Source organism: Rosa chinensis, chromosome 4, assembly GCF_002994745.2.
Source record: "Rosa chinensis cultivar Old Blush chromosome 4, RchiOBHm-V2, whole genome shotgun sequence".
NCBI lineage: Eukaryota > Viridiplantae > Streptophyta > Magnoliopsida > Rosales > Rosaceae > Rosa > Rosa chinensis.
The window spans coordinates 35,463,403-35,535,491 of NC_037091.1; the positions used below are offsets into that span (position 1 = coordinate 35,463,403).

The following is a 72,089-nucleotide window of genomic DNA, read 5'->3' on the forward strand; positions in this document are numbered from 1 at the left end:
ATACAACACTTTTTGTACAATGAAAAAAAAAAAAGTGTTGTGTGATGAAGGAAAGTGAATCACACAACATGTTTACTAAACTTACGTTGTATAAGGTGGTTAAAATTCTAAAGTTTTGGTCTAGAAGGTCATTGCACAACGGTTACAAGAATAATCTGTTGTGTGGATCAAAAAAAAAAAAAAATGGCGGTAGATTTCCCTCCTAGATAGACCCAAATTTGGCTCCAAATTGGTACTTCATTGTACAACATATTAGTTATATCTGTTGTATGAGTGTAGTTTGCAAATTGTCATACAACAGTTTTTGTTTTTGTGTTGTATGATCAAGGAAGATATATTAGAGGTTTCAATGGGTCTCCATAGGCCACTCATTCCCCCGCTCCAAACTGAACTTTGCTTACACAGAGTGGGAACTTTCCCTCCTTGCTGCCACAACTCAAATTTAATGTGTGCGGAATCAGACAACTCAACTTCATTATGTGTAGTCTGATACATGAACACAAAATAAAAATAGCCAACAGCCGGTGCGTTTGACAACTTAATTGGCTAGGGCTAATGACTTTTTGTCTCCCACTTCATTTTTTTCCAACACCCAGACGACCAGACCGAACACCATCAAAGCACAATATCTTTTTCATCTGTCTTCTTCTCTCCCTGAAAGACAAGTACCTTCATATTCATCTACAACCTACCTTCGTGTCTAAATCAAATGCAAATCGGGCATCCAATCGAAGCGCCCAGTGGATTTCACCATCTCTACACTGAAACCTGCATCCCTGATCTCTAATCATCAACCCCTTAACTCCCGACCCCAAAATTTCTTCAACCGACGAAACCCTAACCCGCTCTCTCCAACTTATTTGCCCTCTCGTACTCCACCATACTCCAACACAATTCTTGCCTCCACAATGAACCAAAGAAGTAGTTAGCGAGGAGAGGAAGATGAATGAGAGGAAGTAGTTAGCATTCCCCACCTCTCTCTTCTATCTTCTTTCTTTCCAAGCTCCCCTAATTCCTCTGGATCCCCCAACTCCAAACCCTATTTTTCCCTCCACCGCCTCCGTTTTCTGCGGCGTTGATCAACACTTGTCTCGGATGAGCCAGTCCTAGACCTTGTACGAGATGATGTCTGACTAGCAACACGGGGATTCCAAGTTCTCTGATCGGAATCTCCACCAAAAAGTCCACAAGCTCCTTGAATCAGTGCAGTTTTGGCTAGTTTCTGGTGATGTGAAGTTCACGGTGGTGGCCACGGACGGGTTTTGTTAACTGGTACTTCTCTTGTCACGCCCCTGATTTTTAATACAAATAAAATCGATATATAATCCCATAATTATACATGCATGACGGTTCAGCCATCAATACAAATACTTGGAAAACTTTTTCTTTTTAAACCAAGTACATATTGATGCCCTGAACCCACTAATCAATATAGAATCACTCCGTAGAGTCATGTCTTACACAAGTTTACAAATTAAATTGTCGCAACAAAATAATAAGTAAATGCTTCTCAGAGCTTACTACAAGTGGAAGTCTTAACAACGGTAAAGTCATAATATTGGCTTCCTACCGTAATACTGCTAGCACGCCGCATCAGTTTCAGCCACGATTACCCTGTCCTGCAGGATTAACTCCTACACCATTAAATAGTGCACCGGGTTGCCACACAACAAACCCGGTAAGCTTATGAAAGCCCGTATGAGTAAACTCAAAACCACAAAGCAGAAATACATTCTTAAGTCACCTCAACCTAAACACGATATGCACATATCTCACACCTACAGTCATCAATTCCATATCTTTCCATATCGTGCCTACATAAGTCAACTGGTGACTAAAGCCTCATGCTCAGATTTTCAACCTAGTGTCCAATTACACAAATTCAGTCAAACAAGACTTCCTCAAGCAATGTTTGATGCCATTCTAACGCACTATGGCGAATTCCAAAATCACAATCATTCCCTTCCCACTAGGTGCCTTTGTCATCAACATGACATCAAAGGTGAAAAATCAATGAATCACCTTCCTATCCTCACCACAGAGTATAATTCGTCACCACTATGGCTCTTAAGATAAATCAAACCACCAATCAATAAAATCAAGAAGAAACAAGGCAATCACATTTCAAAACAAGCAAAACAGTTCATGGTAACCCCCGCATATAGTTTAGTTCAGGAGGTCACATTAAGTCAAGCAATTCAAATCATAGTAGTCATCGTAACCCCACACTCTGACGTCCGTAGGTAACCCTGACCATTACAGCAGTCTTCTCGATCATTGTTAACTTAATAACAATTCTGCTAAGCTATCGAGCAGTCATCACACTGATCATCGCACAGATTCCATCGGTCATGACACAGGTAGATCATCACACAAATAGCAATTGTCCAGCTGATTGTCACACAGATTTTGCTGGTCATCACATAGATAGATCATCACACAAATAGCAATCATCACAAAGATTCATCACACTAATTTCAACAATTCATTATGCATATATTCCTATACAAGTTTCACATGGCATCCATCACAAAGATTCATTACACTGATTTCCATGATTCATTACACAAATATTCCTACACAAGCTTTACATGGCAATCATCACAACAATTGCACCAATACATATATATATATATTTCACTTAAATACTAGCCTTCCTGCACGCGCATCGGAAGGGCCGCGCTCAAGCGTGCGTATTGTCCTTCCTTTCTTGCTACGCATGTTTGAAATGTTATTCATGAGTGCAGTATAATTTCTGTGTTGCATATCACCTAACTCTAACCCCATACAAATATTATAAAATATTCTATATGTCTTGCGCAATCCATTAGTAAAAAACATAAAACTCTGTACAAAAACATATACAGAGATTAAGAGTATTGGAATTGATTAACTACCACAAAAATAAAAACATATTAAATGGAAAAGAAACAGAGCTTAAGAGTACATACTGTGTATGCTTCTTTTTGTTCCACTCTTTCAAAATAAGTTTACTGAGATAAGAAGTGTTCATTTTTATTGATTTTTTTCATGCTTCAACTTCATTTTTATTGATTTTTTTTTTCATGCTTCAACCACATGAAAATATGGAAACACATCTCCTAAAGCTTCAGTCTCAACCATTCCTACAAATAGAAAAAATTACACAAAGTTACAGATTGTAATATAAAAAAATTCAATCAAATATGTATGTTTCTAATCAATAAAAATGTTGATGTACCTATGAAGACGATCGATCATTTGTGTTTGAATGAAGCAAAACTTCTTTAAATACGACATTCTTTGTAAATACGCCATCTTCACCAACTATGGATCCTTTTTTAACTAGAACTTTTGTGGTTGACTCTGATACTCCTCTCGACAATGCAACATATAATTGTCCATGACTAAAAACATGATCTGGGAGGTAAACACCTACATGTGGGATAGTCTGACCTTGAGATTTGTTTATGGTCAAAGAGAAGCTCAGTTTGACTGGAAATTGCTTTCTTGTTAGTTGAAATGGTAGCCCAGCATTTTCTGCACTTTTCAAAGGAATTCTAGGTAGAAAAACTCTAGTCCCAGCAAACTGTCCTGTTAGTATCTCAGGATCAATCAGATTTTGGTACGAACCACGACACAACAATCTAGTACCGTTACACAATCCTAATTTAGGGTCAATATTCCTTAAAAGCATGATTGAAGCACCTACTTTAAAAGTTAACTTGTGGGGTGGTAGCCCACCTGCGGTTATTGAGTACAAAAACTCTGGTTGGTACAAATTTCTCATGTCATCTTCAACAGAGTCAAATGAGTACAATGTAATTTCTTCACCTGAAAACATATTGATTATCTTTTCATTCAACACGTCCACATCATCATTTATAAGAGTAATCAATGCTCTGTCCACCATGTATCTTGCATCATCTACATGATCACCCAAATTGGGGAAAACTTCATCTATAATTTGATTGATAGATTGGTCACTTTCCCATGGAACCACCATGCATTCTGGTAATCTCCTTATTTCTTCGTTAATGACTTGTTCACTCCCATCGCCAACACGAAGTAGAAATTCTGCAAATTGGTGGTCATTTATGGATCTCCTATTTTGTCTCAATCTCAATATCTTTGTTTGTACCCAAAATGTTGCTTTCACAATGGAGGCTTGAATGAGTTCAGACCTCGTTCCTTTAGGAATAACAGGGAGAACTTGACGAAAATCTCCACAAAAAATCATTATCTTTCCACCAAACGGTAATTCGACATCCATTATGTCTCGAAATGTTCGATCAAGTGCTTTAAACACATGTCGATGTGTCATAGGTACCTCATCCCAAATAATTGCAGTGGAATCTTGTATTAGTCGTGCTAGAGCAGACTGTTTACTTATGGAACACATGGATGATGCATCTACATTGAGTGGAATCTTGAATCTAGAGTGAGCTGTCCTCCCGCTGGACAATAAATTTGCAGCAATTCCAGATGATGTTGTGGCTAAGACTATATGACTCATTCTTCTCAACTTTTCTAACAATGTACGATATAAGTACGTCTTCCCAGTACCTCTAGGACCATCAATAAAAAATAATGCACTTTCTCTTCCCTCAACTACGGCCATTATGGTGTTGAATGCAATCATATGGTCATTGTTAAGGTGGTCAATTGCATCAATATCTTTGTGCGGGATATTTATAGAAATTTCATCTTCATACATCTCGGTATTCCTAGAGTATCTTCTGGCTCACTTGTCATTTCAGGCAGATCAAATTCTCCAGTGCCCTTATTAAATTGTTCTAGCATTCTGTTTAGATCTCAAAGTAGCCTGTTTCTAACAGAAATATCGACAATATCACTTGAAGAAGAATAATCTTCAATCATGAAAGGATAAAATTCATCCCACAATCTTCGAACACCAGTTGGTTGACTATACACCAAAATTGTAACGAATAATATTCTCAAAGCTGATGGCATTCTAATTGCAGAGGCCTCTAATAGACATTGTCAGATGCTATTGTCATCTTCCAGCAAACCTCGTTTCTCTACCGCTTCCATAAAAGTAGTTTGCAGGACTCCATTAATAGTAAGCAAATCACGAAATGATCTCGGTCCTCTTATCTGATTGAGAAGGACACGTAGGTAACATTTCTCACCTTCGGATGGTGAAACACTATATATTGTTCCAATTACCTTGTAGTTGTTCCTTCTTTTCACCCAAGCTTTGTGCTTACTATCCCACCTATAGTATTGAGGGAATTCTCGATATAGATATCATCTTGCTTCCGGATCCATACGGTTCATGGTGAAATATTCAGTAAGCATAGACTTCTGTGCATGCTAATCTGCTAGAATGTCTTCTACAGTCTCATTTGCATCGAATTTGATTTGTTGCGTGTTTGGAAGATGTATTTGTAATCTGTCGACTGTTGGATATATTTTGTTCATTACAAATTTAAATATCCTCTATAAAGCCTCTGGTGTACAAACCCACCTTGCATTGACAAATTGTCTTATTTCATCGAACTCTGGGTCAGATTGCACTTCAACTGCAACTCTATCAGGACCTTTGTAGACATACTTATATAAGTATTTGACATTCTTTATGCTCCCACATATTTCAACATTGATGTGACAATCATACCGTAGTACCAACCACGGGTTATAAGGAACAACCCAACTATTATCCACCATTGTGTCTCCAGATCTACGTAGAGGGACTGGTAAGTGACTTGCTCGTCTTCGATATATAGGATATGCATCGTTTCCTTGCACAGTGAAATTTGCAAATGATTTTGGATAACTTTTATTGCATCTCCCATTTTTCATTCATGAAGACTGTTGGTTAAAGGTTCCACATGGACCATGAATCATATGTTTCAACAACAGATCATAAAGTTGAGGCTTTTCATCTTTATCTGGTATTTCTGCTCTAACAATGCGGTCATAATCTTCAGGGTTATTAAGCTTATCATTTTCATCCAACATGAGCAGCATGTGTACATGTGGTAGGCCCCATTTATGAAATTCAATGACGAAAGCATGAGCAATAACTCTTCCCAATACCCCTTTGGTGATGATGTCTTCTTTTAGTTGCTCAAGTTTTGAACAAAATACCCTGACCTCTAAATCTGGACGATCTTGTGATGTTTGTCCAGGGAGTAGCTCACTTTTAATTTCTTCCCAATTCGGGTTACACATCATAGTGATAAACAAATCTAGTCTGCCATACTTTTGAACCAAAGCCATCGCATCTTGGTACCGTTGGTACATATCATGTGGACTTCCAACAAATGATGATGGCAGAATTGTCCTATCACCGACGTTACCTAAGAAAATGTGAATCTATATTATATATTTCTACAATTGTACAATTGAAAAACTTACATATCTGATATATAGGTGAAAGTAAAATATTAATTCTTACCTGCATTGTTTTCCCCAACAATAAAAAAGTCTTGAAGTCCTTGATAAAATTCTTTCCTAATTATATCTTGATTACTGCGAAGCCATCTGAGTTTTTGTGATTCAATTTTCCCGTAATTATCTACAACATACTGTTGTAAGAGCCGTTTGCCTCGAAGTAGAGGATTTTCATCACCTGGGCACATCTGCACAATCATTTTTTTTTTATTTAGCAGGTATTTAAGTAGGATTTTTTTTTAAATTTAATGCAATAGGAACTAAAGTTGAAAAAAAAATGTACTAACCTGTAACATATATGCATAATAGTCGCAACATGACATAGGTCTTCCATTCTCATCATGACTATTAATATCCCACCCATATGTTCCATAAGGTAATAACATAGGATACTGCATGGGGTCGTAATATTCGACCGAGTCTTTAACATTCCAGAGTCTTCCACTAATTGTTTGGACAATTAAATCTCTTCCATTCGGATTGATGTCGCCCCCTCCTACTATAATAGCAGCAACTTGTGATGCAGATGGCAAACAATACTGATGTTGATTAGAAGGCTACTCTCTTATGATGAACCTGCAATTGGGCAAGTCTTGGCACTGTCCGAGGCTTCGAAATTGATGGACAAATGGATTATAGTGATTCAATATCTGTTGTATCTTTTCAACTAGTGCCCTGTCTAAAACTATACTTTCAGATAATCGATTGTCAAGTTCATGCTCGGTGTCATATATGTAAGCTTGTAGATATCATGGTCTCGCCCCTTCACTTGGTAAAAGCCCACCAATCTTATGATATATAGAACCTTGTGCACGAAAAGTATAAATTCCACGACCTTGAAGATTAATAGATTCATCAACATGCACACCCATTGAAGTGAACGCAAACACATTATTATAGGCTCGGATATTTTGTCTGAATTTTCTACCCACATCTGTTTGGTCAGAAAAGAGCTGGATCATCTCGGGCGGAGAGGGTATTAGAGGCAGAACAATATTTCCTTTCGAACAACAAAAATTGAAGGTCCCTCGATGAAATAACCGTGCATTGCAGTATGGACATGTTCTTAGTGCAGGCAATCGACAAAATGGGACACCCCATCCCTCATTAAAATCTCTAGCGCAGTTGTAATTTACTACTGCTCTCCTTGTACACCGCACTGGGTCAACATTGCTGCTGCGCTGATGCTGTGGGTTATTCTCTAGCTCAGTGTTGTTCTGATCCTCATGATTATTCATCATATGCTCGTTGTTATTGTGGTCCTCATCGTGATTATTCATTGTGACATTAGGCATCTCTATTTATAAGTGAAAATATACAATTTTAGCAAAAACACCTAATAAAAATTCACTTATGTGAATGGGTTGGATATAAATATTTGGTAAGCTTACCGTAAGGCACAGAATCCTGAATAACCACATTGCTCGGTCGAGATGTAGTCGAACGGGCTAATTGTCTTATGTGGGTCAAGCGCACCCTTGTAGCATCTTGGTCATGGTTTTGGGAATAGGATGACACTCTTGAACTTATGTTCTCGTTGTTGGAGTGTACTATTAACATAATAATAAGCAATTGTCAATTATTTTAATTACAACTATTAAGTTTAGAATTTTTGTTTCATGTTATTAATACACATATCCATACATCGTGTAACTGTAAAGTCTAGCGATGTAGCTTGTAAGTATTAAGAGAAAAAAATAAAAATAAAAACTCGTAACAGTGGCATAGTTAAGCAATACAAAAGTACCTAGAGCTAGCCTATTCCTATTACTTGGGCCCGCCTCTTGTCCATGGTCACTTACATTTTCCACGGCTAGTCGCTTTCCACGAGCATGAACTCGCCGCTGTGCCAAATAGGCTTCATGTTGTGTAGAACTCATCGATTGTCGCCATTCTTGATGGCTAGCACGTGCACGCTCTCTATGATCCATTTGTGTCGTGTCTGTTCCTATAAAAATATAATAAAATATTAATATTTTTCCAAAGGTGTTGCTCCGTTCATCTCTCTTTCTATACTTTTCAGTGGAAGATAACAAAAAGATCTTTAGCATAAAGGGTTGAAAGTAAATTATTAATTTTCATATTATGTTATTTTCTTTATTTTTTTTATGACATGTTATTTTCTTTAGTTTGAATTGTGTTGATACCTAACATTTTTATTTTTATTTTGTATTATAATAGTATTTTCTTCTTCTTTTTTCGAACTTATTTTGAAAATAGAAAAGTTTTTAATTGCTAATTTCAGAAAACACATTCAATTTCAGTCTCCCTACTAAGTTGAACCCATTGTTGGGTCTGGTGGAGAAAACTGCTATACAGTTTGGTATACGTGTACTATCCATGTAAACTACTATCAATTGGTAATATACCTTAATTGTTCTTTTCTAGCCATCTCTATTTACAACTCATAGACAAAAGATATGATTCACTGATTTATAAAGAATTGCATTACTAATGAAATTAATCATATCATCACAGGTTGCAATGAAAATGTCTTTTTCAAACTCATGCCTACTTGCGGCGAATGAAATGATAAATCATTCTGAACAACATATTTATATATATATATATATATATATATATGGTTACTTTACCCACGACCAAAGACAATCTACTGGTCCATTGTCATCAACACCTTACTTGCCTTTAAACAATTAAATGATCAAGTGGTAACGGTGTGTTACGGTAATACCGCATCAAAACATAGCTACAGCTCCTCTAGTAATTTTATGCTAGTTTCAGTATTAGCCATTTAGGCCAGTACGTACTCGAAGCATCCACAGTCTGGGTTGCCCTTGATTCGTCTCTGTGAACCTGACTCGGTCTAGTATGTGAACCTGAGTCAGACATAGTGGTCTGTGAACCCAATAGGACCTGATTTAACCATCGAGTTGCCCAATCTTTTAGTGTTTACTGCATGAAAAGACGTACACTATAATAAATGCTTAATCAAATAGAAAAATCGACACATGACAAAAATGGAGCAAAGGATCTTAATAATATTAGGATTCTAAAAATGACCTGGGGCATAATTAAATAATTGAGATACGTTGAATATAGATGAACAGGTCCTTATGCTTCAACTATTAGTTTTGCTTGCTGGTCATGATTTTATCTGTAGTGTCCAAGCTGCCATTCATATATATATGTTGCAAGTGAAGTGAACGTACTTGACTTGAAATTTTCAACAATTGTCATATATGTTTTGAGCAAACGTACTTGACTTGAAATTTTCATGGAAAAGTTTTGCCAAATGTGCATAGACGATACAAAGAGGTTACTTTCAGCATATTTGTTACTTTCTAATTGTCTTATAACTATATTTCCAAGCAATTTAAGCGTTAAAGAGAAATAAAGGACATCAATGAGTTTCACTTAGATAGCCTAAAGCAAGAGAAGTAAAAATGTGATTAGGGGGCAGATTAAAGGAAAACTTAAATTCCGAGCAGGTACTTTCCTTTGGGAAAAGATTGAAAAAGATTAAAAAATAAATAAATTATGGAATGATACAAAACTTCAAACATCATTATAGCTAAAAAGAATTCGCACACAGATCAGCATATTAATCTTGAAGTGATTATAGAATTACCTTGTCATTCACTTTCGTTTTATGAGACACCATCATCTGGAGAAAAGAATAAGCAAGATCTCACATGTTGCATCAACCAAGGACAAAAAACTTGCTAATGCTGATCTGTGATTTATAAAACGTACATGTGATTTAGAAGGCATCCACATAATTTATTGATGAAGACAAAAAAGAAAAAAAGGAAAAAAGGGATGCTCACATCAGTTTTATCAAACAAATACTACCTCTTAGAACCCAAATAACTGGACAATTTAGCAGGACCAAACCTATCCTCTTGGGTTTGATCCTTCATGCAGAACATACTTTGATATTATAATTCAAACCCGTGGATTGGATTATAGAAAACCCGAAAAGATAACAAATTGAATATGAAAATCAATGAAAAATGAAATTTGAAAATTACCCAATGGGAATTATCAAGTCTGCAAGAGTGGATTCGTCTTCTACTTGAGCAAAACAAAACCCAAAATCTGAAATGACCCAATGGCAATTAGCAAGTTTGCAAACCGTCACCCGATTTGTTTCTTTCTCTTTCTCCTCCTCCTGGGTTTGATTGTGCTATGCTCTTCTTTCTTTCTGTGTTTCCTATTTTCGTATGAACTGTAAATTGGAAGAGGGATGAGTCCTGATGTATCCATTTGTACACCGATTTTCTTCCACGTCGTCTTGTACATCCGTCTGTGTTGAGATCGTGGCCCAGCAGTTCTCTAGTCTGGAGATCGTGCGCGATTGCGTCTTTGTTCTCTCTCTCTCCCGCAGAATTGTTGGGAATTTTTTTTGGGATATCTTCACAAATGGTGTATGAACTTTAGGCATTTCTGCATTTTGGTGTACCAACTTTCATACTTATCAGAATGGTGTATCAAGTTTGCTCCAATCTTTCATTTTGGTGTACGGTTAAATTTTCCGTTATCTTTGCAAAAAAAAAAAAAAAAAAATTCCATTATCTTTCCTTTAGCTTTGTTAGTTTTTTTTTTTTTTGTAAGGATAACGGAAAATTTAACGGCGTACACCAAAATGAAAGATTGGAGCAAACTTGATACACCATTCTAATAGTTATGAAAGTTGGTACACCAAAGTGATGAAATGCCTAAAGTTCATACACCATTTGTGATGTTTTCCTTTTTTTTTTCCTTCTCTTCTCTGCCACAGCAAAATCCTTTTCCCTTTATTTTATTGTCAAGATTACCATCATATCCTTCGTACAATATTTATAGATTTATGGAGCTTTAATAAAGTATGGGCATTACAGGTACTTAAAAAATTTAACCATGTGCCTGAGAATTGGCATAATTAATAAAGATATATATATATATATATATATATATATATATATATATATATATATATATATATATATATACAGTTCCTTTCACGCCCCTGATTTTTACACACAGATAAAAATCGATATATATAACCCCATAATTATATATGCGTGAAATGTTCAGCCATCAATACAAAATACTTAGAAACCTATTCCCTTTTAACCCAAGTACATATTGATGCCCTGAACCCACAATTCCAATATTGACTCGCTCCTCAAGTTACATAACACACGAGTTTACGAATTAAATTGTCAACAACAAAATAAAACGTAAATACTCCTCAGAGCTCACTACAAGCGGAAGTCTTTATAACGGTAAGGTCACAAAATTGACTTATTACAGTGAAGCTGCAAGCACGCTACCTCAGCATCAGCCACGATCAACCTGACCTGCAGAAATAACCCCTACACAATTCCATTGAATAGTGCACCGGGTTGCCACACAACAAACCCGGTAAGCTTATAAAGCTCGTATGAGTAAACTCAAAACCACAAAGCAAAACACATTTCTTAAGTCACCTCAACCTAACACGATATACACATAGCTCACACCTACAGCCATCGATTCCATAATCTTCCATATCGTGCCTACATAAGTCAACTGGTGACTAAACTACATGCTCAGATTCTCAACCTAGCATCTCATTACACAAATTTCCCCGTCAAACAAAACCTCCTTAGATAATGTTTGAAAATCCCTAGATGCACAACAGTGAGTCACAAGGATCACACTCATTTCCTTCCCACCGGAAACATTGTCATCAACATGACATCAAGGTGAAAACAATGAATCACCTTCCTATCCTCACACAGAGCACAATCGTCACCACTATGGTCTTCAAAATAAATCAAACAATCAATCAATCAAATCAAAAAGAAAACAAGGCACTCACAATTCAAAACAAGCAAAACAAGTCATGGTAACCCCTGCATATAATTTAGTTCAGGTGGTCACACTAGGTCAAGCAATTCAAATCAAAGTAGTCATCGTAATCCCTCACTCTGACGTCTGTGGGTAGCCCCGACCATCACAGCAGTCTTCTCGATTTTTGTTAAATTAATAACAATTCAGCTCCACTACCGAGCTGTCATCACACTGATCATCACATAGATATTGCCGGTAATTGCATAGATAATGATCATCCAACTAATCGTCACACAGATATCGTCAGTCATCACAAAGATAGCGATCATCCAACTAATCGTCACACAGATATCGCCAGTCATCACAAAGATAGCGATCATCTAACTAATCGTCACACAGATATTGCCAGTCATCACAAAGATAGCGATCATCCAACTAATCATGACACAGATATCGCCAGTCATCACAAAGATAGCGATCATCTAACTAATCGTCACACAATTATCGCCAGTCATCACAAAGATAGCGATCATCTAACTAATCGTCACACAGATATCGCCAGTCATCACAAAGATAGCGATCATCTAACTAATCGTCACACAGATATCGCTAGTCATCACAAAGATAGTGATCATCACGAAGATTCATTGCAAGTCATCACACAGATAGCAATCATCACACAATTATCCCTGCACAAGCTACACAGATATTTCTACACAAGCTTTACATGACAATCATCACAGATTCATCACACAGATACTCCTATATAAGCTACCATATCTTAAGTCTTACTTAAGATGGTCATACTAGACCCATGGTATCTCAACACATGAAATCCTACAATCACAACTCAATACACAATTTCATCAGTCATCACCCAGATACTCCTACACAAGCCTTACATGACAATCATCACAAAGATTCACCACGAAGCCACTAATAAATGAATACATATGTATATATATATACCCCATAATATATATATACACACATAGTCATCCATTCAGAAATGCCACTAATACCATCTATAGTCATAGTTAATTCCCTAACTCAAAGACAATATGGTAACTAGGCTCATAACACATATCGTGAGATTTACTCACCTCGAAATTCCCGTTGCGTCTTTAATACAGAACAAGGCAGCCAACCCACAAAAAGATCGTCCAAGAATACTTCGTCAAGTACCTGATCACAATCGGTTTCCACTTAGTAACAATTCACAAACGATTTAAGTCTGAAACCCCTATTTTGAACTAAAATCCCCAAAGTGATGCCAATCGAGGCGAAACCACATCCGAGACCACCCAATGTCTCCAGAATACATCTACGATCGATATGCCAAAACCACAAGTCGATCGGACGCTCGAATCCTCACGGAACGAAACATCGAACGGTCCGAAACCGTAAAAACCCTAACATGCTCATACGATATCCAAAAATTACAAACAATATATCGAAATGCTCGTATCGACGAGTAGATCGAACTCAGGAACAGAAACTATCCCTAAGGTGGCCGGAAACTGTCGGAAAACACCACCACAGTGGTGGCGCCGCCGCCGGCCCAAAGTCGGAATTTGACAAAACTCCGAACACCAAAGTTCTTCGTCTCCACTCCAATTTAAACTTTCATAACTACACCAAAGTCCAAATATGAACCAATCGATCGAATTTTACCTTAGAACAAAACAGCTCGATTGAAACCCTAGAATTTCAATTCCAAAATTCGACCTCCACGAGTTGAATCGATGCAAGCCACCTTGTGGGAAGCATCAACGTCCTCCAAGCTTCAAAAGCCCTCAAGAATCACCGGCAAAGGTGGCCAGAACCGATCAAGGCGATTTCATCCCCGAAGCGGCCACTTCCAGTCGATGTAGCTCCCTCCATAGCTCGAATCTCTCTTCAATCCTTCCACAGACCTCAAGAGGGGATTGAGGCGAAGAGAACCCACTTTGAATCGCATCCTATGGTGGCCGAAGGAAGGAGAACGAAGCCGGCGAAAATGGAGAGGCGATTCGGGCTCGGGGAGAGAGAAAACCGAGCTGGGTTTCCCAAAATGGAAACCTGGCCTTTTTTGCAATTTCCGGAATTTTTTGTCCTTTTATACCAAAATGGAAAGTTTTTCCGAAGCCCATAAGTTCTTCATACGAACTCCGATTCTCGTGTTCCGCATGTCTACGAACTCGTATCGACACGCTCTACAACTTTCGTGAAGGAAGTTTTTGGAGAAACCCAAAGAATAAATAGTCAACCCTTGCGCCCCCTCTAAAATGACGCTTCCTGAATAATTATTCGCCCGAAACACTTCCGCTCCATCCACGAGCCACGAAACCGTCTGATACCCATGATTTAAAATTTCGGAAAATCCTCAGAAAATAACTACGAATTTCCTAGGCATCACAGTTCCTATCCAGAGTGGAGTTCCGCTTTGAAAGTAACGTGTGAAGTTCTAGTTTTAGGTCACTTTTCGGTCGCACATCCACATCCCGACCGTTCAGTTTTTACGTACTAGTGTGTAGATCATCTCTGCAAATTTTTAGCCAAAATGATGATCGTTAATGTATCTAACTTGCTTCAACCAATGGACGGACTAAATCTGTCAACCTGAACCGTACTAGCTTTAAAGCAGTTATCAATGCCTTAACGATCATCAATTTGGCTGAAAATTTGCAGAGATAATCTATACATTAATATCTAAAAACTGAACGATCGAGATGTGGATATGAGACCGAAAAGTGACCCAAAACTCGAACTTCACAAGTTAATTTCAAAGCGGAGCTCCGCTCTGGATAGGATATATATATATATATATATATATATATATATATATATATAGTCATTCACTCAGGAATGTCACTAATACCAACTATAGTCATAGCTAACCTAATAACTCTAAGAAAACAGGGTAATCTTGCTCATAACGAATATCAATCATGCTCATAACAAATATCGTGACATTTACTCACCTTTGAATCCTGCTGCGTCTTCACATGATAAGAGCACAAAGTCTGACGTTTTTAATATGTATTTTCCCTCATTTGGCTAAGTTATTCTTTTAAAATTAATAATTATAAGGACTAAATACTGTTTAGTCCTTAAGCTTCTAACCATAAAACACTTCTAACCATAAAACACTTTAGTCCTTGACCTTCTAATTTCACACGTTTAGTCCATATACTTCAAAATTTCAGACCAATAGGTCCTTGCTTTCTAAAAGTCCCGGTGAAATGTCTATTATGCCCTCAGTTCTTTTTTTTAATTAATTAATATTTTTTTTTGGAAAATGAATTTTTTTCCCTTTCTTTCTTTCTGTTTATTTTTTTCTTTTTTTTCCCTTTCTTTCTTTCTGTTTGAAAAAAAAAAAGAATAAATAAAATAAAGAAAAAAGAATAAATTAAAAAAGAGAAAGGAATAAATTTATTAAAACAAAAGAACTGAGGGCATAATAGACATTTCGCCGCGACTTTTTTTAGACAGCAAGGACCTATTGGTCTGAAATTTTGAAGTACAGGGACTAAACGTGTGAAATTAGAAGGTCAGGGACTGAAGTGTTTTATAGTCAAAACCTCAAGGACTAAACAGTATTTAGTCCTAATTATAATATAGTTTATGTTTTTAGGTACTTCATGGTCGGAAAAGGAGAAAAGAGGTGAAAAAGAGCAAAAATGAGCATAAATTAAGGACAAGTCATTTTAGAAACTTTCCTCTTTCATTTTAGGAAATATTTCCTATTTTGTTTTAGGAAACTTTCTTCATTTGAACTTTTCTATTTCTGATTTTCCTATTTTAATGAGAGTCCATCCCATTGAAAACTCTTGACTGATGAAATCAAGGAAAACTTAAAAGAGAAGAAAACTTGCATAAATTAGGAAGAATTCGAGGAGATAAAATGGAGTGTTTTTAATCAATATTTATTCCTATTTATCTTATTTCTTATTGATTAAAAACTCTCATTAAATTCAGATTTTTTTTTTATTGTAGGAGTTTATTGTGTGTACAATTCTTGGAAGAAATTAGTGCAATTCAAAGGAGAGGAATAAGGGATGTATCTGGTCACTATTCAAGGAAAAAAAGGAGCATTGCATGATTAACTCTAGAGATATCTAGGGAATATATCAAGGGAAAAGAGATCAGAAAAATCAAGACTTTGTCAAGAGAAAATCAAGCAAATTTGGAGGAGAAATCACCTCTAGATGCTTCGCCATGATTGCATCATAAGAGAGGAGAATTCCACTATAAATAGCAGCCATTCTCTACTCCAAAATCATCACTTCCTGACCAAGATCTTTTCCTGGCCTATCACTTTCAGACAAAAAGACTATTCCATAGCTCTGCCCAATTCACTCCTCAAACCTCCATCACCTACAAGATCGTGACCACCATCCTTCCATCAATCCAAGAAGTTCTTAGGCGCTAAGTCAAGGACGCTCCACCACCATCGCAGAGACGAGTTCATCACCTTGTTGCCAAGCCGCTATGGAAAGCTTCAAAGTGTAACTATGACTCTACTTACAATCTTTGTTTCGATTTTGTTTGTTTGGATTTGTGAGTTGTGTAATTGGAAACATGAAATTTTCAGAATATTTTTATTAATATTTTTGAGATTTTCAGTTTATTGTTGAGTTAATTTCAAGAATTCTTTTATGATGCATGTTACAATCTTGTTCCCTTTTATGTGTTTAGGTAATTTTTAGAGTTAGATTATTAAGTTTGTATGCTAGAATAACGGTGAGAGTTCTTGTGTGTTTGCTTAATTTGCCAAGATTAATTGTTATTTGTTAAGGCGCTAAGTTAAACAAGTAGCAATTAGTTCTAAAAAGTGGTAAAAATCATGTTTCAATGGTTAAACGATTCTGGAAATTACGTGTTAAATTCTATGTCTAATGGTTAATTTGCACGTGTGAGTTGATTCGAGGGTTAGATAATACTACTAGTTAAGAGAATTACACTAAGTGTTTTCGAAAATTAGTAGTATTGGGCTTGGTAAGGATTTTTCCGATCCAAGCCCACATTAGAACAAATTAGATAAATGGATTGATCCGCTAAGGCTTTCCATTTGGGCTCTTATCTAGGAATTTAAGATGGGCACGTTTTTGTAGCATGTTGAAATGAATTTTCTGTTTTTACACTTAGTAATTTTCGAGTGGTAGTGGTCTAGGTTATGGGAGTCTATCATTGTAGATAATTTTATTTGTATTTTTTTTTAAGTAGATTAGAACCAAATTTCAAAACCCCCCATTTTATTCTTTTATTTGTTAATTGACCTTTTAGTGTAGGTGTACCCTACAATCCCCAGACTAAACGATCCCTGCTTATCCTATACTGACAACTACATTTTGCAGGGTTAAATTGTGAGGCTATTTCAGCCACATCAATTTTTGGCGCCATTGCCGGGGATTGTTAAAATCTCTAACGCTTAAAGTGTCATTAATTTTGTTGTTTATATAGAATGCCTGCTAAATTTTTGTACTACACTTGTGGAATGGTGACAGATTGCGATTTATGCTAGGCCAAGCTATAATTGTGATTTAGTTTAAGTTTTATGAGTGTTACCAAATTAAGCATGTCTTTTATAATTGTTGTGCAATTTGTAGAAGTTTTTTTGTTTAAGCATGTTGTAAATTGTATGTGTTTCACTTAGATTAAGCATGTTGTAAATTGTGTGTTTCACTTAGATTAATATACTTAGGTTGTTTTGAATTTCGTTAAATTTTTAATTGTTATAAGTGTGTAAAAATTAAAAAAAAAAAAGAAAATTAACTCCAAAAAAAAAATTGTTGTGTGACATGCTTAAGGTATATTGGATTAAACATGACCTTGTCAAGGGTAGCTGTTCTATAGTCCCATTGCACAATGAGGTCCCCTGTTCCAGTACCTAAATATGTAATTGTAATTGTAAAAGTAACTTAGAAAGTTAAGGATGGGTCTTTCCTTCAGCCCCAACATGTGTGAGCAAGGAGAAGAGTCCAGGCTGAAGGACTATAAATATTAAGCGCTGCATGAGAGGCAACCCATTTCAACCGAAGCTGTGGAGGAGCCCTCAACGAGAGTTTGACATTTCTATCCCTTCACTTGTTTAGTTTGAATTGTACTTGTGTCTTTTATTTTCGTTTTTGCTCCTTTGTTTTCGTATTTATTTTCATAAATACCATTCCTATATGCTTAATTGTTTCATTGCATGCTTATGATTGATTACATTGAGGACAATGCAATATTTAAGTGTGGGGGAAGGGATTTATACTTTTGTCTTGAATCATTTAGATTGAAAATACAAAAAAATTTGAAAAATGAAAAATGTCAAAAAATTAAAACATTTTGTTGCTTTTATTTATTGAGTCAAAATGATTTTTGGGTGAAATAATTTCTTCAAAGTAGGCGCATTTGATGGGATGTGATGTCTAAGGTCTAGTTTGGATCCGAGAAGTGCTGACAAATGGTCTCGTCGCCTGTCAATCAAGTGAGCTGAGCTCCGCCAAAATCGGTCCCTTCTTCACCTGGTCATGTTCCAAAGGAGTTACCGAAAGGAGAAAGGAAATAACCCTAGTCCAAAACCTTTTTGGCTTCAGTCTTAGTCTTTTGTTTTTATTTTTGAGTCTTAGGATGCCCTTAACTGTCTAGGATGATTCAATATCTCTGAAATTATGGCTTAAAGAGAATCACAATCAAGGACCAAAATATCGAGTTTCGAGGAAATATCGATTGTCCCGAAAACGGAAATATTGAGGATATATCGATTTCGGTAAATAATCAAGAAAAATGATGGAAATTTGAAGAAAAACATGGAAATTTTAAGTGAAACTTTTAGATATGTTTATTTTATCAATTGTCTACTATATATAAAAACAAAACCTTGAATAAATCTCATTATATAGTAATTTGTAATAATTTAAGATGAAACGGTAAATGCTGAATCGCTGATAACTCTTAAAATTTTTGAAATAAACATCTAATTTTTTTTTTATGGCTAGAAACTCAATGGGAGGCTAGGCCATCACGCCTTATATACATTTTTTGTACATATCATACATTACACCTTGAATTACATGAGTAACTTAGAACCACGTAGAAGACCTATGAGGTACAAGGTATGAAGATTATTTGGTGCAAGGTATGAAGATGATTTTGAACTATTTATAGAAGTTATAATTTGAAATGTTGTTGTAAAATTTTTGAACATTTAGTAAAAGAAAATTCAATATAGTAATTAAGTGTTTCAAGTTAGTTATTGATTGGACGTGTATCTAAGTTTTCAGATTCCTAGGCAAATGAATATATATTAGAATGTTGTGATTAATACATAAAAGGTATGTGCAGCAGAGTTAGCAAACCCTCTCAAAGGGTAGTGGGATGACCAAGGTTCGATCCTTGGTGTTGTTGTAGGGTTTTTGGAATGTATGGGGAAATATCGGGAAATATCGAAAATTTCGGGAAATATCGGAAATATCGAGAAATATCAAAAATTTCGACCGAAATTGTCATGTTAGGCTATGGATATATCGGGCCTCCAAAAAAATGAAATTTTCGGTGAAATTTCGCCGATTTTTTCGATTTTTCAGTCCTTGATCACAATATTGAGATGATGTTAAATGGTATTCCTTGGTTAATTGAGATATATAAAAAGCATATGCATGAGTAGTGGATATGGATTTCATAACCTTGGTATAGAATATGAGCATGTTAAGATGAATTTTGATTCATAAAAACCCATGTGAGATATTTGAGCCATGTCCCTTTTTCTTGGAGTGATAAATGAAATATATTCTTAATTTCTTGGCAATGTTTTGATGATCTCATTATTCTTCATTTCATTGATTGCTTGCCATAGATTAAGTTTAATGGACTAGAGAATGCTAGAATTCATTCTTGTGCTTGTTGGGACTTTTATCAATGCATGTCCCTGATTCTGGAAAGGATAGAGACACCATAGGAATCACCACCATAGCCAAATAAGCATGTGTCCCCATTTGTGCCCGTCGTGGGACCCCCTTAGTTTAACCACTTTGAGCCTACATTAAGTCTTTTCTTTCATCACCCTTAAAATCCTTAACTCCTGAACTTTAGTATAGTTACAACCCTACCCTTTGTTCTAAGAACTTAGTGGAGCTATCTTTTGAGATTACTACATGGATTTGGCGTTAAAGAGGAAGAGTAAGAAGAGGTGAAAGTTCAAGTGTGGGGGTAGACTTGTCCATTAGAAAAAAATGTATGTGAAAGCCGTGAAAAAGAAAATGAAAGAAAAAAAATTGTGTACGGCTAGAAAAGAAAAAAAAAGAAAAAGAAAAATATGTCTATGGATTTTAGTCCCCCATACTTGGTGAATTTGGAGTTTGCTTTGAATTGAAGGCCCACTATTGAAATGTTTGGTCTTTGTCCAATTCACTAGGGTTCAAAGGAAGTTTAGAATGATGACATTAGGCCCTTTTATTTTGCCTCTATGGGATGTAACGTTTTGTATGCCTTGGTGGATTTCTAGAAGTCTCTCTACATCAACATGAGCTCTACTAGGTTTTTAGGACACTTTGTTAAATTTCTTACCCTTTGTTTCTTAAAACCTTGACCTTTAGCCCCATTTCAACCCTTTAAAAACCTTTTTTATCCTTAAGATGGGACAGCATTTGATCTGTGGAGATGAGTTATAAGAGTTGAACCTATGGCTTGGGTTCATTTGTGCAAGTAGTTGATATCTTTCATGAGATCTTGAAAAATTATATTCACAAAGTGCTTTTCATTTCTTATATATGTGAGCTATTTGATTGCCTCAAAATATTTTCTCTCACATATAATTGAGTGATTATAAGCTTTTAAGCATTGCCTTGATCTGAGTGAAGAAAGAGTGGATATATCTTGTGAGGATATGAATCATACTTGTCTAAAACATGCTGAGCTCCACCCATCACCATTGTTACAACCAAGTCCTACTTATTTATATCTGGATTATATGCTTCAATTAACTCTCGAATATCTAAATATTGATTCTTGATTAAGTGCTAATTTTGATGCCATGAGAGTAAGGATTTATGAGACAAATGTTAAGGACAATATAGTCTTTGTGTGTCACTGTGTAGAGTCTAGTAGTGACGTGTTTGTTTTGGTTGAGTCTTTTGTTTTGATTTTGCTAAGGGACTAGCAAAAGCTAAGTGTGGGGGAATTTGATAAGAGCACAAAGTGTGACGTTTTTAATATGTATTTTCCCTCATTTAGCTAAGTTATTCTCTTAAAATTAATAATTATAATATAGTTTATGTTTTTAGGTACTTCATGGTCGGAAATGGAGAAAAGAGGTGAAAAAGAGCAGAAATGAGCATAAATTAAGGAAAAGTCATTTTAGAAACTTTCCTCTTTCATTTTAAGAAATATTTCCTATTTTGTTTTAGGAAACTTACTTCATTTGAACTTTTCTATTTCTGATTTTCCTATTTTAATAAGAGTTCATCCCATTGAAAACTCTTGACTGATGAAATCAAGGAAAACTTAAAAGAGAAGAAAACTTGCATAAATCAGGAAGAATTCGAGGAAATAAAATGGAGTGTTTTTAATCAATATTTATTCCTAATTATCTTATTTCTTATTGATTATAAACTCTAATTAAATTCAGATTTTTCTTGATTGTAGGAGTTTATTGTGTGCACAATTCTTGGAAGAAATTAGTGCAATTCAAAGGAAAGGAATAAGGGATGTATCTGGTCACTATTCAAGGAAAAGAAGGAGCATTGCATGATTAACTCTAGAGATATCTAGGGAATATATCAAGGGAAAAGAGATCAGAAAAATCAAGACTTTGTCAAGAGAAAATCAAGCAAATTTGGAGGAGAAATCACCTCTAGATGCTTCGCCATGATTGCATCACAAGAGAGGAGAATTCCACTATAAATAGCAGCCATTATCTACTCCAAAATCATCACTTCCTGACCAAGATCTTTTCCTGGCCTATCACTTTCAGACAAAAAGACTATTCCATAGCTCTACCCAATTCACTCCTCAAACCACCATCACCTACAAGATCGTGACCACCATCCTTCCATCAATCCAAGAAGTTCTTAGGCGCTAAGTCAAGGGCGCTTCACCACCATAGTAGAGACGAGTTCATCACCTTGTTGCCAAGCCGCTAAGGAAAGGTTCAAAGTGTAACTATGACTCTACTTACAATCTTTGTTTCGGTTTTGTTTGTTTGGATTTGTGAGTTGTGTAATTGGAGACATGAAATTTTCAGAATATTTTTATTAATCTTTTTGAGATTTTCAGTTTATTATTGAGTTAATTTCAAGAATTCTTTTATGATGCATGTTACAATCTTGTTCCCTTTTATGTGTTTAGGTAATTTTCAGAGTTAGATTAATAAGTTTGCATGCTAGAATAACGGTGAGAGTTCTTGTGTGTTTGCTTAATTTGCCAAGATTAATTTTTATTTGTTAAGGCGCTAAGTTAAACAAGTAGCAATTAGTTCTAAAAAATGGTAAAAATCATGTTTCAATGGTTATCGATTCTGGAAATTACGTGTTAAATTCTATGTCTAATGGTTAATTTGCACGTGTAAGTTGATTCGAGGGTTAGATAATACTACTAGTTAAGAGAATTACGCTAAGTGTTTTCGAAAATTAGTAGTATTGGGCTTGGTAAGGACTTTTCCGATCCAAACCCACATTAGAATGAATTAGATAAATGGATTGATCCACTAAGACTTTCCATTTGAGCTCTTATCTAGGCATTTAAGATGGGCACATTTTTGTAGCATGTTGAAATGAATTTTCTGTTTTTACACTTAGTAATTTTCAAGTGGTAGTGGTCTAGGTTATGGAAGTTGATCATTGTAGATAATTTTATTTGTTTTGTTTTTATTTTAAGTAGATTAGAACCAAATTTCAAAAGCCCCCATTTTATTCTTTTATTTGTTAATTGACCTTTTAGTGTAGGTGTACCCTACAATCCCCGGACTGAACGATCCCTACTTATCCTATACTGACAACTATATTTTGCAGGGTTAAATTGTGAGACTATTTTAGCCACATCATCACGCGTTAACCAAAGTAAGCACAATCGCCGCAATCCGTTCAAGAAGTCCAACAAGCACCTTAACACATAGGGTCTTGATTCAGTACATGAATCACAAAGTGATTAAAATTCGAAACCCTCGTTTTGAACTAAAATCCTCATAAGTAACGCCAATCGAGGCGAAACCTCATCCGAGACCTCTCTAAGTCTTCAGAACACTTCTACGATTGATGTGACAAAACCACAAGTCGATCGGATAGTCGGATCCTCACTGATCGAATAATCGAACGGTTCGAAACCGTAAAAACCCTAACATGCTCATACGATCTCCAAAAATTAAGTGTTGTATATCGAAATGCTCGTATCGACGAGTAGATCAAAATCAAGGACATAAACTATCCATAAGGTGGCTAGAAACTGGCGGAAAACACCACCACAGTGGCGGCGCCACCGCCGGCCCAAAGTTTGAATTTGGCAAAACACCCAACACCAAAGTTCTTCATCTCAACTCCAATTACAACATTCATAGCTATAACAAAGTCTGAATCCAAGCCAAATGGCCAGAATTTACCTCGAAAGATTTGAATTTCGATGAACCCTAGAATCCCAAATTCCAAAATTCAATCTCCATAAGTTGAATCGTTGCAAACAACCTTAGGAGAAAGCTTCTATGTCCTCTGGGATCCAAAAGTCCTCAAGAATCACCAGCAAAGGTGGCCGAAATCGCCGGCTCCGATCAAAGCAATTTCAGCTCCACCGCGGCTTCTTCTCGGCCTTGTAGCGCCCACCAAAGCTCGACCCACGCTCGATGGCTTCCACAGACGTGTAGAGGAGGATGAGGCAAAGAGAACCCACTTTGAATCTCTTTTAGAGGCGGCCGAACAAGGAAGAATGAAGTCAGCGAAGTAAGCAGTAGCACGCGGGCTCGGGAGAGAAGAGAGAGAAAATATTTTCGGAAATGGAAAGTTGGAATTTCAGAAATATTTTCCAGAAAAATCCCATATATACCAAAATGGAAACTTTTTTCGACAACCATAATTCTTCATACGAACTCCGATTTTCCCGTTCCGCATGTCCATGAACTCGTATCGACGCGCTCTATGACTTTCGTGAAGGAAGCTTTCAGAGAAACCCAACGAATGAAAAGTCAACCTTTGCACCCCCCCCCCCCCCAAAAAAAAAAAAAAAACTATATTATTCGAATAAAAATTCGTCCAAAACACTTCCGCTCCATCCACAAGCCACAAAACCATCCAATAACCACAATTTAGATTCCGGAAAATCCTCGAAAAGTAATGACAAATTTCTGGGGCACTACATCTCTTGCCTCGAATTTTCATGTTTTTGAAATCGATTGTGTTTTAAGTTTTGATTGATTTTCTGGTTAAAATGGATTTGGGGATTGGGGACGCTGCCAATTTATTCTTTTTGTCCGATAAGCCTGCTTTCATCACCCCTCCCCCACCCATCTTGTTGATTGAGGTCTCTGCTTTGATTTGGATTTGGAAAACCCTAATTTCTTGCTGTTTAGTTTGGAGTAGTTAAGGCTTGAGGTATCTGGATAATAGAAGTTGGAGAAGGGAAAGTTACTGGGTTAGTTTGAAATCTGAAAATGGTAAGGACCTTGAACTCTGTTTTGATTATAAGCAGTAGGATATGTGTAATGATAAACTCTGAGGTCATTCTCTATTAGTTGGTTGTAGTAGGATCTAGTTGGTTTCTCAGTGCATATGTGTGATTTCTTGCATATGTTTGATTGTTGTTAAGTACATGTCTAAATTATACAATATACTAAAGCTCAGTTGCCCCGGTACTGTTCATCAATGTTCATCATTGTGCACAAAGTGGAGTGACGCTTTTGCCTTGCTCTTTTCCCTCAATTACAGCCCGCCATCCTTCCATAACCTTCTTTCTCATTCAATTGCTGCCAAAACAATTCAGAGAGAGAGATCAATTATCAAGAACGATCAAGAGAGAGAGATAAATAAGGTGTGTTTCTTTGCTTTGCACGAAGAGATAGAGAGAGAGATCGGAGGAAAATTCTCACCTCATCATCAGGAGGGGCGGATCCATGTGGTAGGCTCTATGGGCTGGAGCCTAGACAATATTTTGGGCCAAAAACCCTTAAGTATATGTATATATTTACCTTCAGCCCATACTAGCCAAAGAAAAAAAAAACTTATCTGTAGGTCGCGTACTCCCACAGCAGCTCACTACTCAGACCTCAAGGTCAGTGGCGCAAGAAACTACGCCGCCCACGCCAAAGAACTCTGCAATGCCGTCCCCAAGGTACCCTCTTTTCTTCTCTTTCCACTCTTTTCTGCATCTCATTTTCTGCCTCAATTTCTAATCTTGATTTGGATGATCCGTGAAGGAGCCTGTGCTTTTTCTCAAACAGACGTCTTCTTACTTGGAAAACGGAGGCACCATCAAAATCCCTCACCCTCTGGAGTCATTGGACCATGAGGTGGAGGCGTGGAGCTGCTGTCATCATATCCAAGAAAGCTCGCGAGTCACGATGTTCCTCAGGCCAAGGCCATAGATTACGTTGGTGGTAATTTCTTTTATTGATTGTTGTATTTACTAATCAATTGATTCTTGTGTTAATTTGATTTTAAAGAGATGATCTTGTTTCAGTTGGAATCTGATTAGTGACAATCACATTGTTTAAGGTTATGCACTTGCTCTTGATATGACTGACATAGAGATTCAAGCTACTGCTAAGGTAATCATCATAATTTGTAATGTGAATTGATGCTATAGTTATAAATCATAGTGTGAGGCTATACTTTTATAGCTATTGAGTTATGATCAATTTGTCAATATACGGTGCAGCGTTTTCCATATAAATCTGTGGTTCCCCCGCTTCTCTTCAAATGTGTAATCAAAGAAGTGTATGCACTATGATATGCTTGGTAGAGGCAATAAATATTGGATGAAAATCTTTAATAAACCGAGCGGTACCTTAATCTTTATATAAACTGTGTAAAACACCAGCAAGTTAACTCCTTTAGTATGTTCCTATGAAGTATTCTAGCGCATCAGTTCAAATTTTAGACCTGCGATCCTGTTTAGGATGTGTGTGGTTTTAACATGCTTTGCTCTATATTCCAGTACATCAGTTCAAATTTTAGACTTGCGATCTTGTTTAGGATTTGCTTTTGGTAATTCTGTTATCATGTGGGTTCCAAACCTCCAAAAAAAAAAAAATTTAGTGTACTTCTAATTAGCTTAGACAAGTTTCGGATCCTAGATCCGCCACTACACTCATCATCTCAGCACGAGGCCAGTTGCTCTCTATCACGAGTGATCGGAGAGGTACACAGAGAAAGAAGTGGGAGAGGGATTTGGGTTTTGATTACAGTCCCAAATTCCCAATTGTTAGTTTTTTTTTTCTTTTGAACCTTGACTTTGTTGTTTCAATTTTGAATTGTTCTCTTATTCTGATGTGGGATATGTATTGGATTTGAATTTGCAGGTTTTTATTGGGTGGTTTGTATCAAATCTTCTCAGCTTTCATCACCGACCCTAAAAACTTGGGTTCGTCATCAGCAAGGTAATTAGGTGAGCGGATTCTGGATTTTGACCGATGATCTACCCATAAAAGGTAATAATCAATCATCTGCTTTTCCCTTTTAATCTGTTCTATTGTTCTATCTTTGATTCTTTGATGCTTCGGTTGGATAGAAAGTGAGAAAGAGAGAAAAGTCAGCTTCTTCGTCGCTGGACTGGTCTGAGGCAGACGAAGAATAGGGGGCCACCTAAAAACTTGGGTTTGTCATCAAATCTCTTCTCAGTTCCATCACCAACCCTAAAAACTTGGGTTCGTGATCAGCATTTGTCATTATTCATACGGAGCTTCTTCTACCCACCCAGGTGGGTGCTCACCTAAGGTCTCCAACGGTACGTGTAATATACGCGCTGTTAGGATTCTAAGTCAAAAAAACGTATAGATCACGGTAAAACAAGTTTTACTACACCCACCCTTGCACGTGATATATGGGATAACGTAAAACAAAAACAGATAAGAGAATTTTCAGCCGCATAGAACGGTTAGAACCCAAATGAGAAGAGGAGACGCAGAAATTGGGAAGGAGAGATCGAATCAAGCTGATTAAACCTCAGCATCGGTGCCTTCTGCCGATTCTCCTCTTTCTTGAAGTCGACGCCGCCGTTCCCGAATCAGGACCTCCCCTTTCCGGCTACTTCGGTGCCTTTTGCCGATTCCCCGGTTTCTTGAAGTCGACGCCGCCGTTCCCGAATCAGGACCTCCCCTTTCCGGCCACTTCGGTGCCTTCCGCCGATTCCCCTGTTTCTTGAAGTCGACGCCGCCGTTCCCGAATCAGGACCTCCCCTTTCCGGCCACTTCTGTGCCTTCCGCCGATTCCCCTGTTTCTTGAAGTCGACGCCGTCCCGGAATCAGGACGTCCCCTTCCCCTCTTTTTAAAACTGCCCCGCCGATTCCCCTCTGTCGGTCTGGTGTGATCCTATGTCAATGGTATAGTCGTCGGCAACAATCGCAAGTTGGCGTAAATTAAATCCGAGTGAGTTCGAGTCACCGGAATTGTGAAGGATTTCATTATTTGGGTTACTGGGTTTTGGGCGATTTGATCTTTGGGGCTGCGCTTTCAGGACCAGAACAACATTAGCAGGTTATTCATCTGTGATTTTTGTATAGTCAATTGTTTTTGTTTATATTTGTTCCTGCGTATCATAAATATTGAATAGTGAATTAGAGTTTTACCAGAATGTATCACTGGAATTACTGAACAGGTGATGGGCTTCATGATGGAGGAGCATAATCTGAAGAATTTTGAAGAGTCCAACTCAGGACCAAAAGGGGTACATTTGGTGGATTCGGCTAATTTGGATGTCGCATGTTTAGAAACAGAAATTGGGAGGTTGACATACACAGTTGATTGCATGGAACCCAAGTTGGAGGATTTAAGATTACATGTATTTAACTTAGAACATGCGATGCTTGAAATATTGAAGGGTGATTGTATTGAGGAAATTGTTTCTGAGGTTGTCGAAATTGTGAGTTTAAAGGCCAATAAGACTCATAACCTGTTGAGTCGAACTGTTGGTACAACCTTTGTGGAGCAAATGGATGAGGATTTGTTTGGTGAACATGGGAGAAGCAGTCAAGACCCACTAAAAAAATTGACCAAGTCACCAGTGCTGGATGGCTATGCTGATGAGGGACCCCATGAGGAACTCATACATGATGAGGTAGCTTCGTGAACACTCCCACCCCCTTGATAAACTGATTAATGTACAGAATGCTATATTCTTTTTAAGTTATTTTTCAACTAAAATTATGTGATACTATTAGAAAATTATATTGTCACCGCCATCATATCAACGCCGCTCTAACTTGCAAACTCTATTTGTTGGTGAACACAGAACAAACCTGACCTCGTTACGAGGGTTAAACAGCAGCCACAAAAGACTCTTCGTTCTCGGAAACAACAAAGGAGTAAACCCAAAGCCCCAATTTTTGCAATAAGCGGTCTCATCACACCTGAGAATGCACATCTCATGAAATTTTTATTTAGGAAGAATGGAATTGGAGAAGACAAGTGGAGGTAAAAAATTATCCTATTATTTTGTGTAATTACTTATCATTATAATTGTAGGCTCTGATATATGTTCCTAAGTTATTGTAATTGTAGTTTAGTCTGATATGAACCTAGTTATCTCTTTATTCATGAAATTTTATCCACTGTTGTCAAATTAATATTGGATTTAATAGCATAATACTATATCTAAGTTCATCTGTGTGTGTTGGAACCCGGTCATGTTATCAAACTGAAAATAGGAGTAGGGGCCTTCAGTTAATCAAGACAGGGTCAGATTTATATTCCTAACTAAACACTCTTAAATATTCGTGCAGTGAAGTAGTAGCTAGTTATGGTGACTACGCCGTTACTAGAAAGGAATTTCAGTGTCTCTCTCCAGCAACTCCACTATCTTGCAAGGCTAGACTCTCATCTATTTCCCATTGTACATATAATTGTTTAGATATTTTTTTTCACACTCATTTAATGTCCAGTTGTTATAACCAGGTCATAAACATATCTGCGGCGTATTTGAATGAGCCGGAGTCAGAACATTGGTTTCTCCCTTCCTTTTTTGGGGTATGAACATCTCTTGCCCAAAACATTGCTAGAAAATTTGAGGTCATTGCATCCACATGGTTTGGCTAACAAATCATTTCATATTGCAGGAACGAGCGAGGGTAAAAGATGAATCATGTAGCTATGCTAAGTGGCTCACATCAACCATTGAGATGTGTGGTCTGAAGAGGTTTCATCGCCGTCTCCAACAATGCTCCAAGGTAAATTTCTGCAACCATAGTTCCATTATACCTGAAATTTTGTTGAATGTATATTTTTTACCGTATTGAGGACTATGATGTAGATATTCATTCCCTTGCACGACAATATGGAAGACCACTGGATTCTGTTAGTCATGCACCTCCCTGAAAAAAAGGCAGAGGTGCTGGACAGCTTCCCTGATGTAAGGTCACGTGAGAGGCAAATGGATCATGCAAGAGATGTGGTTAGTTCCACATAGACAATGCCCCTTTTTATTAATTTCATTATTTGTCTATGATTATGATGTGATATCAATGTGGGCAGATGGCAATGTTGCAGAAGGTATTTGGTAGTGAAACAACATGGTCAAACTCCAAATTTTATCACTTTCCATCATTCACTCTTAACTTTTCGGACTTTAACCCAACACATGAACAAAGGTCTGAGAGCGGGGTATTTGTTATAAGGCACATGCAGTACTACCGTGGCATGTGGTCAACAACGGTTAGTACTGCAACTTACCTAACGACTTTTTTGATGCAATAGACTGATTAAATATTTACTTTTTGTACTTTGGTGTCAGTTTCATTCGGAGGACCAGCGTACTCGATTGGCACTTGAAATTGTTCTTCATCCAAGGAATGAACACCGTCAAATATTGATTGGAGCAGCAGCAGGAGCGTCGATGCCGCCAATAGGTGAAAGTGAGCTATTCAAAAACATTCCTCTTCCACCAACCGGAAGAAAGTTTCGTAGCCACCGTAAGCGGCGAGATCATGTGTCGAAGGACGTCTAGGTTATATCTTGGTCTTAAGTATTAATTAAATGACAGTTTGAGCAATTTATTGTGAGAGCCCATACCCAAAACAGGGTCGTTTTTATTTGGTTGTTGTGGTAGTCATATTTTCAGTTTTGGAATCACTTTATCAGTTTATCTAGTGCTACTGTTTTCATAGACTTTGTGGTATCCTTGTGTAATATTTTTGTTTCCATGGTCTAGTCTTCGTAGTTTTTGTTTGGCAGCAATTTGTCTAGTCTTTGTAATTTTTATTTTAGATGCATTACTTATAGTTATACACTGTGTTTGCTTTTTTATTTGAATCCTTTTCTTTTTATTTCTTGAAGCATCCAAACTAAGTTTGAAATTTTGGCCTGGAACAATTTTGAAAGAGTGAAGAAATTTTGTGGTGGCTGTGTATGTTTATGTGTTTTTGATTTCGAGCTTTCAAATATTGAGGTATATTTTGAAATGGATACACAACTGCTCGGTACTATATATAGCTATTGAAGTTGGGAGAAGTATGAGTCAAGGTTAGCACTACTACAAAGCTTTAAGACAATGTAAATAGTAATATAGGAATTCCGTAAGAAGTTAAGGTTTCCAGTTTTTAAGGTGATGCTAATCTGCATATAATCTTGCAATTTTTACAACTTCATTAGTATTCCCTGTTTCCATTTTAATTTAGGTTGATAAGGTGGTCTGGGTTGGAGCTTTTTCACTGTTTTGTTTGTTTGGACTTTGGAAATTGATATTGACTCTTACTTTACGCAATTGTCTTGAAACTCTTTTACTATAATTTTATAAATGTATATCACTTCTCTTGATATTGACAAGGATTCTTTTTTTGAGATCTCTAGACGATTAATTTCTTTGAAGTTGTAAGTTATGAAACAGGGTTTTGGTTAGATTGCTCTATGGTCTCTTACCGCTGCATCTAACCGGGAAAATGCAGGTATATCAATAGGTTTAGATTTTCAACTGCTATTATTTTTGTTGTTGAAGAAAGACAAGTTGATTTGTACCAATTATGGCAGACATTCTGATTTTGTTCATAGTTTTCTGTCCTGAAGCTTATTGATTTATGTATCTGCTATGATTCTCATATTGGTAGGGTGATTTTGTACTTTGCACAAAGTGTTTTGAAAATGGAAACTATGGGAAGAGAGTGTTTTCAAGTATAACAACCAATACGTTGAAAAGAGTGTTCCTTGGGGTTCAATTCTCCAGGTGGTTTTGGATGCCACACCTAAAGTGAAGAAATTTTTGCATTCATTTTCTTTATGGCATTGATATTCGAATAATTGTTGATTTGCTTTTTGTGTTGTTTCTGGGAATTCTTATTAGTGTGTTATTGTTTAGGGTTTGATCTTGGAATTTCAAGATGCTGGCCAATTTTTTCATAGAATGAATAGACCAACACCTTTTTGAGTGTAGAGTGTAGTACTCTTGCTGCCTGCCAGGTTTGTTTACATTAGTATGTTCTTTCTGATATAGAGTGGCATGTTGTTTATATTAGAATGAATGGACCAACAGTTTGTGGGTGTAGTACTCTATGATTACATAGATACTGTCCTCTTCTTATCCTTTTCGTTGACAGTTCTTATTTTCGTCTTCGTTTGGGTCTTGATCTTTGTGGTCAACCGTAAACTCTAAATACACATAAAACTAATATGCACGTAACCACTCATCCACAACTTCTTTTTTCAAACTGTCAGGTCTCACACTCTCGTGGGTATGAGCTATATAAACCAATTTAAAAATTCAGGAAATTCTAGTTTCTTGTGGTTAAGCTCCTCTTAGGAAAGTATAACTGTAAAAAGGGCCGAACGTTTTGTTCCACATTGAAATGACGGCGGATGGAGTTAATAATTTTACACGGTACCTACTAAGACGCTATAAATATATGAATAATCTCAAATTTATCAATTTTCAATTTCGATTATATGGATTACACAAAATCGTTGTATGTCTACTAATGTAGTCTAACTTGTTTATTAGTTGTATCGAAAAATATACATCTCATAACCAACAAGGCTGAGGAAATAAAATTCATGAAATTTAGCCGTTGGATGTTTTCATGACATGAAGAAATGGTTATGATCAAAATTTCAACTATTTCCGTCTTCGTTTGGGCCTTGATCTTTGTGGTCAACCGTAAACCCTAAATATACTTAAAACTAACATGCACATAACCACTCATCCAAAACTTCTTTTCTCGAATTGTCAGGTCTCACACTCTCATGGGTATGAGCTGTGTAAACCAATTTAAAAATTCCGAAAATTCAAGTTTCTTGTGGTTCAGCTCATCTTAGGGAAGTATAAGCGTAAAAAGGGTCGACCGTTTTGTTCCACATTGAAATGACGGCGGATGGGGTTAATAATTTTACACGGTACCTACTAAGACGCTATAAATATATGAGTAATCTCAAATTTATCAATTTTCGATTTCGATTATATGGATTACACAAAATCTTTGTATGCCTACTAATGTAGTCTAACTTGTTTATTAGTTGTATCGAAAAATATACATCTCATAACCAACAAGGCTGAGCAAATAAAATTCATGAAATTCAGCCATTGGATGTTTTCATGACATGAAGAAATGGTCAGGATCAAAATTTCAACTATTTTCGTCTTCGTTTGAGTCTCGATCTTTGTGGTCAACGGTAAACCCTAAACCCTAAACCCTAAACCCTATTTATATTTTTCAAATTAAATCCATTTGATTTTCATGTCACTAATTGCCACCAAATATTTGAAATAATAAATTCAGTTTATTATAAATTGAACCAAAAAAAAAAGAAAAAAAAGTGAAAACCAAAAAGGGATGAGATGGCTCGAACCTGAGCTGCCACCCCCACCACATCATGCATTAGCCACCGCGCCAACTCCAACACTTGCCTTTGTTGACCTTGGTTTATCAACTTTACAAATTTCCGCGATCACATAGTGATCATCAACAACAGTAACTAGCTTGCAGATTTTTCATACAAAAACGAAATCAGATGCATCGATTTCAGCTAAAAATTTAAAGATATTGGGAGCGAGAGGAGCAGCGAGTGAGATGCGAGTTGAGTCGGTGGTTGGACGGACTCGGATCTGGCTGATTCTTCTTCTTCCTTCTCCAAATCCTGCGATTTCAAAGTCTATATTCCCTTCTTCAACATTCTTCCAACTGCAATCAGAAATCCAACTATTCACCCATAAAATTCGTTCCACCATTTAATTCCTAAACCTAAACCCACATATTCTAAATCAAGCACGATCTAGCTTCAGAGTCGACTTCTAGAAGAGGATCACAGTCTTGATTGGCTTCAGAAACTTCAACGAGCAATGGCGGAGAAGATGAAAAATAGGACTGCAGGACGTCTGTCTTCCTTCCTTCATAGCTTCTGTCGTGAAATTGGAAGCTCTTCGTTCCAGCATAGATACCTATTTTGTTTCATTTACCTCTTTGACTGTGGTGTTTTTGTTCAAACAAGTTAACGGCGCTGACGGCGACTGGCTTTGTTAACAAACAACTGATCTGATGGCTCAGATCGCGTAGTCGCCTCAGAACGCTAGATCTCCTGACAACGCATTAGGTGACCACCCACCTGGGTGGGTAGAAGAATTTCCGTTATTCATAACCCACCCACCTTTCAAATAAAGACAAAAAGAATGTCTTTGTACATGTCTGCCATAGAACAAGTTGTCATTTCTTCTTGATATGTTGTATACCTTATTGACACTTATCTTGAAGTTCCTTTGACAATTAATATTGTCATTTTTACCTGCCTGTGAAGTTCATTGCTCTTTTTGGCTGTATCAGACGATCGAGTTCAATGTGTAGAACCACTGAATATATACATGGCTCCTGAAATTCTGCTGTTTAAAGGCCACAACAAAGATGCAGATTGGTGGAGCATTGGTATACTTTTGTATGAGATGCTAAGTGGTCAGGTAAATCTAACAGCCATGGTATACTTTTTTCAACCCCAAAATCTCAGTTTGAGGTGTGTGCTGCTCTACCTTTCTTGGTTGGTTATTTGTTTTTATTGGTTTGTCTAAAGGAAAGGGATGAAGCATGAAGCGTTTTTGAACATAGGTTGCTTAATTTAGTTTGACTGGCATTCAGAATAAATGTTGGCATTTATTTGCTAATGTCAGTAGTTCAATTTTTTTTTTTTTTTCTGGAGAAATCTTAGGCTAATGAAATCTGTAAAGTTAACTCTCCCATTTATTCTCCAGACTCAAATTGTCAGCCTCATATTTCAGTTCTTGAAATTTGTACTGCATCCTTTTCAATTCTTTTTACCTCACTTCAAAATCAATGAATTTACATATTCACTAATTAGTCTTGACACATTCATGAATTGATATCAACCATACTTATTTATGCAGTTTAATTCTCTCTGATTTCAAGGGACTGTGTTTCAATTAAGTTGGCCTGTTTACTTATCAAGTTTGAGCCACATTCGGTTTTTTAGTCAAGGAAAGCATCAATCAAGGAAATACTTCAAATAAAATAGTTTCATCTCTGTTCTGATATCTTTTAGCAAGCATGTTAGACCTTTAATAGTGTGTTTTTCTATCTTGGCAAACTGTGTCCTTGAATATTGTAAATAATGTACTCAATTTGTAGTGATTCAAAATCTTCAATGATAGGTAAATTCCTTTTGTGAAGAATGAAGAATAGGTGTTCTTTTTTGTTGTTTCATGTGTAAATTATATTATGTTTTAAGTTGTTGATGGACATCATACATTGCCTGTAAAAAATGATTCAGTTATAGTTAAGGTCTGCTGACACTTCTGTATTTGTTGTTAATTAAGATCATACATTTTCTATTTTTGTTGTTCCCTTTGCTGTTAAAGAATCTGTTATGGTCACTTAGCTAGCGCTTAAAGAATATGCATGAATTTCTGTCTGGCCAGATATTTGGTTCAATATGGTACATTAATTTTGGTCGTGGTCATATGAATTTGCCTGTAATGCAGTAAATACACAAAAAAGAAAAAGGAAAAAAAAAAAAAACTACTATCTCTCTTTGGCTAGCTTTCTATCCACTAACTCAAAAGAATGCCATCTTTAGTTGCTGCTTTTCTTCCTCTTGACTAATAAAACTGACTGACATCATCCCTTTATATATTCTAACTAGATGAAAAAGTTAGATTACAGACCTTTAAACGTCCACTATAAAGGGTTGATGTCAGAATATATAAAAACCCTGAAGTCTTTCTCTACCCTTTCTTTTTTCAGAGTTGAAGAAAGCAGAAACATTAAGGGTTTAGACTAATGGTTTAGCCACTAATGAGGCTCAAGATGTATTTGAGTTCACAATCACATAACAATTTTTTTTTGTGCTCTTTGCTGGGTGAGCTTCTGCTCAATAGAACTTAATTGAGTGATGATTGGCACTAATAAATCTTCTTTGAAATTGAGTTGCAGAAAAGATACATGCCACTTTATGTGGCACCAATATTGAGCAAATAGTACTATTGGTAGGCTTAATTTCTATCTACCGTAGGGGGTATCGTGGCCTCTATTAATGATAATGATTAGCTAGCCTCAATCATCTTTCCAGTGCATTTATTCCAGTCATAAAAATTTAGGGAAATTAATCTACTATTAGCTTTTTGATGTTCACGAGTCCTTATGTCATTGAGTGCATGTCATCTGTTTAGATGCTCTGCTAAGCTATTCGAGTAATTAGAAAGAAGTTTGAATAAGTGTTCAAAGCTAATGTTCCTTTGAAATATTTAAATTATGCAGGTGAACTGCATTGTACTCTTTTATTCAAAAGTGAGAGTTTCTAGAAAATAATGAAATGTGCTATTATTTCAATCTGAGTGTTTTGGTGGGATTAATTTACATAAAACATTATGTGAATCTCAGCTTCTTCTCTCTCATTGTCTGGAAAACAGTTCAGACGATAGAAGTTGCAAGGACCATAGTCCAGATGAAGCAAAGGGAAAGATTCAGGAGACATCTATTCATTTGCAGATTGAAAATCAGGGAGATGAAATTAACTGTGAAAATCCAAAAGGAGATCAAGCGGAATCTCTACAAAGGCATTTTTAGCTTTCCCAAGTGATGAAATCTTGATAAGCAAACGGCCATTTTCTGCATAATATAAACAAGTATAAGTATCTTATCTAAAACAATAGAACCTAACAAGAATTATTAAAAAAAAAAAAAAGTAAGTATTTTGCCTAGATATATATGTTGCCCTTATCTGCATCTCAAGTTCAAATATTGAAATATTCTCTTATGTATGTTGGAGTTTACACTTAGAAATTCTACTGATTTTTATTAAAATATCTATTAACCCTCCGCTGTTATGATTTACAGTAATAACCAGTCACAACCAACATTAGTTGTAGAGGAATCACCTCAAAGGACCTACTGTAAATAGGTTGGTTGAACTACAAATGTAGGCTATTTTTGTTGCCACTAACCAATTTTGTATAGCAAAACAGCTTTGGTTTTTGTAACTAGATTTTTTTTTTTGAGAAGATGTTTTTGTAACTAGATTAAGATACCAGATTCTACTTAATATTTCCACTTTTGTAATATAACTGTAAAATATATTCCACAAACTATGAATGTATAAAACTTAGCAAGAGAAAAAACGCGGCATTGCGCGGGCCTACATTTTTTTTCAGTTTAACATTTCTTAGCTTATAATTGTGACTATGACGACCAGATTTGAGAGAAGGAAAAAATAAACCCACAGCATCGCGCGGGGGCTTTTTCTAGTGTGTGTTTATGGACAAGTTTATATATGAGTTTAATTGTTAAGTTGAGATTGAAGTAGTGATGAGTAAAAGGATGAATGTGAATTAATGCTTTATGAATTGGTAATGAATCAGGTTGCTGACATTAAAAGTGTCACGCCCCGAATTTTGAATAAATAAATTCAAATCCGAAAAGCGATAACTTAACAAGCACAATAAAAACACATATAAATTTTTTTCATTTAAATTAAGCAACTAAACAAACTGAGCTCACAATGTCAATACCGACTCATTCTTTAGTCACATATTACATTACAGATATTTTATAAATTAAACTGGATGACAATTCAATAAGTAAACACACCCACCACAACTCACTACACAACGGAAGACTTAAAACTAAGAGTACCCTTCCATGTCCACTCTACCGAATGTACACCACAGCTTTGATAATGAATAATCGATATTCTAGTCTGCATAATAAACCCTACACCATAGAATAGTGCAGCGGGTTGAAACAACAAACTCGGTAAGCCTTTGCAAGCTCGTGTGAGTAAACTCAGTTAAAATGACTCACGTCACGCATGCTTATAATTTCTCAACTCGTGAGATTAATTAAAGCAACAATATTTAACTCCACAAAACAAAACCAAACATACAATCACACTAGGTAAAAATTAGTAATCCCTGCGTAGAAATTTAGTTTAGAAGATCACCAAAAGTTACACAATTCAAATTATAGCAACTCATGCATATAGTTTAGTTCAGGAGATTACACTTAAAATCAACCATTAGAATGAAAAGGAAATCTATAAAGAAGTCAAACAACTCACACTAAAATCAATGATCACCCATCGACTCCAAACTAAAGTCGATGATCACCCATCAACTCCCAATAAATCATATTATCACAACTCACAGCATAATATGAAAATCAAGTCCCTCCTCAGACAACAAAAGAAAGCACACACTTGAAACTCTCTTTTAAAAACATGTACTCTTGAGTGCCATAACACAAAGTTATCCCCCAAGAAGTACAACTGCAAACAGACTAGAGCTCTAACTGTATCGTAACCTGCCACCTTGGCCAAGGTGCAAGCATCCGATATCTTTACACCCAGGTTTACCACTGTAACCTTAGGACTTCAGACCTTTCGGCCCTCAGAACAAAACCCAGGTTTACCACTATAACCTTTGGACTTTGGACATTTGGCCCTCAGAACATAACCCAGGTTTACCACTGTAACCTTCGGACTTTGGACCATTTGGCCCTCAGAACATAACCCAGGTTTACCACTGTAACCTTCGGACTTTGGACCATTTGGCCCTCAGAACATAACCCAGGTTTACCACTGTAACCTTCATACTTTGGACCACTTGGCCCTCAGAACAAGACATTTAAAGAAATCCCACCCAACTCAAAAATGTCACAACACAACTCCAAATCACTCTTTCAATAATATAAAACAACAAATATATTTCCGGCATAAGTAAAAATTCAATTCAATAATGTGAATGAAATCACCAACAGTCTACATATCACAATGCCACACCATCCAGATATATATATTCCACGTAAATATATATATATATATATATATAAATACGTAGTCATTCACGCAGGAATGGCCACTAATACCAACTATAGTTCATACATATTAAAACCAAGAAATTCATTTTATACTTAAATTCAGTTTTTTACCTGTTAGCCGTAGCCCTATGAACCGTAGTCGATCGAGTTCATATTATTTCAAACAAATCTTTATTTTCGAAAATGATTTACAATTATCAATCAATTCCAACTATTGAATAATTCGGTTAGTAAATGAACCACGTGAGATTTACTCACCTCTAATTCCTACTGCGTCTTCTCACCGCAGATAAGAGCTCAAATACGATCTGTCAATCACCTAAGTATAATACGATCTTAACTTAGTCCACAAATCGAAAATGATTATATTTCGAACTCCCATTTGCCCTAAAATTCCGAAAGTAATGCCGATTGAGGTGAAACTTCATCCGAGACCACCCGAGGTCTTTGGAATACTTATATGATCAACACATCAAAACTACAAGTCGATTGAGCAGCTGGATCCTCACGGATTGAAAACATAAACAAATCGAAAACCCTTAAACGCTAAAATTCATAACTTAATCATGCGATCTCCAAAAATATGCATTGTACATTGACATGATCGTATCAACATGTAGAACATAAAAATGGGCATAAACTGCCCTTTCAGGAAAAGGCCGCCGGAGTTAGAGGCAGAGCCGCCGCCGACCACCGCCAATAGGGTCGGGGCCAAGCTGGTCATCTTCGTTTCATCGAGTTGAACAACTTTCCTAACTAGCATGTAAGCTGGAAATGACAGGAAGGGATTGAAATTACCCAAAACCAGTCGAGGTGGCCGGAAAATTTCTAGAAACCGGAGAAGCTCCGAAGAGCATGAAACCGATCATTCCAGGTGCCATCCTTCTTGGAGCATGCTCATGAGGTTGAGGCGAGTTCACAGAGCCAAGAATCTTGAAGATTGGTGGCCGGAAACTCGAGATATCGGCCTTGACTCAAATCAGGCTCTTGGATTGGGTCCTCCGTGCACCGCTGCGTAGACTTTGAGAGGGGATGATCGAGATGTTACCACAAGGAGGTAGAGGAGGAAGAGGCGACTGCAGCGCTGGTGGTAGCTCACACTACAGCAGAAAGTCTTTTTAGCGACTAAGTTTTTTGCCAGAAATTTATTTTCCTCACTAAATGTCATTAGGTTTTCTGCGAGAAACATATATTCCTCACTATACACCACTTTTTACAAGGAATATTTCAGTTCATCACTAAAAGTGACCATAAATTGGTCTCCTAAATCATCATGTTATTAGCGAGGAAATAGGAGACTTCAGTGAGGAAATTTTTCATCTCGAAAAAGACATTCAATGAGAAATTGATGATTTTCTCATTATAAATTTGGCTGAAAATTATGTAAAACCCGCCAAATTCAACGACAACAAAACTACGGTTTCCTCGCTAACAGTCCATGTTTTGTGAGGAACTATTTCCTCGTCAAAAGAAACATTTAGCGAGGCATTTTCCTCGTTATTTGTTTGGCGAAAAATTATGTAAAACCCACCAAATTCAACGACGACAAAACTATGGTTACCTCGCTAACAGTCCATGTTTTATGAGGAACTATTTCCTCGTCAAAAGAAGCAATTAGCTAGGGAAATACATTTTCCTTGTTATTTGTTTGGCGGAAAATTATGTAAAACCCGCCAAATTCAACGATGACAAAATTATGGTTTCCTCGCTAAAAGTCCATGTTTTACGATGAACTATTTCCTCATCAGAAGAAGTAATTAGCGAGAAAATAAAGATTTCGTCATTATTTATTTGGCGAAAAATTATGTAAAGCCCGCCAAATTCAACGATGACCAAACTATGGTTTCTTCGCTAAAAATCAGTGTTTTGCGAGAAATAATTTTCTTGTCAAAAGAGGCAATTAGTGAGAAAATTACACTTTCCTCATTATTAGTTTGGTGGAAAATTGTGTCAGACCCGCCAAATTCAATGGCGACAAAATTATGGTTTCCTCGTTAAAAGTTCAAGTTTTGCGAGAAACCATTTTCTCGTAAAAATGAAAAAAATTAGCGAGAAAATAACGATTTGGTCGTTATTAGTTTGGCGCAAAATTGTATAAGACCTGCCAAATTTAATAGTGACAAATGTAAGCATTCCTCGCTAAAAGTTTCATTTCAGTGACGAATGATTCCTCGCCCTTTATACATTTAGCGATGAACTAATTATTTTGTCATTGTAGGTTTTGGTGGGAAAAAAATGTATTTAAGGGAAAAAAAATTGGTTGTATATGAAAAAAATAGTGGTTAAATTTTGATAGAGTAAACCTTATCCAAAAAAATAATTTTGCATCAATCGACATGAACAATACAAGGCAAGTTCGTATGTAATACAACAATTGACTAAAAATGTAACACATCAGTTTCAATTAAATAGAAAGGTAAAAAAAAAAAATCAAGAAGGTCTTCTCGGTGATTTGAACACGGAAGAATTGTGCAGTATTCTTACCAACTGGACTAACAACGCATTCATTATATGTAGCTTCTAAAATATATTACACACATACACACACACATACATATAGACACACACACACACACGGCTCTTCTATTGAGAGATCTCTTTTTTGACCATTTTAAGGGATCACTCATTAGACTCACTTTTTGATCACATATTCACATCTTAACCGTTCAGCTTTTAGCTATATATGAGTAGATCATCTCTGTAAAATTTCGGCAAAATTGATACTCATTAAGGCATTCATAACTGCGATTTACAATTATGAATACGAACGGTTCAGGTTGGACAGATTAGTTCGTCCATTGATTTAATCTAGTTGATGCCTTAATGATCATCAATTTGGCTGAAAATTTACAGAAATGATCTATACATTAGGTCCTAAAAACTGAACGGTCGAGATTGATGAACTCGAAATGAGTTCTCAAAATTAACCCTGTTGACAGCTGTTAGTATATAGCAAGTAGGGATCGTTGTTCTATCCTGGGATTGAGGGTGCTCCTGTCATTTATACATCATAAAAAGAATATTAATTATAGAAATACAATATCTACGAAAAGTACAAAGAATTAAGAGGGGATTTCGAAAGTTTGTGTCTAAATCTAACTACTAAATATTATACAAGTGATCAAACAAACCTGAATCAAAGTAGAAGTAGATGAATGGAGGAAGTAGAGATATAATTAACAACCATTAACACATTAAGCAGATTATCAAAGATAATTTCGAATCAAACATATCATAGAAAGAAATCAATCAAGAACAAATCATGAACGCATGCATAAGTTCTTATTACTTCCCTTAATTAGATTAACTAGATGAACGAACCATAATTAACTCTATTAATCATGCAAAGCTAGTGAGTGATCAATTCCCCAATAAAACACAATTAACGCATTAAGAACATGTGGAAGTTTGATTGATTTAAGCAAAGACGACAAGTTAGAACGCTAATCTTATCATGCAAAGCTCATTATTCGATTTACCTAAGGAATTATAGGTTTTCCACTTAGCAATTAAGATCTAGAACACTAGCATATCTTAATTTGGATGCAATTATATGCTTATAATTCTAAGTTGCACACCAAAGAACATAATCACATAAAAGGTGGGATTGAAGCTCAAAATCAACAAACAATCATGACATATATGAAACTGAAAATTATAATCTGAAAAACCTAAAACAAAACATCCTTCATGGTTATTGGAAATCAATCTTTAACATCCAAACTTTAATCTAACAAGAATTCGAAACATCCAAAATAACAAAACAAAAATCTGTTTTCAATTACAAGAAAAGAAAACCGAAATTAAACTAGAAAAGGACATGGTTACACTTTTGATGATCTCAAGAATGCAAGAAAGCTTCAAAGGTGGTGGAGGCAAGATGAGGACCACGACAAGGAGATGTTGATGGAGCTTGATCACGACTTCTTGACTTGAAGAGAGGATGATGAAATTTTGAGAGAGAAAAGGGAAGGATTGTGTATTTGATTCAGGGTTTGATGATATTTTTAATGAGAGAATGTGTCCAGTGGTCGTTTTTTATGCTCCTATTTATAGGAGGATGGCAACTTAGTCTCCAAGTCTTCAAGATTGATCCACACAGCATTAACCAATCAAATAATGCCACGTCAGTTCTGCCATGTCACTCAACCAATGAGAAGCCTCCAATTTAACACCTTGATTTAGGGAGATTATTTTTGCATGATTATTTTCTGATTTTTCTCTTAATTTTCGGCCAAATATCTAGGCATGAACCTAGACAATATATCTGGATGCATTTTGGACCTTTTCTCCCTTAAATCTCTCCATGGCTTTACCCTTAATGTTCTATCCTTGATTTTCTCTTGATTTTCACATTAAAATTGCATATTTAATTTCAGCCAACATATCTTCAGGGAATTAAGGAACGAATCTGGACTTGTTTTGAGCCTTTTCTTGTTGCACAATCCCATGAAACTCTCCCAAGATTTTCTCAACGTAATCTCCTTGATTTTCACATTATCTCCAACATTTCCCATGCAAAAATCAGATTTAATCACACATAATATCTCCCACATCATCTTCAAGCCATGTGGTCTCCTAATGCCTTCAGGTTTCCTAGCTTCATCAGGATTCCTGCTTTGACTGGGATTCCTAGTTGGACCAGGAAAACTCCATTTCTTCATTTCTGCATCTTTTTAGCTCATTTCCTGCGTTTGAAGTTTATTTCTACCTAAATACAACAAAGTAAGTTAGAAATGACATTGTTAAAGGGATAACTAAGTAAAATGTAGGGAAAATGATACTAAAAACATAGAAAATATTACTCCGATCAGAGATGCCGAAATAAGGTCCAAAAGTGGGTCCCACAACGGATCCCTTAAAAAGGCAAAAAAAAAGATCCTCACTAGAATGACTATATAAATAAATAATATATATATATATATATATACACAGATCCTATCCAGAGCGATGCCTTGCTCTGAAATTTCAGAGTGAGGTTAGGGTTTATGGTCACTTTTTGGTCTCATATCCACATCTCGACCGTTCAGTTTTTAGGTTGTAATATATAGATTATCTCTCCAAAATTTCAGTCAAATTGATGGTCGTTAAGGCATTAAAAACTTCCTTAAAGTTAGTACGGTTCAGGTTGGACAGATTTAGTTCGTCCATTGGTTTAAACGAGTTAGATACCTTATAGATCATCAATTTCGCTAAAATTTTCAAAGATGATCTATACATTAGTACCTAAAAACTGAACGGTCGAGATGTGGATATGAGACTGGAAAGTGACCCTAAACTTTAACATCGCTTTGAAATTTCAAAGCGAAGCATTGCTCTGGATAGGATGTGTATACACTCACACGCACATATATATATGTACACACACACACACACACATACATACATATACAGATCCTATCCAGATCGGAGTTCCGCTTTGAAATTAACGTGTGCAGTTCGAGTTTTGGGTCACTTTTCGGTCGCATATCCACATCTCGACCGTTCAGTTTTTAGGACTAGTGTATAGATCACCTCTGCAAATTTTCAGCTAAATTGATATTTGTTAAGGTATCTAACTAGCTTAAACCAATGGACGGACTGAATCTGTCAACCTGAACCTGAACCGTACTTGCTTTAAGGCAGCTAAAGTGCGGACGACCGCGCTGCAGCCCAACTCAGGCCACGATGGCGCTGCGCGGCTTGCCAGAGGGAGGCCAGGGGTCTTGTGGAGGGGTCTGCGGTCGTGTGGAGTTGCCGGCGACGGGTTTTCCCGTGCTGCACAGAACCTGCAGTTGCAGGTGAGGTGGCTGCCTAGAAACCGGCAACCCCGACCTCCTCCGACCTCGAACGGTGCCCAGAAGCCATCTGGGATGCTTCCAGCCTCCTTCCGGTCCGATTCGCGCCGCCGTCGACACCTGAGCTGGGCTGCAGCGCCGGCGTCTGCACTTTAGCGAAGTGCGGACGTCCGCTTCAGAACCCGCCTGTATTATATATATATATATATTATACAAACTTTATCATTGGGTGCACTTCCATTCCGTTTGGTTTTGTTTTGATAATAAAGTTTATCATTAGGTTTCACTGGTATTGCTGCAATTGCTAGCAAACATGGTGATAATAACAATTGCACAAGTAGTGATGCTTGCATACCGTCCTGCAGATCTAGCTTTTCTCAATCATTTTCTTTTAATATTTCTGTTTAGGATGATCTCAGCATATGAAGACCAATGCTGTGATAAGGGTTCTCTCATGCAATGTAATTTGGAATCAAGGTAGTTACATATGTCTCTTACATATATTTATAAATTGTTTGTTGCTTAACTCTAGTGTTTTTCATAAGCTCAGTGCAACCACTAATTTTGATAATAAATTTTTTGCATTTACTGATGTTAGTGCTTGTATCCAACTTTCTTTGAATATTTCTCTTGAACTAGATAGTTCATTTCTAATAGAGTACAAATTATCTAGCTTTATGAATTTCATATCATTGACGGTAGGAAAGAATGGCATTCCTGTTTAGAGGTCATTAATGTAAGCATCATTGAGCCATTGAAACAGGCTCAAGGAGTTTATTGGCCGATATACCTTATTTATAATGTTCAGAGTCCTTTAATCATGGAGTATGAAGCTCTGGGTTAAATGTGAGCATCATTATGTGTATAACTTCTCTGTGAATAATTGCATTTTATAATATCAGAATATTTCCCCCATATTCTAGTTCTCTTAATTTCATACCAAGGATCAGTCGATTCTAATGAACCTTAGTCAACATTTAAAACAAGGACCAACGAGGGGAACTGTTGGTAATGATTCTAATGAACCTTAGTCTACAAAATCAAAGAAAACTTACTGTTATACATCAGAATTAAGTTATAAGATGCTGCTAAAACTCAAAGTCATTTTTATTGTTACTTAAGTTGTATCAAATTGATGATATTTCTGGAGTTCGTGATCCTTTAATTTGGGTTCGAGGATCTGGAATGCTAGATTTACCTCTCTTGATTGATAGTGTTTTACCTTAACTATATTTTCATGTTCATATATTAGCTTAGGTTTCTGAATCGAAGCTGCAACACATGTTCCAAATGCTGACTGATGCATGAATTAGTGTGCAAACCATATGGTTACAAGATAAACTACCACGACCAAGCGGCAATGATGAAAATTGACAAAGAAAATAGTAATCCTGACATCAGGATTAAAGCTTCACATTGTGTCACCAGGTTAGTGTAATTAACTATATCATCTTGTAATTGTACATTACATATAGGTTTATTTGTTGCAGTTTTTGCTTGTCTATGGTTTTATTTTAGGTGCTTGGTTTTATTTTGATTTGTTTTTTTTATTTTTTTATCTATATTGTTGGTAGCACAACCTTCTAACTTGGTTCTGTTTTGAAATTTTTGTTTCTTGCTTCATGATGGTAGCTTGTAGCCTTATTGTTAGAGTAACGGATATAATATGTTTCTTTTTCTCAGATTGTAACCTATATAATAATGGATGGAGACTTGGTTTGCCCTGCAAAGATGGGAAGATCTGTAGAGGTATCCAGAATTGTTGTTTTTCCACTATTTGATACAGATATACTTGTGTTTTTCCAAATGCTTGTGTTTCCAAACTGATCTTGTACATTCTTTCACTAATAATTATGTTATGGGTGCTTACTGGCTCCAACTGTGTGATTCAAATTCATTTATATACATGTGGGAATTTGATTTCGTCTACCCCCTAAAGAAAATGCAGTAATATAAGTTCTCTTCTTAGTCAAATTGAGTGGTAAAACATATATTTCATCTCTGTTAATTGATATTATGCAATTTTGACAAGATTGGACAACTATCTACAACAATATGGTTGATTTTCTGGTATAGTTCTTGTGATTGAAGACTGAATTTTCTGCTTTAGTCATATCGTTGCTTTTCTGAAACTATTGTAATATAGGTACTTCTACCCATCAATTTTAGCTTCATGAGTATTAAAAACTAAAAAGACATGCTAAGTAGCAGCTTGAGTTTCTTCAGGTGCTTCCACTTTGTCATCAGTCTATTTACATGTTCCACACACATAATGCTCCTCTAGGTAACTATTACGACAACTGTCTTTTTGTACAATGATTTGAGTTTGTTATTTGATCTTTTTGGTAACTTTTTCAGTTTTATAGATAAACTACATTTAGGTGGTTCTAAACTTCCAGTGCTATCTGATCATGGAAGTCCTACTGTAGTTGCAGGGTTCCCCTATACATTACTTAATGAATGTTGTGCTATTTGTTTTCTTTAGATAAAGCTCTATACATTTGTATGTTGTGTTCTTATTGTAGGTTGTCTAGTGTATTGATGTTTATTTTTTTTCGTTGCAGGTGTTGGAATTTGAATTAGTACGTTGCTTCATGCTATGAATAGATTACATAAGATTAGAATGTATAACTAGGAATTAGTTGCTAGAATGTGCTTGTGGTCAAGTATATTGTAAAGAGTAATAGATACAAGGACATTTGTTTTGGGATTGTAAGGATGATTTTTATGTAAATGTCTTCTTTTCTTTTCAATGACATTTTTTTTTGTGTTCTATAATAGATATAAGGACGTTTTTTTAGCGTCCTAATATACATTAGATGACCATTTTCTCAGATTTAAGGACACTTGAAAAGCGTCCTAATATACATTAGAGGACACTCTTCTAATGTCCTTAAAGACATTAGAGGACGCTTTTTTAGTGTCCTTAAAGACATTAGATGACATTTTTTTTTAGATTAGAGGACGTTTTTCTAGCGTCCTTATAAACATTAGATGACGTTTTTCGAACGTCTTCGTAAGTGACTTACAATGACTCCTTGATAGATGACATTTTTTTTGCGTGTCATCTAAAGTTTTCGAAGACGTTTTTCGAACGTCCTCAAATGATTTTTTTGTAGTAGTGGTATGGAACACTTCCCTAGATGAGCAAAACCTCCTCAAAGCTCAAGTCTTTAACAACTCAAGTATTCTATTTTAAAAAAGCAATTAAGCTTTTTTCTGCAACATTTGCAGATTGTGAAGAAGAATCACAACCCAAAGAGACCCAAGTAGATGATACATTTCATGCACCATATATGTGCCATGTTTTGGAACAATATAAATGTGTATCATCTTTTGATGTCCCAAGTAGATGGGCATGTACTAGAATGCTTTTATAGTGTAAATGTTGGCTTTGATGATTGGGAAATGCACCCCTTTTACTTTTGAAGTTTAAAACATTGGTTAGATTACTCATTTGATGGTTTGCAATGTTTACATTTGATGAACTACTGTTCATTTGGTAAATGACCAAATGAATGCACAATTTAATTTAGGAATGGGATGTTCAAATGATCAGACGATAGGATAGATATAATGGCGACTGCAATTGTCAGAATGGACAAAATTGGGACAAATACACTGCAATTATTCATATCACACATCGGTTTTTAACAAATTAGTGTCTTCTAATTTATACTCACACAACATAAGCAATTAAACTCTGTTGTCCCAAAGGTTAATCAGACAACAGATATAGTCTAAGAACTGAAGTTTGAAGATTAGCCAAACAACACACAAAATAAAAGTATGTTGTTTGACAAGCTTGACATACAACAGCTTGAAAACTAGCACTGTTGTCTGAAAGCAGCGCCACAACTGACGGGCAGCTGTACTTGCCATCTGCCGACCTATCAGACAACACTTTTAACACATACCCGTCGTCTGTGTGTTTGTTAGACAACTGTGTTCCACCGTTGTTTGAATTTTCATCAGACAACGGCTCGGTCTACAACGGTGGCTCTTCATATCACACAATGGTTTTCTATAGTCGTCTGATAAGGATTTTGGCATAGTGAGAAGGAACAATGGAAATCCCATTGTTTGATAAAAAGAGAATAGAAAGATGGAAAAAAAGACATCCAGATATAAGATATGTTCATATTGGTCTAATACTTGATGTAGTCTTTGATAAAAGACTGAATAATCGACTTTAGTCACCAAATTACTTTCTATCTATAACAAATAGAAATATTGAAAATTAGATAAAAATAAAGATTCAACTTAAAAATTTAAGTATGGATCATAACTCTCAGGATTTAGCAATCCAATGGAGGACAATTCATGAGCTAACAAGGCTCCCTCAAACATCTTTAAAAGAATTAGATAAAAATATAGGCGAATTGTTTGAACCAAGACCATTCGACACTGAGATACAACCAACACTATTATGTTTGAAAGACTTAGAGGTACCAAAACAATGGTTATTTAATAACTTTGTAAGAGATAGTCTTAGTAGTAGCAAACCAGTTACTATAGAATTTCAATCATCCGGTAAAAACTTTAACTTTAGAGACAAAAGAGCTATATACCTGTGTTTTAGGAGAATTTAAATTCACAGCCTATAAACCATTTAGTCTTTCTTCATTAATAGACACAGGAGCAACAGTCTGTGCATACAGACCTAATGCTCTACCACAAAAAAAATGGACATTAATGAAACACCCCATTAATGTCACAGGTATAAAAGAAAAATATATAAAGATTGAGCATAAAGCTAAAAAAGTAGCAATATGGTTAAATGGTGTTAAATGTTAAAGGAAAAGCACATCATATGCCTTCGTCAAAGAAACAGACGAATAGGGAATAAAGCAATTACAAATCACAGCTCAATCAGCATTTAGTATCATCAATGTAATTGATATTTCCGTTGTAATCCTATCCCTATATAAAGGGGTTATGAATGAAATGAGTAGACCAATTCCAATCTATTTTTACTTTAACACGTTATCAACACGCTCAGAGCCAATAGCCAATAGCCAAAGATAAAAAAAAAAAAAAATCCTAATTTTCTTTGTTCTTCCCATCGAAACCAGAAGAAAACAAAACCTAGAAGTATGAATTTCTTTTCTGGACACCCACGTTTCCCCTCTGGACACCCAAGCCCCACACGGACCTCACCTCGACCCGACCCGGAAGGGATTTCGGTCCGGTTTCTGTTCCCAGCTCTGACGCGGCCTCGTCCTGCTCGCCAGTGTCCCAGATCGACTTCATCTTCTCCAGTCGATCACCTGCAGCCCACCTTGTTTCCAGTCGCTCACCTTCGTTTTCCTCCAGCAACGACCCTAGCGATTCCGCCTTGCACCTCCGGCGTTTGCAGTCGCAGCCCAACCCACCTGCAACTGCGTTGCTCCCTCGCCCAGCCCAGATTTACGCGCGTTCATCATCCCAGCCTTGCAATAGCACCGATCGCGGCAGCAGGCTTCTGATCTCATCGCTGCAGCGCGCTCCCTCCATCCTCGGCCTCGTGGCTCGCTCATCCCTCCAGCCTCAGCCCCAATCACCTGCGCGGCCTCGTCCAAACCGACCTCCATCTTCCTCTGCCGTGTGTCTTCAACCTGCTACGTCAAAGAGAGAAAAGAAAACCAGAATGAAGAAGACGAGAGGAAGAAGATGATCAAAGAGAAAAAAAAAAAAACAGTGTGACCCGACCCAAGAAAAAAGTGGTAATTGAAAAAAAAAAAAAAAAAGGGCTCTGCAGCTCAACCAGAAAAAGAAAAAACAGGCCTTGCGGCCCAGAGAAAAAAAAGAGAGAGGCCCTGCGGCCCAGACAAGAAAAAAAGAAAAAAGGCTTGCAACCCAGAAAAAAAAAAAAAAGAGAAAAAAAAAAGCAAAAGAAAAAAACAGGGCCCACTGCTGAAAAAAAAGGAAGCAGCCAAGTTTTTCTCAAGTCCAAAAACATCGCTACGCACGCCTGTATCAACACGCGCGTGTACTAGGATTGTTTTATTTTCTCGACAACAAGTATGTTCTCCTTTATTTATTTATTTTCATACTCTGATATATTTTTATAATTAGACCTTTTTGAGCATGTTTAGTTAGGTAATTTTAATCATTTTAAGTATGCCTTGTTATTTATGTTTTACATAATTATGTTTAAGCATGTTTTAATTATGCTATAGTTTATACTTTATATTGAACATGCCATATATATTTTATTATATATTATTTATGCAATTGTGAGCATGTTTTGTGAATTTTATTTACTCTTATATATTCCTAAGCATGCCTTTATGTTATGTTATTGCTTATTTTACGCATGATATATTATTGCTATTATTATGTGTAACATATATTTTGGTATATATTTGTGAAATTTGAGCATGCCATGTAATTTATTTTAATATATGCTATGTTGTTATTATTTATTACGTACTATGATTATTACTTGTTTAGAATGCTATGCAACATATAAACTCCATTTTGCCATGATAATGAAAATTCATGAGCATTATACATACATATTTACCGTGATAATGCATTTTCACGTAGCATCGAAAAAAATTGTGACCATTACGAATCTTGGTCTTGAAATCTAATTCATACGTTTGGAAAATAATTCACGTGGATGTCTTTATGACTGCGTAATTTATATCTTCCCTCTTGTGTTATGTAGATGGCTGATCCAACTTGACCTGAGTTTGACATTTTGGACTCAGAAGGACTTGAGTACCATCGTTGGGTTTCCGATGTAGAAACTGCCTTTGTGGCAAGAGACTACACTGCCACCATCAAAACTTCCACTGACCTCAAAGACGATGGACCGTCTGAAGCAAATGCCTTAATATTTCTGAGGCGACATATTGATCCTAGCCTCCGCTGGGAATAACTTCAGTTGAAGACACCCAAAGAACTGTGGGATGCCCTTAAGGGACGTTTTGGGAACATTCATGACACATTGCTCCCAGAACTGACCGTTCAGTGGAATGAAATCCGCTTGCTTGACTATAAAAGGGTAAATGACTTCAACAAGGACATGTTGCGCCTAAAGGCACATCTAAATTTCTGTGGAAGGGAAATCACAGAAGATGATATGATCTACAAGACTCTTACCACCTTTCCTACTTCAGCTTTTATACTAGCGAACCAGTATCAGTTGGAGTATGACAACAAAAGAATCATAACCTTCAATAAGTTGATAAGCCTACTGCAAGTGGCTGAGAGACAAAATAAGATTCTCTTGAATAACAATGCCAGGCCCACTGGGACAAAGAAAATTCCCGAGGCTAATTATGGACAAATAAAAGGTGGAAATAACTGCAACGCAAGGGGGTTTAGACGTGCTGATCCCTACCCACGTGGCAACCATGCACCACGTGGAAAGGGACATGGGGATCATGGAAACAAGATGCAAAAGGAAAGAGTTGGCAATGAACCATGCTATAGGTGTGGAATCATTAGGCATTGGTACAAGAACTGCCAAGCAAGCAACAAAGTTGTAGCCACTTACAAGAGATATAAGGATTGTAAAGAACAAGATACTCACTATATGGAAGAAGGAGGCCATGACCCAGATGTCAACCTCACAATTGCAGACCTCAATGGCAACAAGGAACTTGATTAGTCAATGGATGCACTAGATTTTGACTGACCTGCTTTATCTATTTATTTTGGGAAAAATTCACCAACGGTGTCTGGACACTTAAGTGACTTTCAGAATGATACCTGAACTTACAAAGTTATCAATGTGATACCTGGACTCATTTTTTCGTATCAATGTCGTACCTATGACCAATTTCCGTAACAGCTCCGTGACGGAAATTGGCCGTAGGTATCACATTGATACGAAAAAATGAGTCCAGGTATCACATTGATAACTTTGTAAGTTCATGTATCATTCTGAAAGTCCCTAAGTGTCCAGACACCGTTGGTGAATTTTTCCCAATTTTGCACGTGAGTCACTTAATGAAGACAAAATGACCAATTTACCCTCAAATTCTTTCTTTCTTTTCTTTTCTTTTTCTCTTTATTCTTCTTTCTTTCTTTCTTTCTTTCTTTCTTCTTCTTCTTCCCCTGATTTGAATCATCAAGATTCAAATCATCTTGCTCGTCCGATTCCCACCGCCGCTGCGTCTCAATCCACCTTCATGCACCACAGATGTTTCTGGTTCCCCCAACTTCAAATCCTATAGCAAATTGAAATTGTGCATTGAGGCTTCACCGCACACTCCGAGTTCATCCCTGCCGCCGTCGCCAATGACTTGACCACAACAACATCCACCACCGCACAACAACGTCATCCTCCGCTGCTTCTCGATTGGGTTTGGGGATAAGGACTGCTTCTTCCTCCACCGCTAGCGAAATCGTGGAGGCTCAAGGCCACATTCTAAGGGCCACCGGCTGGAAGGACAGCCACAGCAAGGTTTGCACCACCAAAGGCCCCAGGGATCGCAGTATCAGGCTCGTTGCCCACACTGTCATTCAATTCAACGACATGCAGGACCGGCTTGGATACGACCAGCCTAGCAAGGTCGTCTATTGGCCGCGCAGGACACGCAGAACGTGAGCCTCAATTTCTCGATGGTGGAGGCTCCGAGTCCTTTGTTTACTAATCGGCGAGGCACAATGGTGGGTAGCAGCGGAGTGGCGAAGCTGGTGAATAAGAATAGCTCGAATTTTCTGCAGGTGAGGATTGTGTTGAGGCCGAAGTTGTTAATCTTTGTCTGCCGAAAATTGCCTCTGATAGAAGTTGGGCTAGAGGCCGAAGTTGTCGGCTAAACCGATGAAGTTGTAGGTGAGGAAGAAGGAGAGGATGGAGGGGTGTGATTGGAGCTGTGATTTGAGAGTGCAGGGCTGGCGGGATCTGAGTTTCTGATCAATGGTGTATAAAAGGGGGTCGGAGGAGAGAACGAGAGTGGTGGTGGTCAAGTCATTGGCGGCGGCGGCGGGGATGAACTCGGAGTGAACGGTGAAGCATCAATCCACAATTTCAATTTACTATAGGATTTGAAGTTGGGGGAACCAGAAACATCTGTGGTGCATGAAGGTGGATTGAGACGCAGCGGCGATGTTTGATCGGCGATCGGCGGTGGGAATCGGACGAGCAAGATGATTTGAATCTTGATGATTCAAATCAGGGGAAGAAGAAACCAGAAAAGAAGAAGAAGAAAGAAAGAAAGAAAGAAAGAAAGAAGAATAAAGAAAAAAAGAAAAGAAAAGAAAGAAAGAATTTGAGGGTAAATCGGTCATTTTGTCTTCATTAAGTGACTCACGTGCAAAATTGGGAAAAATTCACCAACGGTGTCTGGACACTTAGGGACTTTCAGAATGATACCTGAACTTACAAAGTTATCAATGTGATACCTGGACTCATTTTTTCGTATCAATGTGATACCTATGGCCAATTTCCGTCACGGAGCTGTTACAGAAATTGGTCATAGGTACGATGTTGATACAAAAAAATGAGTCCAGGTATCACATTGATAACTTTGTAAGTTCAGGTATCATTCTGAAAGTCCCCTAAGTGTCCAGACACCGTTGGTGAATTTTTCCCATTTATTTTCCAAAGATAGTTGTGAAGGCATAATGCCTCATTTTTAATTAGACTATTATTTGGTCTTAAAGAATGGTTTGATGAATTAGATTTCTGAACAAAGACCTTGATTTGCTTATCGTTGGCTTATTAATAAATTTCAAATTTTATTCTACTGAATTTATTCAAATTTATTTTCTATACACATATTTACATGGTTCAAAATTGCAATAGAAAGATGTAAAGCAATACATCTAGAGAAAAAAATTATTATTAGAATGAAAAGATTATCATTCTACTACAATAAAATTACTCTAAAGAATCTTAGATATATTTAAAGTCAAAAACGCTCTGTATGCACCAAGAGCTAATTGAACCTTGTTAATGTTTCAAAGCAATTTGTGCCAACGGTTATCATGTAAAAACACACCGTGAGAATGGATCTGAATACCTTGATATTACATCTAATGACTGTGGAAGGAAACACATCTTAGAGAAACTTATTAGTCAATTTAGTGGACTGTACCTCATTACGATTTGGATCATTGAATCCTATACTGTCACCAACAATGAAATGTGGGACACTGACTTATACAGGCTTTTGCATGACCGCCTATGGCACCGAGGTCGTGACATGATGATCCATATTTTTCAACAAGCAGTCACATGGACATCCCTTCTTTCGAGTGAAAAATGGGAGAAAAATCTACCACACTGCAAGGTGTCGGTTCTAGGATTGCTCAAATGCAGTCATTGCTTTCTGAAGTACCAGAAGCACCACCTCCCTCCCATTATGCCTCATTGACTATTTCAAAGGCACATCACTCGTTTTGCAAAGCCTGCTCTTTAGCAAAAACAGGATCGAGACCTTCCTATGCTAAAGATACAAAACAAAACATTCCATTCTAACAAAGGATACAAAGAGATGTCTGTGGACCTATCCATCCAGAATGCGGACCATTCATGGTTCTGGTGGATGCTTCGACAATCTGGTCAAATGTCGTTTTATTGTCCACAAGAAATGCTGCAATACTCCTAGCACAAATTATACGTTTAAGGGCTCACCACCCTGATCACCCTATCAAGTCTATAAGGCTTGATAATGCTGGAGAGTTTACATCAAAAGCATTTGATGATTATTGCATATCTATTTGGATAGATGAAGAGCATCCTGTACCCCATGTGCCTACACAAAATGGTCTCGCAGAAGCCACCATCAAAAGGCTACAGATGGTGGCTAGGGCATTGGTTATGCGCACCAACCTGCCTATATCTGCATGGGGTTATGCAATATTGCACGCAACTTTACTTATTTGTTTCAGACCCACAACTAGCCAACCATGTTCTGCGTACCAGTTAGTAACTGGATATGAGCCTGACATTTCACACTTACGCATATTTGGTTGAGCAGTATATGTGCCTATTGCGCCCCCATCGGGCATCAAAATGGGTCCTCAGAGACGATTAAGTATTTATGTTGGATACAAATTCCCAACATTTATCCGCTATTTGGAACCCTTGACAGACGATCTCTTTACCGCTAGATTTGTAGAATGTCACTTTGATGGGACAGTCTTCCCGTCATTAGGGGGAGATAGGAAAAAGGATTTTCCAAAGGAACGATAGGAATTGTCGTGGTTTGTCCCCACTCTGTCTCATTTTGATCCCCGCACTTCAGAAAGTGAAAGTGAGGTGAAAAGAATAATCGATCTTCAGAACGTAGCAGATTCGATGCCTGATGCGTGTACTGATATCGCAAAAGTGACGAGATCACATATACTAGCTGCAAATGTGCCTGCAAGGTTAAAAGTCGCCAACAAGGGGCACGGTGCCGCAGATAGAGGTACTACAACCACACTTAGTGGAGGTGTGGTTGAGGCCGTGGCTCCCCAAGGAAGAGGGGGAGGCCACTTGGTTCGATTGACACTCACCCAAGGAAGAAGAGGGTGAGTAAGGCACAAACCAATCATCAATGTATAGAATCCCTCTCATGAGATTGTCTCTGATTATAGCTATGTCCATGAATCAATACTGGAGGACGCTCCGATGTTAAAAATGATTCCAGAGAACAAAGAAATCTCAAAGGATTATGAAAGTGCGTATGAGTTGATAGAAAGATCTTCCATACACATTGATGATATATATATTGTTGCTCAAGGAATCATAGAGCACGATGATATCGAACCACGCTCTGTTGCAAATGTCAACAAAGAGCAGATTGGCCTAAATGGAAAGAAGCAATCCAGGAAGAATTAGATTCTCTGACAAAGAAACAGGTATTTGGTCAGGTAGTGCTAACCCCACCAAGTGTAAAGCCTGTAGAACATAAATGGACCTTTGTCAGAAAGCGTAATGAGAAGAATGAAGTCCTGAGGTACAAGGCTCGCCTTGTGGCGCAAGGTTTCTCACAACGCCCTGGAATTGACTACGAGGAGACATTCTCTCCCAAAATGGACATTATAACGTTCCTCTACTTAGTTAGCTTAGTAGTTTCTAAAGGACTGGAAATGCAGCTCATAGATATGGTTACTGCATATCTCCATGGGGATCTAGATTCAGATATATATATATATATATATATATATATATATATATATGAAAGTGCCTGATGGCCTTACATTACCCAAGTCAAGTGACTCTAAACCACGGAGTGTGTTTGCAACTAGATCGAAACGCTCACTTTACGGATTAAAACAATCCAGGCGGATGTGGTATACCCGTCTAAGTGACTACTTGATTGGGAAGGGATATAAGAACGATGAATTATGCCCCTGCGTATTCATAAAGAAAACAAGTTCCGGATTTACAATTGTAGCAGTATATGTCGATGATATGAACATAACATGTACTCTTGATGAAATAAGAGAAACCGCAAGCTACTTGAAATCTGAATTTGAGATGAAGGATCTTGGGAAAACTCGATTCTGTCTAGGCCTTGAACTAGAACACCGAGTTTGTGGAATACTAATCCACCAGTCTATGTATGTCCAAAAGATGCTCAGGCGATTTAACATGGGCAAAGCGCATCCTGCTAGCACTCCTATGATCGTTCGAAGTTTGGATGCAAGGAAAGATCCATTTCGTCCAAAGGAAGATGACGAAGAGGTGTTGGGAGCTGAAATTCCCTATCTAAGTGCAATAGGCGCATTATTGTACTTAGCCCAATTTACTCGACCAGACATTGCATTCTCAGTGAACTTGTTAGCTAGATTTAGCTCAGCGCCAACACAGCGTCACTGGAATGGTATCAAGAACATTTTCGATACCTAAAAGGAACCATTGACTTGGGATTGTTATTTCCCTATAGAGAGACAAGAGGGACCGCATATGGAACTGCAATCCCTAAAGGAAATGTTGATGGCGAAAGCGCCACTCACTATACTGAAACACCAAATGACGTTTTGGTTGGTTTTGCTGATACTGGGTACCTCTCTGACCCACATAAAGGTCGTTCTCAAAATAGTTAGGTATTCACCATTGGGAACACGGCGATATCTTGGAGATCAACCAAGTAAACCCTTGTGGCTACCTCCTCGAACCACTCAGAGATCATCGCTCTACATGAGGCGGTTCGTGAGTGTGTATGGTTAAGAGCTATCATCACACATATTCGAGGGACTAGTGGTTTAAGTTCTACCACTGAAGAGCCTACTTGTATTTATGAAGATAATGCAGCTTGCATCGAACAGATCAAGCTAGAATATATCAAGGGTGATAATACAAAACACATATCGCCAAAGTTTTTCTACAATCAGCAACAACAAGGCCTCCTCAAGATTCAAGTGAATCAAGTAAGGTATGAGGAGAATGTGACAGATTTGTTCACCAAATCATTGCCTAAGGCCATATTTGAGAAACATGTAAAAAGCATAGGAATGCGAAGACTTTCCAAGCTCCCCTGATTAATGTAAGTATCAGGGGGAGGTGTAGACGTCAGGGGGAGTCTAACACACACATGTCATACTCAAATGTAAAAGGTGAGTTGTGCTCTTTTCCTTCGACCAAGGTGTATTTTTCTCCCACAGGATTTTTATTGTTACTTGGCAAGGTTTTTAGTGAGGCAACAACTCATGCACCATTTCGTCTTTGACTTGGCACAAGGGGGAGTGTTAAAGGAAAAACACATTATGTGCCTTCGAAAAAAAAACAGACGAAGAGGGAATCAAGCAATTACAAATCACAACTCAATCAGCATTTAGTATCATCAATGTAATTGATATTTCCGTTGTAATCCTATCCCTATATAAAGGGGTTATGAATGAAATGAGTAGACCAATTCCAATCCATTTTTACTTTAACATTAAATACATAATACCAAAAATCATAGCTTTTCTGGAAATGAATGGAGATGTGATATTAGGTAACAACTTCACTTTTGCCTACTATCTTATTCTTCTAGACATAGGGTACATATCTGGCCCTTGAGTGCAAAGGCAGAAGGGAGCTTGACTGCAAGACCCACCCGTCGAGCAGGGACTAAAGTCGGCCTTAGTGATCCGACAGTGCCGAGTGGAAGGGCCATCGCTCAACGGATAAAAGTTACTCTAGGGATAACAGGCTGGTCTTCCCCAAGAGTTCACATCAACGGGAAGGTTTGGCACCTCGATGTTGGCTCTTCGCCACTTGGGGTTGTAGTATGTTCCAAGGGTTGTGATGTTAGCCCATTAAAGCGGTATGTGAACTGGTTTCAGAACGTCGTGAGACAATTCGGTCCATATCCGACATGGGTGTTAGAGCATTGAGAGGACCTTTCCCTAGTACTAGAGGACCGAGAAGGATGCACCTCTGGTGTACCAGTTATCGTGCCCACAGTAAATGCTGGGTAGCCAAGTGGGAGCGAATAACTGATGAAAGCATCTAAGTAGTAAGCCCATCCCAAGATGAATGCTCTCCTATTCCGACTTCCCCAAAGCCTTCGGTAGCACAGCCAAGACAGCGATGGGTTTTCTGCCCCTGCGGGGGTGGAGTGACAGAAGTTTTGAGAATTCAAGAGAAGATCACGGCAAGACGAGCAATTTATCATTACGATAGGTGTCAAGTGGAAGTGCAGTGATGTATGCAGTTGAGGCATCCTAACAGATCGGTAGACTTGAACCTTGTTCCTACATGACCCGATCAATTGATCAGGCACTCGCCATCTATTTTCATTGTTCAGCTCTTTGACAACACGAAAAAACCATTGTTCTACTCTTTGACAACATGAAAAACCAAAAGCTCTGCCCTTCCATCCCTTGGATAGATAGAAGGGAGGGCAGACGCCTTTGGTGTCCCCTCCAGGCAAGAATTTTGGCCTCACAATCACTAGCCAATATGCTTTTCTCTCATGCCTTTCTTCGTTCATGGTTCGATATTCTAGTGTTCTAGGTGTAGAACCACACCAATCCATCCCGAACTTGTTGGTTAAAATCTACGGCAGTGACGATACTGCAGGGGAGGTCCAACGGAAAAATAGCTCGATGCTAGGATGATAAAAAGCTTAACACCCCTCGTTCTTATTTCTTTTTCATAATGTCAACAACATTAATGGTGAAATCCATAAAATTCCATTCCTACTACAACATAAATATAAATGTCACAAAGGTTTCACGCCAAGCCTGCGTGGTGACCAAGAAGAAATAACTGAACTCACCAAAACCCGACCCTACCAAACCTATAAACTTGGTGAGACAAAGTTTCAAGTACTCAGCGAAAAACACTGGGTATATAAAGTTTTAGAAGAAAATTTTAGTGAGGATCCATTAAAACTTTGGACAAAAAGTCCAAGGTATTGTGCACTTTAGAGACAAAAGAGCTCAAAGTCAAAAGTGGGAACTAGAATTTCCACAAAAGTTAGGTTTATAAGAAACTAAACCTCTAGTCATAGAAAGTGATAGTGACCTTCCATGGGGGCAGAAGTGAATCTCTTTGATATTCTTTTAAAAAAAAAAATAAAAAAAAAATGAAAGTGATAGTGACCTAAAGAAAGAAAAAGGGAAAAATGAAGAAGAAGAAGAAGAAGAAGAAGCAATTGCACTAAAACAAGTGCAAATCCCGATCATGCCGGGAACAAGTTATGAAAAAGAAAGAAATGAAAATAAATAAAGAGACAATAATTTTTTTTGAAGTGTATTACATTCCAACCAGGAATGAAGATATTCTTTTTGCCCCTAGCCAAGGGAAAAAGAGATATACTTATGTTTTAGGAGAATTTAAATTCGCAGGCTATAAACCATATAGTCTTTCTCCATTAACAGACACAGAAGCAATAGTCTGTGCATGCAGACCTAATTCTCTACCACTAGAAAAATGGACATTAATGAAACACTCCATTAATGTCACAATTATAAAAGGAAAAGATATAAAGATTGAGCATAAAGCTAAAAAGGGGTGTGCTAGGCTCACACTCACCTTGAGTGTGGATGAGCCACACTCACTCTCAGTTTGGCACGTGTCAATAGACAAAGCTTATAGAAAATATGATATTTTTATTCCATTCTTTACCCCTTAAATTAAAAAAATAAATAAATAATCCTTATCTTCTACATTTTCATAACCAACGGACCAAACAACTCAAGAAACTCCTACTGAAGCTCCATCGACAAAAATGACTGTTTGTTGGTTTGGATATGTTTGCTTCAACAAAAAGTTCTTAGGAATCAACATATCACCAATTCCAGAACCATATGAAATCTATCACCACATATTCAGAGCCAAGCCCTTATTGTTTTGTGATCAGACTGAGTGAGTTTTTTTGGGCCAATTATGTTTTTGTGCGAGTGCTTCTATTGGAATCAACTCAGATTTATTCCCACAGGAGACTGAACCCTTCTCCCTACCTGCTTTAGTTCCTCAATGGCCTTCAGGTGAAGGTTTTGCTTCTGGAAAAATAAGTACTGGAAAAACAGAGGTTTTCAAGATCACCAAATTTGAACGAATCTGGGCCTGCTCTCTGCCAGAGGACAAAAAAAAAAATCCATTGACCAAACCCACCTCTCCAAATTAAAATCAAACCCCCAATTCTCCGACCCAATCCCAATAATCTCTCTTAATCTTTAACCATATCCACAACCTTGGATTTATGATCTAACCCGAAATCTGGAACTACCGATCGAGAAAACATGTTGTTTTGAAGATTTCCAACGACTCGTCGAAAATTGGGGCCTCCATGAGCAGGGCATCAAGGCGGCTTTGGTGGCGCCGGCGAAGAAGTCGACAGGTGTGGTGCGCATAATGGAATGGTAGGCTGTGGTGGCGTGGGAGATCGAGGGTGGTCGGAAGAGACCAGAGGAGGAGGATTTGATTCATGGTGATAAGGAAAGAAGGGAAATAGATCGAATTAAAAGTAGCTTCTTTTGTTTTTTTTTTTTTTTGTTACAGCTTTTTAATCGGAAAAGTTTTTGTAAACACGGAAATCTGAAAGCAAACAAGATGCAGACACGTGTACAAAAATAATATATTTATTAATTCAAGTGCGGGTTACAATCTTTGGTAATCCTCTGATTCGATCTCCGACGATGAATTTCACTCAAGGGCTTGACGCTTGATCTTGAGTTGGAAGATGGTCACGAGAGTCGACACGTGACGAGTGCTTTGGCTTGAGGTTGATGATGAACCGGCTATTTGGCAGCTTGAGGGTTCTTCACACGAGCTTGGGAGGCTTCAGGAATTTTGAGAGTATTTCCTTCTCTTTTCTGGCCGAAGTCCTTCTCTTTTGATTTGAGAAGGGGTATTTATAGTGTCGGCGTCTCTTCCAATTTGGAATGACATGATGACACGTAATTAATTGTATTTTCCTTAATTACGTAATCAAATTAATCAACGTCAATTAACTAATTTAATCACGATCATTAAGGAATTAGCCAACCAATTTAATGACTGATTTTAATCACATTTTCCTTAATAACATAATCAAACCAATCAGCGTTAATTAGCTGGTTTAATCACGACTATTTAAGGAATCAGCCAATTAATTTGATGACTGATTGTCGTCCTGATTACAAATTGATATCTAATCAGCAGACAAGATTTAATACTTGATTTGACTTGAAATCAATTTATTTAATTTGATTGATCCGCTTTAATATCAATTGATTTAGCCGGAGCAAATTCATTTATTGCCGTCGAGCCTTTCATGTGTCGCCAAGTGTCATTCTCTGAGTCTGTGTGATTTTGCTGACTCACAAGCCACGTAGACATTTTGTGGGACCCACATGCCGACTAAATTTGTTCAGTCATAATTTTGAGTGTTGACCGAATTATTTAATGAATTTATTTTCATTAAATTTTTGGTGTCTACAAATGCCCCCACTTCAAGGTGCGCTGTAAACATGTGGTTGTCACGTGTTGGAAGTGTGACTTTGAATTTTGACTTTTTTTTTTTTTTTTTTTTTTGTCGCCTTGACTTTGACGGCTTTTCCATTTTAGCTTGTCGCAATACTTTGCTTTAATGGAGCTGGCTTGTAGAACTCCAAAGTTGTAGAGATTCATTTGGAATCTCGATTTAATTTCTTAGAGATTCTCTCGAAATGTTTTTGTAGAGATTCTCTCACAATCAGGATTTAATTTTGTAAATATGGCAAGGACTTTAAATGGGCATGTGACAAAGCCCATAATATAAGAATATTTACAGAATAAATCCTTGATTTTTTTTCGAATAAAACATTTATTCACAAAATTTCTGCACTCAAAATATTATTGCCATATATAGCAGAAAATTTAGGATTTCTGCCATATTTTCCTAGTCTCAACTAGGAAATTAATGAAGTGAGAAACCCTAACCCGTTAATTTAAAAAGACGGCCTCCTTTGTATTCTGAACCCAAGTTTGACTGCTAGCTTCATTTGCGTTTTGTCTTTGGTGTTGCGGAAGACCATCAAGTAATCAAGGGTAATTTGCCTTCACTCATTCCTTTGATCCTTTCAGAGATAATCAATATAGCCTTTGCTTATTAAAATTTTTTTCTCTGACAGGTACCTGTTGCTACAGTTTTGCTTTTTCCTCTGGAACCTTGAGACGACGCGAGCAAACAATCTGTTTGTGGCTGGCCGAGACAGGGGTATGTCTGTTTGTCAGAAGCTAATTAATCCTTCTTTGATTAGTGTTCTTTATATACATGTCGTGCTTTGACCTTCATTTAATCATCCATGCCTGCATCTTCCATCTTTTAATATGCTAAGGACATACAAACACGTGCAGACTCAATTACCCAACGCATGAATTTTTTTTTTTTTTTTTTTTGGTCAGTCTGAGTGCGAAACAAGAATTGATTTATTATGTTACCCCCACATTCTTCTTTTCGCATGATGCTGCTGCCTTTTTTTTTTTTTTTTTTTTTCTTTTTTTTTTTTTCTTCTTTCTTTTCGGCACCATTCATGCATATATATTGCCAGAATCATAATATCATGATTCCACGTTTCCTTCTAATGATCACAGGCCATGACATAATTGTCTTCTATATATATATATATATATATATATATATTTTATACCGCACAGTATATGTGTACCCTTGATAATTGCTTTAAATATTTTTTTTTTGGTTCAGAATTGAGGTGACGTGACAATTAGAGAATCCCCAGCTCTGATTTCTTTATTTGCTTGCTCCTGCTAATTTATTGTCTTGGAGTCCACGAGTTATTAAAGCATAGAGGAATTGAGGTACGTTTCTCTGTCCCTTTTTTTAATTCAATAATCCCCAAATTGTCCAGCTTCTTCTATAACAATACATATATATATATATATATATATACATGCACGTGCCATTAAAGCATGATTGATAGATTTTTTGTCTGATTCCAAAAACATGAATTTTTTTTTTTTTTTAATCATGCTTTGTGCTGCCCCTTTTTTTCGTACCGTACATGTACTCTGAAAGTTGCTTGAAATATATATCTTCTCTCTTTCTTTTCAGGGCTTTGGTGCTACTGATAGGAGAATGAGGTATGGACAGCGACCCACTCTCTGAGCTTGAAGGTTCTTGGCGTGCACAGCGAAGGGCATCTGAGGTGAGTAAAATAACCTTGTTCACTTTCTTCCTTGTTTATTGCTTCATAATTGATGTTTTGTTCAATGGATAGAAAGAAACCACTGTTTGAACCTTCTGACAAATATACAATATATTAATATATATGCATATGACCATTTGTCCATATTGACATGCACATGTAATTCAGAGCATGATTCACTCTTCTATTAATCGTTCTCTTTTGACAATATGAATTCATATGTATACATGCACGTGTGGTCCAAATCAAAGCATAATTGCATGATTCATTATTTCCTTCCAACCATCCCTTTTTTACATGTCATGACGTCATTTTTCCTTAGATGTCGCCCTTTTTTTTTTTTTTTTTTTTTTTTTGTAACTTCACATGTATTTCAACATATATTGCTTCTTTTATTCAGGGTTTTGGCGACAATTGAAGAACGCAGACGACCTAAGCGCTTGGATTCCTCCACTTTTGTGCGTGGCAGGGTCCGCCAAAAGCAATTAGGCTTTGCGTGTTTATCGACATCAAGGAGAAGAACGTGGACGTCCCAAACGCTTGGATTCCTCCACCTTTGTGCGTGGTAGGGTCCACCAAAAGCGGTTAGGCTTCGCGTATTTGGCGGCTCACAGAGAGAAGAACGCGGACGTCCTAAACGCTTGGATTCCTCCACATTTGTGCGTGGTAGGGTCCACCAAAAGCGGTTAGGCTTCGCGTACATCGTCAGACACTTGCGATCGCGATTTCCGTCCTTTCGTGGCCATGGCCTTCTTCAAGTGCTTCAAGAAAGGAACAATCACCATCCTCGACGATCCGGAGGACGCTCAGAGTGATGGCACTACTCTGCAGGTGTATCCATCGTTGACTGGGCCTCAAGCAATCGATGTCCCTCCTTATGACCCTTCTGCTCACATCCTTCAGTGGACTCATGTGGTACCTCGCTAGCTAGCTATGTTCCGACAACCGAGATCTGGCAGAGACCAACAAAACTCGCACGTGCTGTTGCTTAAGTCTTCGCATCATGATCAGAACACTCCTCAAGTCCCATTCACGCTTCTCAACAATCGTGTACGCAATGATTCAATGAAGTGGAGCAATGCATTTCGCGCAAATGGAAGCTTCTCTTACACAGAGTTCTACTGGGAATGGGTAGAAGATATCTTAAGCAGGAATGGCAAGCTTACCCGGGAGACTGGCCTCTATCGAGCTATATTCGCCTCACTGTTCAGCTATGATCGTGTTGCACCTGTCATACGGGCCTTCTGCGAGTACTAGTGTCCCACGACGAATACCCTCCACACTTCTAGCGGGGAAATGTCTATCTCCCTCTGGGATTTGGACCAACTTGGAGGTTTGCCCATTGCCGGACGATTCTATGATGAGGTTGTCCCAGCTGCTGAAGAGCTTTCTGCAACGAGCAAAGGGAGTCAACAGAGCTGCCGTTATTTGTTTCTCGCCTACCATAAGCTCTCCAAAGAAGGCCAAGGGCAGAAGGTGAAAATAACTTCCTGGATACGATATTGGTATAGAGGAGCTTTGCGCTATAAGAGGCCTCCAAACAAAAGCACCAGGAACAAAAGAGATCCGCCCCAAAATGTGTTTAATCCATCTGGCAGGATCCATGAGATCCGACAACGTACTTCTGCAGACCTCACAGTCTTTGAGGACTTAGGCGTAGAAGGTGAAGATATAGAGCCCACCTACTTGGCCGCTTTTCTTGCTTGTTGGTTGTGCCTGTTTGTTTTACCTGGAGACAACACCGGCTTGATTCGTCCAGGAGTATTCAAAGTCGCCAGCAAAATGTCACAGGGTGTACAGTTTTGCCTAGCGGTACCAGTGCTGGCCAGCATCTATCAGGGTTTGAACGAGCTTTCTGTTTCCAGCGATCCAGGTAATTGCTCGGCTGCTCTTCCTTTTCATTATATTTATGCATGGCTAGCAGAGTACTTCGGCACCCACTTTCAGTCTCCACTTCCCAACGACCTAAGGCCCCGTATGGTTCGCTTCTCCGGAGAACTTTCAGCTAGGCATTTTGGAGACTCACAGGCTCTTTCTTTGTTCGACACATGTGATAATGTGAAGATGGGTGTATTTGCCAGGGTATTTTCAGAGAGCAGAGTGATTATCAACCGCAGTAACATCTCCCATTTAGACTTGATATATCTTATCAGCCTTCGATCCGGGTACCATTCTCTAAGGCAGGATAACCGACGAGTCGTTCAGCCATACAGTCCACATCGGTTTAGTCGACAGTTTGGTTATGTCCAAGACATTCCTGGCAGCCTTAAGAATGACATTCGCACCAGCGTACTAGCTTTGATTTATTTGCATTGGGATTCTTGCACTAGAATGGACACTAACTGTGAGGTAACGTTGCCGATCCAGAGTGCTATCACGGAGTATATGGTTACCCGAGACTATGTTGATTGGTGGTCTAAAGTGTAACATTCTACACCAGTGAAGACGACGAGAGTAGCGCCTACTAGTAGAGCCCTGCACAAGCCTCTGAAAGCAAAAGAAGACAAGGACGTCAACCGCGCTGCGCCTCGTCGCCAGAATGTGATTGCTTGTGAAGTCGAATGTAGCACCAATGTCCCTGCGCTTCCTGATAGGGCTTCGCTCCCAGATAAGGACCGTCAGGCTCATCCAGTCGACATTCTAGAGGATGATGGAGACTCTTTAGATTCTCACGTCGCTTTCATCCGTCCACTTAAGCTGAAAAAACCTGTCATCAAAGAAAGAAGGCGTAGTGGAAGCAGCGGTAGCAATGATAGTGAAGTGCACTTTAAGCGTCGAAAAACTGACACCAGCCTCGGCCCTACTTATTGTGATCCCAATGCTGAGTTCACTCTGAATACTGACTTTCTTGGTGACATCTCAACTTCTTCGCAACCGATGCTGCAGCGAAATGAGGTAACTTTTTTAGACTTGCGTCAGAGAGATTTTTTTTCCTTTTTTTGTGGTTTTCTTGGAACTTGAATTGTTCTTTTCCCATCTTTTTAGGGTGCAGAGATTGATGGTCATTCACTTTGGGGAAACGATGACGCCTCTTTAGACCCTATACGTGTTCCTTCTGCAGCGGAACTTGAGGCTTACGCTTTACCCACGAAAGGAAAATCCAATGCAAAGAATGACTCACAGCAAATTGACCCTACAGGTACAATTCTTAACTCTTGTGTATTTTCATTGCACTTTAAGCCCCTTTTTTTTTTAACTAATGATATATGTACAGGTCCACTTACCATGGTGCGTCCTCCTAAGCCTCTGAACACCATAGCCTTTTCTGAGGCCTCTCTTGGTGGAGCTGCTATTATAGATGCCAGCCAAAGACTTCGTGATATTCGTCAACAAGCTGCTACTGCAGTTTGTGAACAAATTGAAGATATGATAATGAAGCACTCCTCCAAGACCATTCTTTCCAGCAAGGGGGAACTTGACAAGCTGATAGCTGAGCTTAGCCATTATGGGATTGATCCTTCATCCGTAAGGGGAAAAGTTGAAGGATTGTTGAATAGTGCTGACCAATACAACTTGGCACGACTTTCTTGTTCACGCAAGGCTACTCCAGGCACACGTATTCAACGTCTGGCTGACACAAAGTCAGAAATTGCGAAGGTCACTTCAATTCGTCAAGCTGACTCTGATCATCGTCAATCTACACTCAAGTCTTTGGAGAAATTAAAGGAGGAGCAACGAAAATTGGAGCAAACAGTGACTTTACTAGACGAGAGACTTCTACTACAGGAGAGACTTCTACTACCGAAAAAATGAGGAGACTCAAATCCAAGAGACCCCCGAGGTGACCACTGCAGAGCTTGAGACGACAAAATCATCGCGAGATACTTTTGAGAACCACCGCAATAGCTTCAAGGGTTTGACTTGGGTGTGAAGAGCTGTTCTCCATTTGTAACTTCTGATGATTTTTTTTTCATTTTCCTTTATCATTTGTAATAAGTCAAACTTTGACAGTCATAACTTATTATAAAAAAAAAGTACTTTTCTACTTATTTACTTCTTGAATAGTAAACAAACCCTTTATTTTTATTTGATTTGACTGAACTCGAGATTGTTATTCCCAAGCTGCCTACGTATCCTTCCAATGAAGGAATCAAGTCATCACGTAGTTCAAGGGTTTATGGATGCTGTAAATTTTTTTTTTATTTTTTTTATTTTTTTTTTAATATTTTTTTTTTGTGTGTGCCATGTGCAGTTTAGGCTCATGCTGGCTAGGAGCGGCTTCTTGCTTTCTTCAAGCGTAGTACCTCTTCAGGAACTTTCCATTTATGGGGCCAATCCTCAGGCCATCTTCAGCCACAATTTTGTAGGCTCCATTGGTGTAGACTTCGCGGACTACATAAGGTCCATCCCACTTTGACTGAAACTTTGGACCAGTCTTGTGTGTCATAATGATAGGTCTGCGCACGGCAAGCACTAGATCACCAACTTGAAAGGATCTGGGTCGAACCCCTTTGTTGAAAGCTCGTGACATTCGAGCTTGATAGCATTCCAAGTGCTGTTGCGCGTCAAGTCTTTTTTCATCTAAGGCTTCCAACTCCTGAAGGCGTAACTTGACGTTCTCTTCATCAGTCAGTCCCTCTTGCAAAGCAATCCTCAGAGATGGAATCTGTTTCTCCAAGGGTAAGACAGCTTCAACACCATATACAAGGGAGTAAGGTGTAGCTTTCGTGGGAGTTCGATATGTCGTTCTATAGGCCCAGAGCGCCTCGCCCATTCTCTCATGCCAATCCCTTTTTGTTTTGCTGACAACTTTCTTCAAAATGTTGCACAATGTCTTGTTGAATGCTTCAGCCAACCCATTTGCCGGGGCGTTGTACATAGAAGAAAAGTGTAACTTGAAGTGAAATTTCTCACAGAGTTTCTCCATGGCACTATTGGAAAAGTACTTGGCATTGTCTGTGATGATGCAGCGAGGAACACCATATCGTTGAATGATATTCCCTTTGATGAAGTCTACAACATTTTCTTTCTTTATTTCTTTAAGCGGTACCGCCTCTGCCCATTTTGAAAAGGAATCCGTAGCCGCTAGAATGTATGAGTGACTGGCGGAGGATTTCGGAGTTATGGGCCCAACAGCATCAAGTCCCCACACATCGAAGGGGTAGGAAGCAATCGTTGGATGCAGTGGCTCTGGTGGTTGATGGATGAAGTTTGCATGAAACTGGCAAGCCTGACACCTTTGTGCATACTCCATGCAATCTTTAACCATAGTGGGCCAATAGTAACCCATCCTCTTCACTTGAAAATGGAGTTTAGGACCTGACTGGTGAGCTCCGCATACTCTTGAATGAGCTTCCTCCATAGCCTTAGCAGCTTCTTCTTTCCCCAGACATCTAAGAAGCAATCCATCGAATGATCGTCGATAAAGAGTCTCCTTATAGTAGAAGAAGTGTGATACTCTTCGTCTTATGTCCAAGCGTTGCTTTGGGTCATTAGACAACTTATTTCGCTCAAGGTAATCAATCAACAGGTACCTCCAGTCATCCGCATCAATCACGTAAACAGAGACAACATTGGAGTATTCATACCAAAACTCAGAGATTGTAGGTACGACCCACCGTTGGCAGATTGGAAGGTGTATGATTTCATCCTCTGATAATGCCAAAGTTGCTGCTAAGTTGGCCAAAGCGTCTGCCACTTGATTTTCTTTCCTTGGCACATGCGTTAGTGTAACAACATCAAAACCCTTTAAGAGTTGTGTGGCGAGCCGAAAATAAGGAACTAAATCCTCTTTCTTCACTTCATAGACAGTTAATAATTGATCAACTACTAACTTCGAGTCTCCATACACCTCTAGATTTGAGATTTTCATTTCAGCTGCGGTTTGTAGTCCCATAATTAGCGCTTGGTACTCAGCAACATTATTGGAACATAACTCACCAAGAGTAAAGGCATAAGGCAATATCTGCCTCTGCGGAGAAATGAAGACCACACCAGGTCCTGCTCCATCTGCTCGTGAAGACCCATCGAAGAACATTTGCCAAGCAGGGAGGACCTCTGTATTAAAGACTTCTTCATCTGGCAACTCATCTGAAATCTCCCAATCCGCAGGAATAGGATGATCCGCTAGGAAGTCAGCCAATGCTTGTCCTTTAACCGCTTTGGCCGGTATGTAGATGATCTCATACTGATTGAGGAGTAGTGCCCATTTTGCCATTCGCCCTGTCAAGACGGGTTGTGACATAACAAACTTGACTGGGTCAGCTCGCGCCACTAGATGCACTGTGTAAGCTTGCATGTAATGTCTTAACTTTTGTATGGCGAAGACGAGTGCGACACAGATTTTCTCTATCGGTGGATAGTTCAGTTCCGGTCCTGTGAGAGTTCGACTCAAGTAATACAAAGCCCTCTCCTTCTTTGCTTCATTTTCTTGAGCTAGAAGTGCCCCGAGTGATCAATCTTGAGCAGCAATGTAGAGTATAAGCGGCTTCCCAGGAATGGGTGCACCTAACACTGGAGGGTTTGCCAAGTACTTCTTTATGCTTTCAAAGGCGTTATGGCAAGCTTCATCCCATACAAAAGGCACATCCTTCTTCAGAAGTCCACTAAATGGCTGACACCGGCCTGCAAGGTTTGATATAAACCGTCTAATAAAGGCAAGCCGACCTTGGAGACTTTTTAACTCGCGTAGATTTCTTGGCTCAGGCATGTCTTGTATGGCCTTAATCTTTGACTGGTCCACTTCAATGCCACGATGTTTCACAATGAATCCAAGAAACTTGCCTGAACTAACTCCAAAAGCACATTTGAGGGGGTTCATCTTGAGCTGGTACTTGCGTAGTCTGTCAAACACCCTTCTTAGGTCTTGGAAGTGATCCGTCCTCCTTTTTGACTTGACCACTAAATCGTCGACATAACATTCCACGTACTTGTGAAGCATGTCTCCGAAGATGTTCTGCATAGCACGTTGATATGTTGCACCAGCATTTTTCAACCCGAATGGCATGACTTTGTAGCAATAAATGCCTTTGGGAGTACGGAACGCAGTAAGCTCTTCATCTTCTAAGGCCATCCTGATTTGATTGTACCCAGATGACCCATCCATGAAGGAAAAAGCTTCATGCCCTGTTGTTGCATCCACCATGAGTTCAATGATGGGCAAAGGGAAGTCATCTTTTGGACACGCATCATTTAAGTCGCGGAAGTCCACGCACACACGGAGTTGTCCGTTCTTCTTCTTGACAGGAACAATGTTTGCAATCCACTTAGGATATTGAACCTCTCTAATGAAACCTGCAGCAATCAACTTATCAACTTCAGCTTCAATTTGAGGCAGGAGTTCTGTCTGAAAGCATCGTTGCGTTTGCTTGATCGGTCGAGCCTCAGGCTTAACTGCGAGACGATGAACCGCTACCTTTGGGTCAAGACCAGGCATTTCTTTGTACGTCCATGCAAAGACGTCTTTATATTCAAGCAGCAGATCATAGTATTTCTTTTCTTCTTCGGGACTCAGCGAAGCACTCACGAAGACAGGTCTTGGATCTTCCTTAGTTCCCAAATTGAGCTCTTTAAGCTCGTCGACAGTAGCTTGCCCCCCGTCTTCAAGTTCTGGAGGAGCTTCATCTACTTCATCCTCAGAATGATCATAGTCATCTTCTTCAAAAGCCTCTGCTTCTGCTACCGTGATATGATAGGCAGATTGTACAATCTCATCTTCGCTATTGCCATCAACTTGGCCAGTGAGTATGATGGTGTGCTCCTTCACTTTGAGTTGTTCACTTGAGCTCACCTCTAACACAGAGCGTCGCTTCATGCGTGACGGGATGAGACTTCGGATCTCTTTGTTGTTTCCTTGGTCGTCGATCATCTTTCTCTTTTGCTTTTGTTGCTCTTTGGGTGCTTGTATCCTCTCAAGTGCCGACTTTCGAGGGGCTGACTCAGATTTCTTATTTCCTTCATCGGAAGATGACAACCTATTGAACACGGAAGCTCGAGTGGTCGTTTGGGTGATGCGGTTGAAAACTGAGACTCGGCTTGTTGAAGTATCGACACGATCAAATACAGAGACTCGATGTGCCAGCTCATCAACTTGTTCAGGCATCGCAACTTGAGAATTTGGACGAATGCGATCAAGTGCAGAAACGCGAGGGGCAGTTTTAGATCCTTGAGTCTCTACTTCTACTACCTCAACACTAATGTGTTGCGTGCTTGCCTTTGCAACTTTTCTTCTTCCTGAAATTTTAATTGGTTTGCTTGGTACAAAACCAAGACCTGCTTTAGCAGGGTCAGCTGTGCATCCTTGCTCT

At 38.0% G+C, this 72,089-nt stretch overlaps 3 protein-coding genes and 3 long non-coding RNA genes across 8 annotated transcripts; 4 read left to right on the forward strand and 2 right to left on the reverse strand.

Annotated features, from left to right (window-relative positions):
* Positions 1–3,063: 3,063 nt before the first annotated feature.
* On the reverse strand, positions 3,064–4,696 carry LOC112199185 (ATP-dependent DNA helicase PIF1-like). Its single transcript, XM_024340234.1, has 2 exons — positions 3,436–4,696; positions 3,064–3,125 (listed from the first exon to the last, which is right to left on the reverse strand). Exons 1-2 carry the CDS (start codon positions 4,694–4,696, stop codon positions 3,064–3,066), a joined length of 1,323 nt encoding a protein of 440 aa, XP_024196002.1.
* A 1,109-nt stretch (positions 4,697–5,805) lies between these two features.
* LOC112199186 lies at positions 5,806–6,797 on the reverse strand. The gene is made up of 3 exons (XM_024340235.1): positions 6,687–6,797; positions 6,404–6,587; positions 5,806–6,305 (listed from the first exon to the last, which is right to left on the reverse strand). Exons 1-3 carry the CDS (start codon positions 6,795–6,797, stop codon positions 5,806–5,808), a joined length of 795 nt encoding a protein of 264 aa, XP_024196003.1.
* Positions 6,798–26,452: 19,655 nt separating this feature from the next.
* On the forward strand, positions 26,453–34,758 carry LOC112196312. 2 transcript variants are annotated; one of them, XR_002935127.2, is made up of 5 exons: positions 26,453–26,481; positions 26,642–26,770; positions 26,851–26,936; positions 34,076–34,206; positions 34,648–34,758. It is a non-coding gene; the product is annotated as an uncharacterized LOC112196312 (long non-coding RNA). The 2 variants fall into 2 exon arrangements; XR_002935128.2 differs by having other exon boundaries at positions 26,471–26,543.
* On the forward strand, positions 27,600–31,660 carry LOC121053032. 2 transcript variants are annotated; one of them, XR_005810541.1, is made up of 10 exons: positions 27,600–27,815; positions 27,937–28,395; positions 28,570–28,751; positions 29,060–29,144; positions 29,232–29,303; positions 29,393–29,503; positions 29,587–29,727; positions 29,808–29,987; positions 30,067–31,216; positions 31,624–31,660. XR_005810541.1 is itself a non-coding variant. In XM_040519345.1 (9 exons), exons 2-9 carry the CDS (start codon positions 27,940–27,942, stop codon positions 30,277–30,279), a joined length of 1,440 nt encoding a protein of 479 aa, XP_040375279.1. In that variant the 5' UTR covers positions 27,600–27,815; positions 27,937–27,939; the 3' UTR covers positions 30,280–31,467. The 2 variants fall into 2 exon arrangements, 1 of the variants encoding a protein (XP_040375279.1); XM_040519345.1 differs by lacking the exon at positions 31,624–31,660 and having other exon boundaries at positions 30,067–31,467.
* Positions 34,759–36,014: 1,256 nt separating the features above from the next.
* On the forward strand, positions 36,015–36,463 carry LOC112196314. The gene is made up of 2 exons (XR_002935130.2): positions 36,015–36,046; positions 36,140–36,463. It is a non-coding gene; the product is annotated as an uncharacterized LOC112196314 (long non-coding RNA).
* Positions 36,464–44,643: 8,180 nt separating this feature from the next.
* Positions 44,644–46,164, forward strand: LOC121052481. The gene is made up of 3 exons (XR_005809207.1): positions 44,644–44,826; positions 45,602–45,777; positions 46,033–46,164. It is a non-coding gene; the product is annotated as an uncharacterized LOC121052481 (long non-coding RNA).
* Positions 46,165–72,089: the final 25,925 nt, after the last annotated feature.

What these genes read in the sequence shown, in the direction of transcription:
- LOC112199185 (XM_024340234.1), bottom strand. Translation starts at nt 4,696, where the DNA reads ATGTATGAAGATGAAATTTCTATAAATATCCCGCACAAAGATATTGAT. An exon ending in GACCATAAACAAATCTCAAG is followed by an intron (nt 3,126 to 3,435) that starts GTCAGACTATCC and finishes TTCTATTTGTAG; the next exon opens with GAATGGTTGAGACTGAAGCT.
- LOC121053032 (XM_040519345.1), top strand. Translation starts at nt 27,940, where the DNA reads ATGGGCTTCATGATGGAGGAGCATAATCTGAAGAATTTTGAAGAGTCC. An exon ending in CAACTCCACTATCTTGCAAG is followed by an intron (nt 29,145 to 29,231) that starts GCTAGACTCTCA and finishes TGTTATAACCAG; the next exon opens with GTCATAAACATATCTGCGGC. An exon ending in TGGATCATGCAAGAGATGTG is followed by an intron (nt 29,728 to 29,807) that starts GTTAGTTCCACA and finishes CAATGTGGGCAG; the next exon opens with ATGGCAATGTTGCAGAAGGT.
- LOC112199186 (XM_024340235.1), bottom strand. Translation starts at nt 6,797, where the DNA reads ATGCAGTATCCTATGTTATTACCTTATGGAACATATGGGTGGGATATT. An exon ending in ATTATGCATATATGTTACAG is followed by an intron (nt 6,588 to 6,686) that starts GTTAGTACATTT and finishes ATGATTGTGCAG; the next exon opens with ATGTGCCCAGGTGATGAAAA. An exon ending in TGTTGGGGAAAACAATGCAG is followed by an intron (nt 6,306 to 6,403) that starts GTAAGAATTAAT and finishes ACATTTTCTTAG; the next exon opens with GTAACGTCGGTGATAGGACA.